The sequence below is a fragment of the Octopus sinensis genome, linkage group LG12 (genome assembly GCF_006345805.1).
Source record: "Octopus sinensis linkage group LG12, ASM634580v1, whole genome shotgun sequence".
In the NCBI taxonomy this organism is placed as follows: domain Eukaryota; kingdom Metazoa; phylum Mollusca; class Cephalopoda; order Octopoda; family Octopodidae; genus Octopus; species Octopus sinensis.
Window position 1 is genome coordinate 72,587,274 of NC_043008.1, and position 72,089 is coordinate 72,659,362.

The 72,089-nt window shown below is 35.7% G+C and overlaps 1 long non-coding RNA gene across 1 annotated transcript; it reads right to left on the reverse strand.

The window, feature by feature from the left end:
* Nucleotides 1-27,031: 27,031 nt before the first annotated feature.
* Nucleotides 27,032-53,124, reverse strand: LOC118765667. Its single transcript, XR_005001535.1, has 3 exons — nucleotides 53,052-53,124; nucleotides 44,372-44,518; nucleotides 27,032-27,121 (listed from the first exon to the last, which is right to left on the reverse strand). It is a non-coding gene; the product is annotated as an uncharacterized LOC118765667 (long non-coding RNA).
* Nucleotides 53,125-72,089: the final 18,965 nt, after the last annotated feature.

Below are 72,089 nucleotides of genomic sequence, written 5' to 3' on the forward strand. Positions count from 1 at the left end.
TACTCCCTACATCCATACTCATTAATCATGCTTCCTTTGCAATATTCTGCCAGTTATATTATGAAGTTCAAACCTCATAATTATTCCCTGGCACTTGCCAGCATCTATATATATCTCTCCCTTTACTCAACCATCTCTTGTGAGTATGCCCAGCACTTTGCCGCCATCTCTATCCTGCAGTCTCTCACTCTCTTTCTCCTACTCCTGCACTTCCTTGAGTTTGGGTAACCATGTATTTCCTTTGTGGCAGCACACCTGTTTCTATCTTCATTCCTGATCTCTCTTTCTCTCTCCCCAGCTAGGTAACCTTGTATCTCTTCTACTACCAAAACACTTGTTCCTGTTTGTGTCTCTCTGTCTCACTGTAACCTTTCATCACTGATACAAGATCACCTCTTCCAATACCCCCTCTCCTCTCAAGAGAGATTTGTTTTTTTGTCTTGCAAGTACTTGGCAACCCTGTCATTGCAGGTGCCACTTAAAAGCACCCAGTCTAAACTGTAAAGTGGTTGGCTTTTGGAAGGGCATCCAGCTGTAAAAATCTTGCCAAAACTGACCTCACCTGTGCTTGTGCACCATAAAAAGCACTAAGTCCACTCTGCTGAATGGTTGGTGTTAAGAAGAGCATCCAGCCGTAAAAATCCGGCCAAAAGAGTTACAGAAGTATAGTGCAGGCTTCTACCTGGCCAGATCTTGTCAAACCATCCCACCCATGCCAGCTTGGAAGGTCAACATTAAATGATGATGATGATAATGATGACGATGATGATGATTGTATATTTTCTGTTACAAATTTTGGTAAACATTTCCATAAGAATATGTTTTCCTATTTTGGTAAATAGGTCCTACAGTTCAATGACATCAGTCATAGCTGAGCTCAGTGTGTTTTTATACAAATTGTCTACTAGAAAAATTTCTCTTCCTGGTCATTTACTACACCAAGGGTCTTCCAATATCTGAATGTGAACAAATAGATCAAAATCAAATTCGATAACTGGCATCCATGCTTGTGGAGCACTAAGAGCATCATCCGAGCGTGATCATTGCAAGAGTGACAAACTGGCTTCCATGCTGGTGACACGTGAAAAGCACCATTTGAGTGTGAGTGTTACCTGTGTCACCTTACTGGTAATTGTGCCGGTGGCACATGAAAAAACATTTGAGCGAGGTCGTTGCCAGTGCTGCTGGACTGGCACCTGTGCAGGTGGCATGTAAAAAGTACCATTTGAGTGTGGCTGTTGCCAGTACTGCCTGACTGGCCCTCATGCTGGTGGCACATAAAAGCACTCACTGCACTCTCGGAGTGGTTGGTGTTAGGAAGGGCATTCAGTTGTAGAAACTCTGCCAGATCAGATTGGAGCCTGGTGCAGCCATCTGGTTCGCCAGGTCTCAGTCAAATTGTCCAACCCATGCTAGCATGGAAAGTGGACGTTAAACAATGATGATGATATGAGTATAGCTTTGTTTCCATCATCACTGCTTAGTGAGCCATTATTGATTAATTCTAGCTTGACAAAGCTCTGCACATGCCAGCAAATTTATTTGATGTTTACATATATGGATAGTAGTTCTTAGTGGTCTATGAATGACAGATTCAGTGTCTATAGCTGATGAAGCATAACAACATAAAAGCATTTGTTCTACAGTCCAATGACATCATTTATAACATAGCTTGGTGAGTTTTCATAATGTCTATTTGAGTTTCTTTTTCCAAATAGTTAGTATAGCAAAGGACTTTCAATACGTGAGTTTACATGAACTTGTAAAAGGTAAATGGACTCAGCTTTATAGCAAAACAAACATGAACACTAGGTGAACAAATGTCTTGAGATCGCACATCAAAAACCATAATTAGAAATGGAGAAAAAAAGAAAGAGCAAGTAGAGATAGATACAGGTAATGCAGGGAAATGTTGATTAAGCAATTAAGAGATTTGTTACAAATTATTTTTTTAACACCAAGTGCTTCTCAGTAATACAGACTTTAGTTTTCTGTTGGGTTTCACACATTTTGTGTTAAATTCTCCATCCTTTCATTCTATCTGGGTATGTAACAACATTAGTGTAGACAAGTGGTGTGTATAAAACTGGGATGAAAATCTGGGGTGAAAATATAAAACTGGAATGTATAAATCTGGGGTGAAAAACTGCTAGGTATAGGCAGTAGATGGTATAACAGCAATTGAGGCTTGTGTTGTTATAATTCCATTAAAATATCTTATATGATTTTTGTTTCAATTAATAATAAAGAATTTAGTAAAATTACTTTACTATTAAGCTGGCATTTGCAACAGAAATTAACATGAAATTTGATGAAAAGTTTTTAATTCAAACCATCATGGAAAACTTTTAAATTCTAACCACCCTGGAAGCAGTCTAATGACTAAATCAAGTAAAATTTAAAAAGGTATGTCTGTGTTACTCTGCCAAATTTAATACTTATTTCTTCACATAGTTTTGAAATAATCCTACATTATCTTTAAGCCTTGAGATTTCAACGAGGTGATTGTATACTTTTAAAATGACAATGTAAGGTAGGTGTTACCGGCCAAATCTTGACAGTTTACACATAAAACGGGTAGAATATTTCAGACAGGTATAGTCGGTTTACATGCTAAAAGGTTGAACTGTCTGGTTTTCGGGCTTTGGTTTGGGAGTTTGAGGATTTTGGGAAGTGTGGAACCACTTTACAGCCACTACTGTACTCAGGTCTAATCTGACCTGGATTGGTGTCACCTTTGAGGGATCTAGCTATGGGTTAATTAGCATATTAGGGCTCACCTACCGAAGCAGGTGAAGAGTAGACTCTGTGGAAGGAACCTTCATGGCTCAACGAAAGGAAATGCAGCAATGCTTTGTGGAGAGTAGGAAGCAAGATGAGGAAAGTAAAACATCTTGGTCATCTGCTGCATCCATCTCTGTCCTTATTCACCTTGACCTGGCCTTGCTATTGGGTTGAAGATCATCACAGATGCTAGAGTGAGGTTGACAATGCAGAACTCTTCTTCATTTTAAACAAAGCTACAGCACAAATCATCAGTCATCGTTAATGATGAGTAAACGATCCTCATCACTCTGACAGATGAACATGATGCACACACACACACACACACACACACACACACACACACACACACACAAACACACATACATAAGGGTGTGCAGTCAGAAAAACAAATTTGTGTGTGTCTATTTGTCTGTCTCTATAGATATGAGTTTGCATAGCAATCACTTACAAAGGTTGCATAGCAATCACTTACATTCGAGTTCTATCCAACTGCGTGACATGTTAGGCAACAGTCTTTTCTGCTATACCTTCAGGCTCACCAATACTTCATGAAACTTTTGGAAGTGTGTGTGTGTGTGTGTGTGTGTGTATGTGTTTATGAATGTCAGTTTCACATGCTATCATACATAACATCATCTGAGCCAAAAACAAAAACAAAAACAAAACAATGACATTGTTTACATTTTCCTGTAAGCAAATGCCCTGTTGTTCAGCAAACATGTGAGGACAATTTAAATGAAAAATACAATGCTGGATGAACACCGCAGTTTTGACAGGTAGAACGTCTGGCTAGAGAACATCTATGGAAAAACAGACATAAATGTGATGATGATTATGGTAAATATATATATATATATATATAATATAAAGTACTCACATATTTCTTATACATGTAACAGGTGTTTCTATTTCTTAATGCTTTAGTTTTCAGTTTGTTACATCTTATGCATCAATACTCCAGATAAGAGTTTATATATATTTTACATGCTTATAACATCTGTACATTTTACTAAGAAGTCTTTTATGGAAAGATATACATTACTCATTTTGATCATATTCTGACATCACCAGTACCAATACTCACTGTTGTGTTTTCAATTTAAGTAATTTTCCGAGAATTCTGACAATCAGAGTTTACAGCTCTTATTGTTAGAATTCTTTCATAAACAACATATTCAAACATGTTGTTGTTACGTTTGTGGTATTTTTGTTTATCCCTCTGTTTTTTGTAAAGTATGAACTGAAGATAACTCTATTATACTCTCTGACTCTCTCCCTCTTTGTCTCTCTCTCTCTGTCTTTCTCTCTTTCTCTCTCTTCTCTGATGACAATGATACCTAGATATATATTGCCAAATCTCATGGCTATGTTTGCTGTTAGAAACTTGTAATTACCCAACAAGTTGAGAACCTAAATAGGTTTTTTGTGTTCATCTGTCAAATTGATATGTGTAACTGATGTTCTTGATGCTCTTGATGTCATAGTATTATTTAGGTTTCAGGTTGTTTATATATGGGATGAAGTATGTGTATATATGTGTGTATATACATAAATGTATATGTATATATATGTATGTATGTAATGTATGTATACACACACACAATATATATATATATTTATATATATATATATATATATATATGTTATAAAGCAATAGAATGATAGAGAGATAGAGAGATAAAGAGGAACAAATTCTCTCTGAGCTCTGAAGGTGAGGGTTCCTTATACACATGGTCGTATTTACACCAGTGATCTGCCCACCATCACCACCGCCAGCTTTCCAGTCCAGTACATAATTAGTAGCTAATGTAATTTTCTCAATATCAATAGACGTAGATATTTTCCAATCTTACATTTGGAAATAAATCCAAATTTCATAGAAAGCCAACATTGAGTGATTGAATTAGTTTATAGAATGAGAACTGTGATTAAAGATATTTCTACATTCAACTTTTGCACTGCCAATCAACATTTTCAATGCACCCTGCTGCCATCCTCCCCACCCACTTCTCTGGCATTTTCTAACTTTTGAAAGAATTTCATAGCATTTTTCCCGTGATTTTATTTTTTATATTTTTATAACTGCTTACAAACAAAATACATTGTATCTGCGTGTGTGTATGTATGTTTGTATGCTTGTATCTATGTATATATATGTGTATGGCTATAGGTGTGTATATCGATATACATGACTGACTTATCAACACATTGTATGTGTGTGTGTGTGTGTGTGTGTGTGTGCTTATATATAGCTGTATGTATGTGGTAATGTATGTGAATTACAAACAGATTCTGTTTTTGTTTAGTGTTAGCCTGTTGATGTTCCTTTTGTGAATATAGAGGATGTGTGTGTATATTAATATGTGAATGTTTACATTTTATGTTTATATTTTATATGACCTTGCCTTGTGTCTTTATGAGTGTATGTGTGTGTATTTTGTAGCCATGTTTGTGTACATATTTGCTGTAAATATTTGTGCTTTCTCTTACATTATATGTGTAGTATACATGTTTAGATGCACACTATAAAATATACACTAATAAAATTACGCATAAATATTGAGATGTAAACCATATTGCCGATGAGTAGATTTGTTGATAAGACACTTCAGTGGTGACATTAGAAGCAACGTCAATGAAACACTCTTGTATATATCATACTCTCTACACAGGAACTAAGTCATTATATATATATATATATTTATATCACACACACACATATAACAAAGCCATAACAAATACTATATTCCACTGTTTCTGAGTCTCTCTTAGCATTCATCCTGTTATCACTCACAAATTTGTCAGCCATCCTTTGTCATCCTCACATTTATCATTCATACTTCTAGCATTCATGCCACTACAGCTCATCTCTTGTTCTTCCTATCCTTACTCTACTTTGCAGCTGATGTAATTAAAGATAGCAGTAGATCACTTTGTCACATCTTGCATTGCTTCCAGTGCAACTTCAAATGCTACTTGTCCTATCTGATCCTTTCTTCAACACTCTGCCTCTCCCACTCTTAGCTCTCTCACCATCTTGGGGTTTGTACTTAAGGGGCCTCATCAGACCTGTATGTACTCCATACACTACATATATTATCCCACTGACCATTTGATATCAACATCCATCTCTCACTTTTGCCAGTTACCCACCTCTTTGCTATCCATCACTCTGTCACCTTTGTCCTACCTAGTTCTGGTGTTGTAATAAAATGTACCCCTCAATGTAGGGTTGTGAGGACCTTTTATTCTTTTATAAAACATAATAATCTCTATAGTATGGGTGCAATAAAAAATGGACCCAGTACACTCTGTAAAGTGGTTGTTTGTTGGAAGGGCATCCAGTTATACAAACAAAACCCAAAATGGAACTTATGAGCAAGATGTAGTTCTTTCACCTATCTAGGAGAGCAGAAAGGGTCTGTCCATATCCAACCTGTGCCACCATAGAAATTAAACTTATAATGATGATGACAATGATGATGACGAGAATGGTGTGTGTGTGTGAGAGAAACCTTACTAATACTGGTGCTATGATAAAATGCATCCAGAACATCCTGGATTTGGTTGATTAATGAGTGGAGATGACAAAGGTTTCAGAGAACTTCATTGTTGCTGAGAAAATGACAGCATCAAATGTTGGTTCCACAATAAAATACACCAACTACACTGTGTAGAATAGTTGATGATAGAAAGGGTATCCAGCCGTAGGAAACAAACCAGAAAGAAAATGTGAGTGCAGAACATGATCTGTTGATACATCCATGATGGCAGTAACACATAAGAAGAATAACTCATTTTGCATGAACCCATCAAACCTATGCTACCATAGAAAATACACATCAAATAATGATGATGGGTATTGCTCTTTCTGTTACTTGTTACACTCATTCGACTGCGGCCATGATGGGATACCACCCTGAAGAATTTTTTGTAGAATGAATCAACTCTAGTACTTATTTCCCTTTTCTTAAGCATGGTACTTATTCTATGAGGCTTGTTTACCAAACCACTGGGTTACAAAGACGCAAACTCACCAACATTGGTTACAAAGTGGTAGTGGAGGACAAACACACACACACACATGCACGCACACACACACACACACAAAACAATGGGCTTCTTCCTGTTTCCATCTACTAAATCCACTCATAAGGCATTGGTAGAAGACACTTGCCCAAGGTGCCATGCAGTCAGACTGAACTCAGAACCATTTGGTTAAAAAGCAAGCTTCCTACTACACAGCTACGCCTACTTGAGTATTACTACTTGCAATATAGGTATGATCAGACATATTCCCCTTACATATCAAAGGTTGGCACATTCTGCTCACTTTTTCATTACAACTTCATTGTTGCCTGAAAAGAATTTGTAATTTTATTAATATATGTTGTGTGCTTTTGGTGTTATGAGTAATTATGGTGTACCCTGCAGAATGGATATATATATATATATATATATATATATATATATCTTATTACCACGTGGTATGCATGCATGCGTGTGTATGTATACTTGTGTGTATGCATGCATAAATATGTGTACATACGTATGTATACACACATACTTTTATAGATGTGAGATTTACTTACGCACATGCATACATGTTAGGAATATGTCTCAACACACTCGTGAATCATGAGGATACACCATTTTTAAATAAAAAATGCATTCTATGCAAATTGATAAAGCCTAAATAGAAAGTTATATTAGGCAGGCACACACACACACACACACACACACGTATCCCTTCGAATATTTACATACATATATTTAAATATTTATAAATGCATACAGTACACATATATAAGTATAACTACACTCAGATATATATTTACATACATTTAAATACATGCACATACATGCATCTATGTACATGTGTGTGTATGTATATATATATATTTATTTGTATGTATATATATATGTATGTATGTAGGTATATATATATGTGTGTTATATATACATATTAATACACACATGCATACTTAGAGATACACATAGAATGTTCACACAATGCTATCCACATCAAAATGTACACAATACACATCATTTGTATAAAATATTGATTTTTCTCTCTATTCCATCTCAATTCCTTTGGTCTGATTCCCCTTTCTTTCTCTTGTATAAAGTAGACCAAGAGATTCGTAGGTAAGGAATACGCACCAATCTTTCTACACACACACACACACACACACACACATGCATATGTGTTATTCAAATTTTTTCTTCATTATCCTTTCTTGTTAGTTTTTTTTTGTCTTTTAATCTTATTCTGTTTCTTTATTTGATGTCATTGCTTGAATGAAGACACAAATAATAAACCATGTTTGGGAGTTGTGGAAGTAAAAAAGAAATAATAATAAGAATAATGATGATGATGATGATGATAGTAATAATAATAATAAAATATATATAAAAGAAATAAATATCAAACTTCTTTTTCTTATTAACAATACGGTTTTTTTTTTTTCTCTTAATCTTCAGCTAAAACAATGTGCATTAGAATTTACTTTCTTGGTAGAGAAATAGTGTGTTTCATTTGAAAATGTTGTTTCTAAATAGAATGGCAAAAGCAGAAGATAAAGATCTAAATATTTGCATAACACCTTTTCATATAGATGAGTCCGACATTTGAATACGTTGGAAATAAAATACATCGAAGTCCAAACCAGTCTCTCTATCACCATTCCATTTGTCTTTTGTTTTGTTTATTAATTTTTTTATTTCCTTTATCATTTCAAGAAATCAACTGACTGTTGATAAATCACACAGTTTTCAAAATTAAGAATCTTGTTTTTTGTTTTTGTGATTTTTTGTGCTTTTCATTTTTATTTGTAATAAATTTGTCGGCCTTTTCAAGAACTTTATTTATGAGATGGTTGGTTATCCTGAACTGACAGCAGAGATGATGGAAGAAGTTAAATGGTAGAAGACTACCGAGTGAGAGGGTGATGGTTCATACAGTTGTCATCAAAAGTTCTAGGTGTGGCTGTGAAGTAAGAAGCTTGTTTTCCCACCACATGGTTCCAGGTTCAGTCTCACTGTGTGACACCTTGGGCAAATGTCTTCTACAATAGCCTCAGGCCAATTAAAGCCTTGTGAGTGGATTTGGTACATGGACACTGAAAGAAGCACATAGTCTATATATACATATATATATATATATAAATATATATATATATATATATATATACACACAAGTCACAACAAGGACCTCAGGCAAATAATGCTTTCCTTAAGATGTGCGCTGTGCCCAATAAGGCTGCTTTTTGCAAGACATCAATCTTGCAAGGGATTTCCAGTTGCCTTAAGATGTCTTGAAATGTCAATGGTATCACCAATAGTATCACTTTTACATTAACCTCTCGCACTCCATACAGTCTTGCCATTTCCACTTTCAGTTCAGAGTACTTGGTGATTTTTCTCAACCTCTTTACCCGCAACATTCATGTCATTTGGTATGGCTATATCAATGATCTGACAGTATTTGTCTCTATTCTTCAATATGACAATATCTGGCCAACATTTTTCGATTACACGAGCCATCTGAAGATCATAGTCCCAGAGTATCATTACTTTTCCGTCCTCCTGCATAATTTTACTTAGTACATGCTCATACCAGTTCTCTGTTACTTCATATTTGTATTTATTATTATTATTATTATTATTATTATTATTATTATTATTATTATTATTATTATTATTATTATTATTATTATTATTATTATTATTATTATTATTATTATTACTATTATTATTATTATTATTATTGAAGGCGGTGAGCTGGCAGAATCGTTAACTTGCTGGATGAAATGCTTAGTGGTATTTCACGTGTCGGTATTTCACCTGTGGGTAGTAAAGAAATAGGTATTTCACCTGTCGCTACATTCTGAGTCCAAATTCTGTTGAGGTTGACTTTGCCTTTCATCCCTTCAGGGTTGATAAATTAAGTACCAGTTGAGTACTGGGGTCGATATAATCAATTTAATCTCTCCCACCAAATTTCAGGCCTTGTGCTTCTAGTAGAAAGGATTGTTGTTGTTATTATTATGATTATTTATTGTAGTGAACTGGCAGAACTGCTTGTATGTTGGAAAAAATGCTCAGCAGTATTTCTTCCTTTCTGTTTCTTTACATTTTGTGTTTGAATTCCCCCAACGTTGACTTTGCCTTTCATCCATTTGGGATTGATAAAATATGTACCGATTGATCAATGGAATTGATGCAATCGAATTTCTTCTTGCCTCAAAACTGTTAGCCCTGTGTCAAAATGAGAAGAAATTCTTATTACCTTAACTTCTTCGCTTGTTTACTGCATTTTTATGTGAGAGTGAAGAGAAGGTATCTGTGAAACTTGAATGGAATTAAATATCACAAGGTATTTATTCGATGCACCAATTCATTAGAAATTTCTCATCAACATATATAGATTTTGACAATAGTATATCATTGTCTTTATCATTTTATGCTTGTCTTCAAGCTGTCATGGGTTGAGCAGGTTGTCACAACCTAAGTCTATTCTTATTTTCAGTTACTGTATTCGGGGACTGATTGGTGGCTCTAGAATGCTCATTTCCTGTTTGCTCATTTTGCCTTTGGCTTGGTTTCTGTGGTTGGATACACTTACTAACATCTATTATTTTGCTGTGTTGGAATTGGTTGACATTAGGAAGAGCATCCAGCCATAGAAACCATGCCAAGACAGACAATTGGTGCTAATTATGGTAGAACATAATTAGCCAAGATGTTGTGCTGCAGGATCAAAGCTGAAACAATGTTATTTCAGAGCCATATTTTAAACCACACTACCATACACTCATTATTTAATCACTAGATATATATAGTTCTATAATGGCGTATATTTCCATTCCCATGGTGTACTTACAAGATTCCATACTTCTCTAAAATGAAGTCTTTGAACTTTTATGCAATATATTTATATTTTACATGGACAAATACATTTTCTGCTGGAGATGATATATGGTTTAGGGGCCACATATACATACTAATGCTATATCGATGTAATGATATCTTTAACCTGAATCAAATATTTTGGTTTCATGTTACAGGGCAAATGGACAAATATTTCAAAACTTTGCCTTCATAGAAGTTGACAGAATAAGGTTATATAATAGTAAACAGCAGGTAATTTATATTATGCAAGTTAATGCATTTGTTTATGGCATTCTTAGTAGTCTACTAGATTTTTCTCTATTCTGTACATTCTAGTAGCCTTTTGCTGGATCAACATATTTAGTTTGGATGCTTTAACAGTAATGAAGCTAGAAAAAAAAAAAAAAGAGAATGATTAAAATATGCAGATTACAAATCATTTTGCAATGTTTTATTCAGTCTGATTATATTGCAGTCAGGTGTTAAGCCATTCAGTAGGATATTGTCCATATTGTGAAGTTTAGTTGATTGATTAGCAGTATAACTGGCAATAATGGCGATTGGCAGATCCTAGTACTTCATTAAACATGAAATTCCGTTGATAATTCAATTAATATCACTTGGCAATTAAAAGGTTAATGAGAACAGTACATTTCACTGATAAATGGCAAAGAAGTTTCTTTACTGCATCAAAAACAGTTTTTTAATATAAGTGAGAAGAGTGGTATGTTAATGATCCATTGAATAGTTTTAGATTAACTGTTGGAAAAAGATGGGGGTTAATGTTCTATATCCTAGGAAGCAAGGACTAGGTGAGGTTGAGTAGGGGTGTATATAATGTGGGTAATGACAGAAAGAGAGTGAAGCAAGTCAGGAGTGTGACTCTGTTGTCAGTATGAAATTTTTCACTGAATATTAACCAATCTCTGGAGATTTTGTTTAGTTTTTCTTCCTTACTGGTGTTGGAAATTCCTGAATGCCCTAATGTTGTTGGAGTTTTTTTTTAACTGATAAGAATATATTCCAAATGTTGAGAATTGCTGTATGTCTAGCTTGTGTTAATGAGACATGAATGAATATATATTGTATCAGATCTTACTATATGTAGGCTCTCACAACTGTGTAAACCCTTTTCTCATACTCTATTTGTTTGCCTGTTACTTGCTATTGTTCTAACAGCATCAGCTCCTCATTAGACAAACTTAGCAACTCAACCACATTGTCATCCTTTGTGTCTTCAATCCTCATGTCATTTCCCAGTGTTACAATATCTTGCTGAGCTCGATGTAAACTTATTTAAGGTAGAAAAGCTGCAAAGTCAGAGATACAGTTTGGCCAAATGCTTTACCATTCATGATTGCAGGTTTCACATGATTTTATGACTCATCTTAGTTATCCTCATTATTCATACTGCTGAATTTTCCCAGAAGCCTCTAACTGTAGTTTTTTTATATCTCACTTGTTTTTATGAGTAATTTAAAACTTCTTGATATTAGCTATTATACCTTGATTCTTTGGTTGGAGCAATGAAATTGTTGTTTTGGAAATATATTCCACCCTCATTATTTGAAAGATTTTTCAAGTTCACTGGGAACTTTGGAGCTTAGTCCAAAAGAAGTGATGATTTGTTGGAAATGTCATGACTATCTCAATACATTTCAAATGTAAAGCAATAAAATTTGTAAACAAGGCTTAGAAAGGCTCATTGTCTTCTAAGCCTTCTTATTTGAGTATCAAATCACAGGTTGTTTAAATTTTAAAAAACCTTGAAAGCTCTTGAATTTTCATAGTGATACACATGTAGGGACTTTAATTTCATATCACCTGCAGCATTTACTCCCATATTAAGTGCTAGATAAAGTTTACAAACTCTTATACTCAGTGCTGATTTTTTCCTCACTGCAATTGCAGTAGTCATATGCTTCACAAAAAGCCCAAACTATCAATTTTCTGCAGTTGTTCTCCTTCAACAATAATTCCCTTTAACTCCTCAACGTTACAGCAGCTCTTGTTTTATAACTAGTAGCTATTCCACTTATTTTAATGTAGCATTAATACAATTTAAGGTTTCTCTTAAATCTTTCAAAGCAGTCTTTAATACGAATACCAATTCTCATATTAACTTCTAGCTTTCAATGAATCCATTATTCATTGTCTGCAGCCATTTCTTTACGTAAAGAGCAAATAGTAAATTTGTGGATGCTTGCAAAAGCTTTGTCATGATGGAATTAATTAGAGGAGAGTTACTTTTCAAAATCACTTACCTTGGTGAAGGTCTTTCTATGTTTGACTTTACATGAACATGTTAAATATAAATGTACACAGCTTTTATTTTAATCAAGCTGCTTAGTGTCCTTCTTATTAATTCTTGCTTGACAAAGCTTTGTACATGCCAGCAAATTACAATTTGTTGTTTACATATAAGAATTGCAGCTCTTAACAGGCTACGAATGAAAGATTCATTATCTGTCACAGGTAAAGTGTATCAATGTAGAAACGAGTCCAACTGTAGTTGAATGATGTCCTTCATAACCAAGCTTGGTGCCTTTTCATGCACATCATTTATTAGGAGGATTTCTCCATCAAGACTTCTCCCTGCAGCAAAGATCTTTCCATGTTTAAGTGCACAGAAACTTATTAAATATAAATGTACAGAGCTATATTTTAGCCAATGCTGTTTAATTAATGTGTCTATAATTAATTAGTTAATTAATTAATAAGGTAGTGCTACTCCATGGTTGAGTGTTTTGCCGTTGGAAGAATATTCCAGTTGTAAAAACATTTGTATTTCTTTCAACAAACTCAGCCATAGAAATATGATAGGATCATAAAACAATACAACTAAAATGAAGCATACTTTACCCAAGTATTTTTATTACCAAATCTATGGAAGAACATAATTCCTGCTAATACCATTATTTATTATTGCTGATGATTATCTAATATTCTAATGATGTGTGTGTGCATGTGTTTGTGAGTGTGTGTGTAGATTTGGTGATGCAAACAAGAAAACAGAACTCAAACATGCATATATATATATATATACACTCATGTTTTATTATTAATATTTGGCAGAAGTTAGAGAGTGGCTCAAAGGCCAACTATTTGATGTGTTAGGACTTAATCATGAGTGCCAAGGCACGAAACTCTTGGCTCTAGAACGACCCTATAATGTCTGCTGGTTATTAATAAAAAGATTAAAAAGCACCCAGTACACCCTATTAAATACTAGGCATTAGGAAACATAGGGCCTTGTAGCCTCTCTGTTCTTGTCAAACTGGCCAAACTATGCCAGCATGGACAAAAGGGCACTGAATGATGAGGATGATGATATATATATATATATATATATATACATATATCTTAGGTTGGAAAAAATTTTAATATATATTATCAAGATGATACTTTTCTTTATTATTGATTACATAATCCCATTTATTTGGCAAATTGCTGATGCTTTGGACATAAAATTCTTCAACTTTTCTTTCATGACTGTCGTAAGGACAGCATATATCCGATCTCTCTCATATATCTTTTCTCTTCTCAAAGAAAATACTTCTCTAGTGTTTGCTATTTTTACCCTTGTTCTGGTCTTATGACCCTCCATGTTTATTTTTGTTTGGCTTCCTTGTTTGTCTCCACTGTCCTGTTTTTGTTCCCAAATTTGACTGTCCATAAGTACTAATTTTTTATTTTGGCATGTATGGAAGCAACTGTCTTTAAAGACTCATTTTTTCATTCAGTGCTCGATAGATAACCGAAAACTTACGAAGGGTCCTTCTTTATGCTACTTGTTGTTTGTGTATTGAACTCATTTGCTTTTGTATTTCATGTTGTTTACTGTTTGGCGATGTCCTGTATACACATGCATGTGTGTATATATATATATATATATATAATATATATACACACACACATCATCGTCATCTTTTAACGTCAGCTTTCCATGCTGGCATGGGCTGGATGGTTTGACTGGGGTCTGGGAAACCAGGAGGCTGCACCAGGCTCCAATCTGATCTGGCAGTGTTTCTACAGGTGGATGCCCTTCTTAACACCAACCACTCCAAGAGTGTAGTGGGTGCTCTTTACATGCCACTGGCAGAAGAGACAGAGGAGCTGGCATTGACCACGATCAGATGGTGCTTTTTATATGCTACAAGCACTGGGGTCACAACTACACTTGATTTGTTTTTGATATTGATGTTGATGTACTTGACTCAATAGGTCTCTTCAAGAATGGCATGTTGCCCTATAATCCAAGGTACTTTTGAGTGGGCTTGTTATGTGCCACTGACGTAGGTTACAGATGTGAGCTCACTTTATTTGCCAGGTTTTCTCAGTCACGGCATACCTCCAGAGGTCTCAGTCTTTTGTCATTGCCTCTGTGAGGCCCAACATTCAAAGGTCATGCTTCACCACCTTATCCCATGTCTTCCCAGGTTTGTCTCTACCTCGGATTCCTTCAAACAGCTCTCCTCGTCCATCCACAGTATATGACAATAACAATGCAAACATCTCTCTTGCATGCCACACACACACATATATATATATATATATATATATATATCATCATCATCATCATCGTCGTTTAACGTCCGTTCTCCATGCTAGCATGGGTTGGACGGTTCGACCGGGGTTCTGGGAAGCCAGAAGGCTGCACCAGGCTCCAGTCTAATTTGGCAATGTTTCTACAGCTGGATACCCTTCCTAACGCCAACCACTCCGTGAGTGTAGTGGGTGCTTTTTACGTGCCACCTGCACAGGTGCCAGGCGGGGCTGGCAACGGCCACGGTCAGATTGGTGTATTTTATGTGCCACCGGCACGGAAGCCAGTCGAGGCGGTGCTGGCATCGACCACGAGTCGGATAGTGCTTTTTACGTACCACCAGACCAGGGATCCTGGCTGGTTCAATTCGATTTCGATTTCGCTTGCCCCAACATGTCTTCACAAGCAAAGGGGGTTGGCAAGGGTGCCTGTCGTACGGTCGCATTGGAGTATTTTACGTGCCACGGCCACGAGTCGGATAGTGCTTTTTACGTACCACCAGACCAGGGATCCTGGCTGGTTCAATTCGATTTCGATTTCGCTTGCCCCAACATGTCTTCACAAGCAAAGGGGGTTGGCATGGGTGCCTGTCGTACGGTCGCATTGGAGTATTTTACGTGCCACGGCCCCGAGTCGGATAGTGCTTTTTACGTACCACCAGGCCAGGGATCCTGGCTGGTTCAATTCGGTTTCGATTTCGATTTCGCTTGCCCCAACATGTCTTCGCAAGCATGGGGGGTTGGGATGGGTGTCTGTCGTCGGATGAGGTTCTATATCGACTTCGCTTGCCTCAACCGGTCTTTGTGTCCAAGGGAGGAAAGGCATTCATAAGTGGGCTGGGCTCACTTGTCCTGCCTGGTCTTCTCACGTACAGAATATTTCCAAAGGTCTCGGTCTCTGGTCATTTCCTCAGTGAGGCCTAAAGTTCGAAGGTCGTGCTTCACCACCTCGTCCCAGGTTTTCCTGGGTCTACCTCTTCCACGGGTTCCCTCAACTGCTAGGGATTGGCACTTTCTCACACACCTATCTTCATCCATTCTCGCCACATGACCATACCAGCGCAATCGTCTCTCTTGCACACCACAACTGATGCTTCTTAGGTACAACATTTCTCTCAAGGTGCTAACGCTCTGTCGAGTATGTACACTGACATAACGGAAGCTATCAACTACTTCTAGTTTTTCCCCCTGGAAAGTGACGGAAGTTGTTTTCTGCAGATTTTCGGAGGTTAATGCTCCCGAGCATCTGCCACATACAAAAAACTATCTTCCCAGTTAGCCTACCTTTGACATTGCTGCACCTCTTATGTGTCATAGCTTACACTGGGTACATCTTATAGAGTTTCTACCTACACCTTTTCTACAGATCGAGCAGGGCCATCTTCCTGAAGATATTTGTGGATTGTCTACCTTTCTACTTATTAGTACTTTGGTTTTAGCTAGGTTGACTCTAAGGCCCCTTGATTCTAAACCCTCCTTCCACACCTGGAACTTCTCCTCCAGTTCTGATAGTGACTCAGCAATAAGAGCAAGGTCGTCAGCGTAGAGGAGCTCCCAGGGACAGCCTGTCTTGAATTCCTCCGTAATTGCCTGGAGTACTATGATAAATAGGAGGGGGCTGAGTACTGAACCCTGGTGGACCCCAACCTCTACTTTGAATTCTTCTGTGTACATGTTGCCAACCCTAACCTTACTTGCGGCATCTCTGTACATGGCTTGCACAGTCCTCACCAGCCATTCATCTATCCCTAGTTTCCTCATTGACCACCAGATAAGGGATCGGGGGACCCTATCAAAAGCTTTCTCCATGTCAACGAAAGCCAGGTACAGGGACTTATCTTTGGCTAGGTATTTCTCCTGCAGCTGCCTTACCAGGAATATAGCATCAGTGGTACTTTTTCCTGGCACGAACCCAAACTGTATCTCATCTAAACTAACTCTCTCTCTAATTAGTTGGGCTATGACCCTCTCCGTAACCTTCATTACTTGATCCAACAGCTTGATACCTCTGTAATTATTTGTATCTAGGGCATCACCTTTACCTTTGTAGCAGTTGACTAGTATGCTGCTGCACCAGTCATTGGTATGACTCCTTCGTGTATCACCTGGTTGACTATACGGGTGACTAGGTTATAGCCGACACTGCCAGATATTTTGAGCATCTCTGCAGTAATTCCTGATGGGCCTGGGGCTTTCCCTGTCTTCATGCTTCTAATTGCCTTAGCTACCACGGAACTATCAACTCGGATTGCTGGTCCCTCTGTAGGGTCAACATTCGGCAGACTCTCTTTATCCCATTCATTTTCCTCATTCAGTAACCTTTCATAGTGGCGTCTCCAAGCTTCTCTCTTTGCATCCTCATTTAGCGCAAGTGAACCATCCTCCATGCGAACACATTTCTCTCCTACCACATCACGATTCTCTCTCACACACTGTCTTGCAACACGAAATACCTCAGTCTTTCATCCTCACGGCGCAGGACATTGGCAAATTTTCTCTTATCTGCTTCCCCTCTGGCTAGATAGACCTGTCTCCTAGCTTCCCTTCTGGCAGTCTGATACCCTTCCCTGCTACCACCGTTCTTCCAGGCCTTCCAAGCCTGTTTCTTTTGTCTAATAGCCCTGTCAACAATATTGTTCCACCACCACGTTTTTTTTGGGTCTTAAGGGGACTTTGCACCAGCCACAGATCTGGTCAGCGGCTTTCAGCAGGTTGTCCCTCAGAAACGTCCAGTTGTCTTCTACCCCATGTGTAGCTATACCCCCTTCCACTTCGTCAAAGGCTTCAAGTAACATATCTCTAAATCTCTGTCCATTCGCAGGGGCTTTAAGCTTCCAGACCCTTCTTCTCCATGTTGGTCGTCTCCTAGTCGCCCTCTTAGTCCTGATCCTAAAGTCACTAACTACCAGTCTATGTTGTGGGGTGCATTCTTCGCCTGGGAAGGTTTTGGCATTTTTAAGCAGCCATCTTTCCCTTTTTCTGGCAAGGATGTAGTCGATTTGGCTAGTATGCCGGCCCGATCGGTAGGTGACCAGGTGGCTTGTTGGTTTCCTGAAGTTAGTGTTGCAGACCATAAGACTATTCGCATCGCAGAACTCCAGCAGCCTGGTTCCCTCCTCGTTGCGGGAACCATAACCGTAGCCTCCATGTACGCCATGGAAGCCCCCAGCATGTCGTCCAACATGCCCATTGAAATCACCAGCCACAAAGAGAAGGTCCTGTCGTTCGTCGATGAGGTGGTCTGCAGTAGGGTGTCATAGAAACTGTCTTTCTGTCCATCGGGTAGCCCTGGCTGAGGGGCATAGGCCGATATAATGGTTGCTAATCTATTATGAAGCACTATTCTAATCTTAAGTATTCTGTCACTTACTCTGATTACCTCAATTACTCTATCTATCCATTTCTCAGCGAATATATATATATAATATATATATATATATATATACAGGTAATATATATATACAGGTATATGTATATATATATATATATATATATATTATATATATATATATATATATATATATATATATAATATGTGTGTATATTATAGATATACATATATATATATGTATATATAGATATACATATATATATATATGTATATATATAGATATACATATATATATATGTGTATATATATATATACATATATATACATATATATGTATATATATACATATATACATATATATACATACATATATATACATGCATATATACATACATATATATACATATATGATATAAATAATATATATACATATATATATGTGTATATGTATATGCATGTATATATATGTATATATATATATAATATATATATATAGTTGGAATTTACAAAAAGCAAAACAAAACAAAAGACGAAGACAGGTGTGTAAACAACAAACAGATGTATTAGTTTATTAGTTTAACACTTGGGAAGTGAGAAAGTCTTTTACAGTTTGAGTCTATGCTCTTCAACAGAAAGGAACACAGAAATAAGCAGAGAGAGAAAATAAAAAACGGTTTAGTGGCTAAAGATAAATCATGGTGAATGCCAGACAGAGGTGATCAGATAGGTAGGGTAGGAAGAAGGGGAAATGAAAAAAGTAGTGCTGATCCCAAAACGAAGGTGTGTGTATGTGAGATCATGTATGGGCGTGTGGGTAGGGGCTGGTGACCTTGATGTCTGCATGTATGTATATGTAGGTGTGAGGATGATGATGTGTGTGCTGGGAAGTGGTCAGTACTAGTGTGTGCAGGGTGGTGTGATCTATTGTGGTGCGGTATGGTGGTGTATGGTGTGGCTGTGTGTGGTGTGGTACGGTGGTGTGTGGTGTGGTGGCGGTGGTGGGGGAACAATGGTGAGGTGGGGTTTGGGTGGGGGTTTGTGGGAGTAGGGTGTAAGGGTATGTAAAGGTATGTAGGAGTGGAATGTGTGGGATGAGATGTATAGGGATGATGGGTTGGGAATGTGTAGGTGTGGCGCAATGATGGAGGGGTGATGATGAACAGAGAGGGTGCAAGGGAGAAGGTAAGTAGGAATGAACAGGGGAAGTAAGTATCAGAGCAAGAGAGGAGAGGTGGGTGGGAGTGAAGGGAGGAAATAGGTGTGAGAGGAAGAGAAGAGAGAGGAGCGGGTTAGATGAAGAGGGGAGGAGAGTTGAGCCCATGTGGCACAAAGGAGCAAAGAGAGAAGATTAATTCCTGTTCACTGCGAAGACAGGAGTCCATATGGCCCCTGTGCAAAGACAATCCAAACACAGACAGGTGTTGTAAAGAATGACTGGTAGAGCAGAAATGGCATGACTCTAAGGTGGCGTTGCCAAGTCTGATGTTTCAGATGTGTTCCGCAAACTAGTCAGTCAAGTGGTGCCCCATTTAACTGATGTACAGAGGAGGACAGAGAGAGCAGGAGTTGCAGTAGGTGACATTGCTAGAAGTGCAGGTGAAGGAGTCAGTGATATAATAGTGTCGATGATGGGTGCCAGTGTTAGAAAGGTAAGGGCAAGTGCAGCACTGTGGGTGGGAGCAGGGGAATGAGGTGCATTGGGAAGGTGGGTTAGGGAAGAAACTGTAGACCAGAAGGTCACATAGGTTGTGGGCTCGTTTGAAGGAGGGTAGGGGCCGGTTTGGGAAGATGTGTGAAGTGGATGGGTTAGACTGGAGTCGCAAGAAGGCTTGGAGAATGGTGCATTGGAGAGGTAGGAGGGAGGGGTGGTAGGTGAGGGGAAACGGGAGACAGGTGACAGTGGGGTGGGTATGGGAGAGAGAGCAGATGCACGGTCCATGGAACATACTCAGGCAAGGGCGGTGTGGATAGTGGTGAGGGGATATCCACGTAGGATGAAGTGGCAAGCCATGAGTCTCAAAGTCTTGGTTGTTACTGCAGAGACAGACGAATTGGGAATAGGGGATGGAGAGCTTGGTGTATATAGAGTGGGAAGAGGAGAAGTTGAGGTATTAGTGTGAATGTGTGTTTGTAGTGGAGGGAGGTGTTGAGAGTGGAGTGATGAATGCTGACTGAAATGTTGATAAAGGTGACGGAAGTATCGAGGGCAGGATGGAAAAATTGGACAAAAGAGAGGAAGGAGTCTAGTTGTTCATGGAAGAAAGACGTCACACCAATACAGTCATCAATATAATGACCTTATGCTTCAGGAGTGGGACCAGTGAAACTTGAGAATATTTGGGTCTCAACGTAGCCAATGAACAGGTTCACATAGTTGGAGCCCATTCTTGTTCCCATGGCCACTCCCAAGACCTGCTGGCAAAAATCACCAGTGAACGAGAAGCAGTTAAGGGAGAGAACAAGTTTGCCAGATGAAGAAGTGTGGATGTGTCATGTTGGGGTTTGGGTCAGAGGTCAAGGTTGTGTTGGAGTGCACGAAGCCCCTTATGGGATCACTGTGTATAGGCTCTTGATATCAACAGTAAAGAGAAGTTTAGAGGGGCAGGAAGAAGGAGAAAGATTTGAACAGATGAAGAGCATGATTGGTGTCATGGATGTAAGAGGAGAGGGAAGCCACTAGGGGGCGGGTACACAGTCAGAATATCTGGAGATGAGTTCGGTGGGGCAGTTGTAGGTGGAGACAATGGGGCGGCCAGGGTTGTTAGGTTTGTGGATTTTGGGGAGGAAGTAAATTGTGGGGGTGCGAGGGGTGCAGACAATGAGGCTGGAGGCAGGGGGAAAAGGGAGGAGGAGACGAGGTCATGGATAGTGGAGGACACTGTCTGTTTGTAGCCGGGCGTGGGGTTGGATGCAGAGGGCAGTAGAATGAGGTGTCTTTGAAGTTGGCGGAGAGCTTCGGCCTTGTAGAGGTCTGCACACCACACCACCATGGCTCCACTCTTGTCAGCTGGTTTTAAAATGATGCCTTTACGGCTTATATATATATATATATATAATATATATATATATATATATATAATATATATACATATGTGGATACATATGTATATGTATGTATATATTATATCTTTGTATAGAAATATGTATATGTTGATACGTATATATGCATATATATTTATGCAACATCATCATCATCACCATCATCATTTAATGTCCATTGTCAATGCTGGCATGGGTTGGATGGTTTGACTAGGGCTGGCAATCTGGATGGCTGCACCAGACTCCCGTCTGATATGGCATGGTTTCTACAGCTGGATGCCCTTCCTAATGCCAATAGCTCCAAGAGTGTAGTCAATGCTTTTGTGTGTCACCGGCATGGGTACCATTTGTGTGACACTGATATCTACAATGATTATGATTTCACGTGGCTTGATGAGTCTTCTTCTCAAGCACAACAAAATGCCAAAGGTCTTGGTCATTGCCTCCTTGAGGCCCAACAACTGAAAGGAGCTCAGCCACTTTGCCTCTGTGAGGCTCAACGCTAGAAAGGTGCTTTTCATGTACAACTGGCATGTGTGCCAGTTATATGACACCACCATTGTCCATGGCAATGATTTCACTTGGCTTCACAGGACTTCTCAAGCACAGCACATCACCAGTTCAAAGATCATGCTTCACCACCTTGTCCCATGTCTTTCTACCACAGGTTCACTTCACATTTAGAGAGCAGCACTTCTTCATATATATGTATGTATATATGTATGTGTGTGTATATATATATATATATATATATATATATATATATATATATAATATATATATATATATAGATGAGAAAGTTGGTTTGTGAAAGCACATGGTTGAATATATAGAAAATAGTAAAAAGTGAAAAAACTACAGAAGGCTTGTTTTAAAAGGTTGAAAAATATATATTTGAGTCAATATGTCTGAAGAATGTTATAAATTTTTTTCTTACAATGACATAGTTTAGAAGAAATGACGGGTTTCGCGTTCAGCTTTTCAAATTTCTTACATCGTTATGTTTATGTTGAGAAGAGTTCTAGATAAGGGGAGGTAATAAGTGATTTCTTCCGGTGTAAGGGAGATAATCGCTTAAAATTTTTTGCCTTTCCTTTGGAGTGAATTTCTCTGTATAAGTATGTTGGAATGGTTAAGTCTGGGCTTGTACTTTTCAATGAAGAATGTTTCCTTATTTAGTGTAATTTGTGTTGCTGTTCTGATAGCACATTGGTAAAATGGAAAGATTAAAAATTGTGGTAGTAGTTGCTTTGCGCATTTCTCAATGTGCTCACTAAAAGGTATTCTGTATTCTGGGAATGCAATCTGTTGTCAATGCAGTGTGCATCTACGTCTGAGTGATAGTCCCAGAATACAGAATGATATCTTTTAGTGAGCAATTTTACCAATGTGCTATTGGAACAGCAACACAAATTAGACTAAACAAGGAAACATTCTTCATTGAAAAGTACAAGCCCAGACTTAACCATTCCAACATACTTATACAGAGAAATTCACTCCAAAGGAAAGGCAAAAAATTTTAAGTGATTATCTCCCTTACACTGGAAGAAATCACTTATTACCTCCCCTTATCTAGAACTCTTCTCAACATAAACATAACGATAACTCTTCTCAACGTAAACATAATGATGTAAGAAATTTGAAAAACTGAACGCGAAACCGGTCATTTCTTCTAAATTATGTCATTGTAAGAAAAAAATTTATATCATTCTTCAGACATATTGACTCAAATATATATTTTTTAACCTTTTAAAACAAGCCTTCTGTAGTTTTTTCACTTTTTACTATTTTCTATATATATATATATTATATATATATATATATATATATATATATATATATATTACGTTATATAATTAGGGTTCAGTAAAATAATTTACTTTACCACACACCAAACTTTTAGAAATAGCAGCCAAAAAATTTTAGCTATTTCCTCTACTGTAAGAAAAGTCTCCCAGACAATGTATACTCAAAAACAGATCTGAGATAAGCAGTAGATTTTTCTTCCAAATATCTCATTACTAGTGTGGCAAGTGTAGATGCTACCTTGGTACCTATTGCAGTCCCATGTATTTGTAGGTAGTATTGGTTGTTAAAAAAGAGGTAGTTATTTTCTAGTACTAGCTGTAGCCCTTCAACTCTATTGCTTCTCATCTTAAGTTATGGGTGATATTGGTGTAGAGGCTGACTACATCAAAGCTGACTAATATGGTTTCTTTGTTCACTCTTTTGGAATGTGGTTTAGGAAATCTATATCATCTCTAATAAAACTAGGGACCAATTTACGTAAGGATTTTAGAATTGTGTCAACCATTTGCTTAGTCATTGTGTGTTTGATGCTGGTCCTGCTACAATTGGTCTTAATTTAAGATCAGATGGTCTGGGAATCTTTATAAAGAAAGTCTTGATGTCCTTCAAACAGTCCTTAATTTCTTTAGACTTGTGAATTTTCAGAAGACCATAGAAGTTACTGGTTTTTACTTCACACTTAGTAAGGTAATCTAACTCTTTTATTTTTGTAAGTTCATTTTTATATGTGTTTGTAAGTTTACTAATCTTATTTAATGTATACCTATCTAGATTATTTTCTAACTTTTTGTAGAAGTGTTGGTCAATTAGGTGCTCAAGCACCATTTCTCTATAATGGAGTTTGTCCATTATGACAATTGCCCCTCCTTTGGCTGCTTCTTTAATAATTATTGAGTGATCTTTCTGTAAAGATTCATTCCAAAGCTTCTTTGTCTTCATGCCTAATATTTGATTTTGAATGGTCCATTATGATATTGGATTTTGCAGATCTTTTCAGATACATTATATTTTCCTCTAAGTATCTGTTTTTGTTTACAGGAGGTATAATGCTTGTCTGGTTCTTCACAATCGATGGGTCTTCCTTGTGTTTTATTTGAAAGAAATCTTTAAGGTGGAGTTTTCTGGAAAATTCTTTAATAAGACCTATACTGATGTGTTGCGGGGTTGGTGTACATTTGAGTCCATATTTTAGGTTAACTTCGTTTTCCATGAAGTTTCTTTCTGAAATATTTATTACTTTTATATCAGTCTTCTCTTTATTTCTTTCAAAATTCCATCTATTTCCTGTATCCATAGGCTTCTCTTCTGTGTCTGTTTTGAGTTTGTAAATCCTATGAAAAATGGTTTCTTTTTTTTTGTGAGGTAATGTTTTTCAATGTGTGCAAATAACACAGAAGAAATAAATAAATGGTTACCAGTTTAGCAAAAATACACATAAGTGCCAGGATTGTTACAGCCTACTTCTAAAGGTAGAAGCGCCAGGGTTTAGTGAAATGTTGTTATATAACATAGATAAATTAAGAAATGGAGTTAAACACAGGTGTTATTCAAGTCTTTAGACTTCTGACATATGTTTCTAAGAAAACATTGGTATTATTCCTGAGGGAATAAAATTATGGAAAACAATGTAATCATCTCATCAAGGAAAAAACAGCAATACATCAATAAGCCATTTTAACCAAATGTGATTACCGTGTGTATGTTGAAGGGAACACTGGCAAGTTATTTTTTAATATGTCAGAAGTATAAAGATTTGAATATCATCTGCATTTAACTCCATTTCGTAATTTATCTATGTGTATATATATATATATACATATATATATATGTGTGTGTGTGTGTGTATGTATATCTCTCTATATATATACATATATATGTGTGTGTGTATTGCCACATACTCTACCACCTGTTAAGCTATTATAATTCACTACTACCACTACTACTATTACTCTGTACACCACACACACACACACATGCAGACTACCATCTTGCAGGCTTCTTAGGCTATCCATGTTTATTGCTCTATAATACACCACAACAGCCCATTACTTAATGGTTGTTGATATTAAAAACCTAATATTATTGCATCTTCACTAAATAGTCATTGGATTAACTGATGTAGTAAATATTATTGAAATAATAATAATTATTATTATTATTACTGTTTTGCTACATATTAGTCATCAATGTAATTAAACTAGTAATTGCTTAGTGACCACTACAAATATAGTTATAGTGGTGACACTAATTCCTCATCTCCACATTTTGGTCTGGCAAAACAGATAACTTTGGTTGAGCCAGATTATTGTCTGTAGAGTTGTGGTAGCGCACTAAACGTTTTTCCATGATGTACTGCTGTTGCTGTTGTGATGATGATGATGATGATGATGATGGTAATGTTGTACGTGTTGTTGTTGTTGTTGTAATGTCGGCTGTGGCTGTGGTGTGATTCTTTGTTGCTCTATTGCTTGTTCATTTGATCCTATCATACTAAAATTTATTGCTGTTCTCAGAATAGAAACTATTGATCGATATGTTATTAAATTTGTGTAACATATCAAGCTAGGCTGCAAGGAAGATTATAAACACACATACACACACACATACAAATCAAACTTCACATATTCATACACACTTTGTGTATGCATGTGTAATTGTGAGTGTGTTTATATATATATATGTATATATGTATATTTATATATTTATATATATGCATATATATATGTGTGTGTGTGTGTGTGTGTATATATATATATATATATATAAATAAATACATATATATAAATATATATATATATATATATATATATATATATATATATATATATACATACATATATATATATATATATATATATATATATATATATAGAGAGAGAGAGAGAGGAGAGAGAGAGAGAGAGAGAGAAGAGAGAGAGAGAGAGAGAGAGAGAGAGAGAGAAGGCGAGTGAATGAATGAGATATAAATTTATACATATATACATGTCGGTGAGTGTGTAAAATAATTTCATTTGCAGAATGCAATAGAACAAGCTGTGATGCCTTAAAGACTTGTTTTATGTAAGTCAAACAGAGAAAAGATAAGGTTTATGGTTAATTAAAATACTATACCATCACTCAGAATCAATAAAAATATAAGCAACTGAGTTACTGTCTAGAATCTGTTCTTCGGAAAGATTTTTCTCTATGTTGTAAAACCATGCAGTTCTTTCATCCCTTTTTCTTCCTCACTGTCATCATTTGTTTCAGTCCAAGAGAAAAGATGTGCATACATCATATCCAAACTTGGATTTACATACCAAACTAAAAGAGCATGGAACATGAATTAGCATCTGAGAACCATTTAAGCAACATACTGTATATGATACTAAGGTCCTTGGTAAGGTTGTTCAATGTGTATATATTTTCCCTACTGACATCAGACATACAGTTTGGCATGGTGACCTGTTGCTATTCATTTTCGTTCTTCTGTCAGATTTTCTGTAAGCTTTATTTTCCTAAAATTCCTAGTTCCATTAGTCAAAGAATCAAGATGCCTTGATAGATTTGATGGTTGTGGAGGCAGTGGTAGTTTTGGTGTTGGTGATGCTGACGGTGGCATCATCATCATTGTCTGTTGTTGTTGTCGTTGGTGGTGGTGGTGGTGGTGGTGGTGATTGCTTTCATGTAATGTTGCTTTTTAAGCCCATCATCTCTCTAGCTGAATTTTCACAATCTCTGAAACAAAATGCATTTGGGAAAGCTCAGTCAATCGTGAGTGAAATTAGATGGAAAGATGATAAGGCAAAGATGACTTGGAAGTTGCACCAAATAACACCAGTAATAATGTCCATGACGAAGCTCATTAAATTGTAAGTAATCTCACTGAAGATAAGTTAGTGTTACTTAATACTTGATGGAGAAATGTTTCATGTTATTAATGATATTAAGCTTTATAGATGACTTTTATTTTAATAAATTCTGGTATAAATTAGATGGTATATTTGTTGTATGCACAAGTCATGCTTCTGAAGGACTATCAAAGTGAACAGGGATTACCAATCTGTTTGTGTTAAGGCCTGCTTTTGGTTTCTTACAATTTCTCATAACTCACATGTATGTAATATGCTAGATGACAAAATTTTCTCCACATATCTACCTGACACTCAATTCCATGACTGGCAATGTTTGTTTGCTCAAAAACTAAACTATATCACAAAAGACTAGCTGAAACTCATCAACTACACATTGGCCCGAGGATGCATTGCATATGAGTTTCAAAGATGATCTGAGACTCATACAGAACATCTCAGTGGCCCGCCCGCCTGCTGTTGACCACTTGAATAGTGAATAAGGATATTGGAGCCTTGGTTGAAATTTAGGCTCGTAAATTCAGGACCAGCCCAAGTGCATGTACATAAACAAGGCAGGGGAGATGATAACAAGAAATAAGGATTCAATCAATTAAAATCCTAGTGATTTGATCAGTTATAATAGAATTACATACATATATATTCTAAAAATTCGTTTATCAATGATATTCCATATCCATGTGCATGTTTCAGTTTTCATCTATATACATCCATTCATATGGCTTTGGTTGGCCCAAGCCTATGGTAGAAGATACTTGCCTAGTGTGATACAGAGTGGGACTGAAGGCAAAACCATGTAGCTTGAATGTAAGCTTCTTAACTACACAACCATGCTTCCTCCCCCATATATTATCATCATCATATATATACTCTTTTACTCTATTACTTGTTTCAGTTATTTGACTGTGGCCATGCTGCAGCACTGCCTTTTAGTCGAGGAAATCGACGCCAGAACTTATTCTTAGTAAGCCTAGTACTTATTCTATCAGTCTCTTTTGCTGAACCACTAAGTTACGGGTATGTAAGCACACCAGCATCGGTATTCATGCGCTGTTGGGGGGAACAAACACACACAAATTATATGTATATATATTTATACATATATATGACAGGCTTATTTCAGCCCGAAGCTATAGTATAAGACACTTGCCCAAGGTGCCACCCAGTGGGACTGAACCCAGAACCATGTGATTGGTAATCAAGCTACTTACCACACAGCCACTCTTGCACCTATATATATATATATATATATATATATATATATATATATATATATATATTATATATATATATATATATATATATGTATATATTTATGTATATGTATATGTATATATAAATGAAAAAAGAAAACAAAAAAGTAAAAGAGTCAAAAGGAAGAGTAAGTACGGTTAGGCAGCTTTTTAATTGCTACAAATGTTTTGATACATACAGATCCTGATATATACAGGATTTAAAGTTACGTTTAAATTAAATTATTTAACGATTTACCTGTATAAAAAGATCTATCTGTATCTCCTCAGGTGATACGCAGTTGCTGTCTCCATAAGTAACTCTAGATTTCCATGCTACAACATCCATGGCTTCTTCTTTCAGAGACAGCAACTGAGTATCGCCTGAGGAGATACATATAGATCTTCTTATACAGGTAAATCATTACATAATTTAATTTAAACTTTAAATCCTGTATATACGAGGATCTATATGTATCGAAACATGTGTAGTGATTAAAAAGCTGCCTAACCGTACTTACACAGACACACAAACACACACATATACATATTCATATATATATTATATATATATATATATATATATATATATATATATATGTATATATATATATATATATATATATATATATATAACGACTGGATTCTTTCAGTTTCCATCTACTAAATGCACTCAGAAGGCTTTGGTCGGCCTGAGGCTATAGAAGAAGACACTTGCCCAAGGTGCCATGCAGTGGGACCGAACCCAGAACCATGTGGTTGGTAAGCAAGCTACCTACCACAGGGATGCCACATCAAAAGCATCCAACACATACTGTAAAGTGGTTGGCATTATAAAGGGCATATAGCTGTAGAAACTGGCCAAATCAGACTGGAACCTGGTGCACTCTTCCCCTTGTCAGCTCTGGTCAAAAAACAGCCAACCTATGTCGGCATGTAAGATGGACATTAAATGATGATGATGATATATAGTAATTAATATATATCTCCTGCTGAACAGTGGTTTTGTACGTATGATTGCAGTCACATGAAGCCCTCTCCTCAGAAACATCATTTATAATCCTCTCTAAAGGCAGTTAACAGAATTATACTTAATTGTAATTCGTCATAATTCTCTTGATACACTCTGTAGTAGTATATATGTGAACATTTTAAAATTGAAATGGGGCTATTTATTTTCACATTTATCAAAGACACAATGAATTTCAAATTGAGTGATATATATCTTTGTATAATGATACCATTTGTAGGCTATAGATTAGGGATTCATTTGAATGTGTGCCTGCTCTATATAGAAAATGAAATGGTGATAGGAATCAATAATTTGAATTAGGTTTATTGCTGAGCTGGTGATTTCTTCTTTCTCTGAGTTTTTTCTTTTCTTTTATTAATTTTATGTTTTGAAAATATATTTGTTGTTATCTGTTTTTGTTTTGTTTGGTCTTGTTCAGTTTATGTGAAACAGAGTTTGATAAACTGTATAAAAATGTGCAAGATGTAACGGAACTGCATGAAAACTTCATAATTATTTGTTTAAATAACTAGAAATTTCTCTATCAAGGATCAGTAATTAAAAATATCGTTGTCAGCTTCTGTGAAGAATGTTTAGAATATTCGACAACTATAAAAAGTGCTATGTGCATGATTAAAATAAATTTACGTTGCCATTTCCATATTTTGGGAATCCTGCGAGGAAAAGAAATATATAAATATGCATTTTCTGAGATTGCAATGTTAATTCCATACAAACCTCCTTTCATTCTCTCCCCATGCCTCCTTTCTCAAAAATCCCGTACATTTTAAACATATTGCTTTTATATTTATTTACTTTAGATCTTTGTATCATCAATAATCATGGAAGTCTGTGAATCGCTGCTGTGTTTGCAAAATTCAGTGCTTCAGAATAACGGCTGCTCAATGGTTAAAGTTACATACGATCTTAGCATATATGTTTGACCCCCAAACATTACATTCTGTGAATATATCTCTATCAAATTGTAAAATAATTACTAATTGATTAACTCACTATCACCATCTGCTCTATTATAGAGCAATTACTACATCTAATACCACTTTTCTAATCAGCAAGCATCAACCAATTTTATTTAATTAACAAAGACATCTCAAATCTATTTCCTTTTAGATGAGAATATATGAAATATGGCCATGTCTACAGGATATCGTATTAACTAATTGTGGTGATGATATTTTGTATTAACATTGCTATATTGTAACTTTTCCAGCCCACTTGATTCTCAAAGAACAAGTATCATCATTTATCCAGACTATCACATTTCTCACTGAGTTTTTCTCAACTCATTCTCTTTCTCTCTTTTTTTTATCCCCTCCCCAACTAATATACACAGTGCAGTGCTGGAATTTCTCAGTTCTCTCCTCAATACAGTCCATTTCAACCTGGCTTGTTCAGATTCAATGGAATCCTTCTGAATATATAAAATAGTAGCTATAAAGGATGGAGTTTACACCACTGCAATCAGTGGTATCACCCATACCTCCCACCCCCACTATAATCAGTGGCTTAATCCGTACCTTCACTGCAATCAAAGGTATAGTCACCTCCTTACTGAAATCAAAGCTACAGTTGACACCACTAGTTACGTTCAGGACTAGTTTTATATTCCTTTATTTTTATTAGTTTTAATTGTCACACAAATGCCATTCCAATGCAGTACCTTCTAAGGTTAAGTCAATCATATCTACTCCAGTATTTATTATATCAATTGCTATTTGTAGTACCACTAAATTAAAAAGAGTTTTTCTATAGGCATCAGTTTACCTCATTATAGATACAGGGATCTCTGGGAAAGTTACCTGCAATAGACAAGCACCCTCAACTAATTTTGCCTCCAAATCACAAAACTTACCAGAAACCAGAAATAAGCACTAATCCTTTTGTTACTATCATTTTGGAAATGTTTTATCTTTTTTCTTATGTAACACAGAGTTGAAGATATCAGGGTGAAAATAAATCATGGATCCTGCCTGTTGAATGTTTTACAGATGCGCTTTATCTCCCTGCCACCACAGGTATGCAGGAGAAAGGGAGTTTGATTATAGCATGGCAAACAGACAAAATGCTGTTGAGTTGTTCAAAGTTTCTGATATTTGCAGCAATAATCACAACCTACTCGTGGTACTTGTTATAATTATCTGAAGTTAATCAGTGAGAATTACGAGTACTGGGTAGATGTCAAGTAACCATGTTGATGATCTCCTAGTTGATAATTTATATTGGCTATTGTCAATGATAAATAAGGATTGTTTGAATCTTTGATTCAATTCTCACACAACCCTTTAATTTTCAGATTACTCTGTCAAATGTAATGCTTATTTATTCACATTGTCTTGAATTAATCACGCATTATCTTATAGCTTTGAGATTTTGATGATATGATTGTTTATTTTTAGAATGACATTGAAGTGTAAGTGTGAGAGGCTGGATCTGGTCAGTTTGAACTGAAAACAGACTGAATATTCGTGCTGGACATGGCCACTTTAAATGCTGAATGATTAAGCCATATATCACTGTCTCTCATACAAGTAAATATCTTGGGGTATTCAACAGCTTGGCAAGGAACTTGGCATTTGTATCTAACTTGCTCTTGGCACATATCATAAGAACAGAACCATTCCATTTATCTAAGAACTCCTAGAGGATTTTTATTTATTGTATCAGGACAAACATAAACTAAATCAACTTTTTCTGAATAATAGAGTACCAGTTCAGTAGTTATCCAGCTATACCCAGCTTTATCTGTGAATAATATGTGCCAAAGCTTATATAAATGGTAGAATATGATTTGAAGGATATTTATTTGCTATTATTAACAGATCAAATTTTTTGTCGTTTAGTCAGGAGGGAAGTCAAAACCCATGACACCTTGCAAGGTATCCTGACTTTTAGGTGAGAAGGAGGGAGATGTCCTCAAACTGGAGATCTTGCTTGAATGAATGCTTACAGTAGAGTGAATTCTACTACAGATATCCCAAGTGCGAGGTTGTGGTGTTAAACTGGGCTAGCAGATGAAGTCTATCATTTGGGTATGTCATGGTGGGATTCAGAATGCAAAGAGTTGGATCATGTACTGTAAGTTCTCTGTGCTGACATTCTTATATTCTACATTGGTACTGTTTTATTGACCTCAAGCTGATTAGAAGCAAATATAACCTGAGTAGGATTTGAACTCGGAATACAAATACTGCAAGCTACTTTGATTCAGAAACTAACAACTTGGCAAACTTGCCATCAGGTATAATGATGAATAATGGTAACACTTTAGTTGTTTAACACCAGCTCAGCTGTGGTTCAGCAGGCTCCTGGTGTAAAACAATATAGGCATCTCCATCTTGTCTCTTTTGCTGACATCGTCTAGCTAGGACTACATTATCTAATATGTCTTCCATACTTTTTTAAAAAAAGAAGTGTATGACTTTCCATATGTTTATAGCAGTAGTATTATCTGAGGGAGAATTAGTTATTATTTCTTGCAGCTTGTGTGGACCTGTAGAGATAGATGCACTCTTAAGTGTATTGATTTGTGGAGAGTTATAAGTCTTGGTTCATATTGTCCAGTATCCCATCATTAGAGTAAATTCCTTGATTCAGAATATTTAATTAGGAAGGAATTTGTGTGAAATATTACTGCAAACAGAATATTGGTCTGTAAAATAACAAAGAAAAGTAAGAAAATCATTCATAATACTCTCAAACAAAACAAAAATATCAAGAAACAATAAAAATTCGAATTTAAAATATTCTGAGAATAATTTCATCAATATTTTTTTTTAAGGATTATATGATATTTAAAAAAATATTTTGGTTCAAAATAAGCTTGTGTATTAACATGTGCTTTTGTGTGTGTGTGTGTGTGTGTGTGTGGTGTGTGTGTGTGTGTGTGTGTGTGTACACTCACATACATATGGGTGTGTGCATGTTTATATATATATATACACACACGTGTGTGTGTGTGTGTATTTTGTTGTATGGTTAACTTGTATTTTAAAAATCTTACTTAAAAATAAGTGGTTTCAATGTGGCTTGTTTGAGTGTATATTTCAATCTGTCTCTCTGTTTGTTATGTGTGTGTGTGTGTCTGACTGTGTGTACATATGTGTTTATTTCTTTGTGTGTGTGCATATCAATCTCAATATATATATATATTTATGTATGTATATATATATAATTTGTATTTACGTATACATAAATATATATATGTACACACACAGAGTAATGTGTAATTGATTTTGCTATTTTTCTATCATTTTCTCATCGTTTGTTTTTGCCTACAGCCTCAGACAACCTTGTATTCTGGGCAAAAAAAAAACAGAAAAAAAGCATCAATAAATTATATATAGAGATAGATAGAAAAACACAAATGTAGACACACATACACAGATACAGTTACGCATATATTTATATAAATGTTTGTGTGTGTGTGTGTGTGTGTATTATTTTACTTGCTTCAGTGTTTATATTGCGACCATGCTGGAGCACTGTTTGAGCACTCCAGCATGCCAGAGCAGTATAGATGAAGTACAATTGAGACCAGTACATATTTTAAGTTTTGTACTTATTTTATTAGTTACTGTTTGCAAAACTGCTAAGTTAGAGCAACCTAAACAAACCAGCAATGGTTGTCATACAGTTGAGAAAAAACACAATCATACTATCTTTTATTGATTTATCTTTTTTTATTGAATTTATACACAGTTAGGACATAAGATGGTAAATGCAAGAATTTGAAAGGTATCAATTTGTCAAAGTTTAATCAAAAGTCAATATTTGTCAAACAGTAATCAAAAATGAATATAGGCACAAGTATGGCTGTGTGGTAAGGAGCCTGCTTCCCAACCACGTGGTTCCAGGTTCAGTCCTACTACACAACACCTTAGGCAAGTGTCTTCTACTATAGCCTTGGGCTGACCAAAGCCTTGTGAGTGAATTTGGTTGACAGAAACTGAAAGAAGCCTGTAATGTATATGTTTGTGTTTGTCCCCTACCACTGCTTGACAACTGGTGTTGATGTGTTTATATTCCTGTAACTTAGCAGTTTGGCAAAAGAGACTGATAGAATAAGAACAAGGTTTTAAAAATGAAATTACTGGGGTTGATTCATTCAATTAAAGGTGGTATCGCAAATGGCTGATACAAGTAAACAACAAAAGATAAAAGAAAGAGATTGAGTAAGGGATTGTCATTTACGTCTACTCCACAAATGTCTCCCTTTCCAGAACAGCTGACAACAAGCTAATGGATCCCCTTTTTTGAAACGTAATGAAGATGAGTATGTCTCACTAGAAATGGAAGTAATTTTTGTCCAAAGAAAGAAATGAGGAAGCACTTCACATTTATTGTGAATACATTCTGAATTATACTATTGAAATAATTGAAGATAGGAGCAGGCATGACTGTGTGGGAAGAAGTTTGCTTTTCAACTACATGGTTGTGGGTTGAGTCTCACAGTGTCTTTTAAAATAGCTGTGAAGCAAGCAACCCTTGAGAGAGGTTTGGCAGACAGAACCTGAAGAAGCATATCATATGTGTGTGTGTGACTTTGGGTTTGTCTTTGTTCCCACCATCACTTGACAACCTGTGTCCGTTTGTTTATGTCCTCCTAACTTATTGGTTCAGCTAGAGAGACCAATAGAATATGTATCAGGCTTAAAAATAGTAAGTACTTGGGGTTGATTTGTTCAATTAAACCCTTCAAGACAGTGATCCAGCATGGTCACAGGCCATTGAAGGAAACAAGTAAAAGATAAAAGAGAAAAAACTGAATTACTCAAAACAAAGATAGAATTTAAATTATCAACAGAAAGGCATTGAAATTATAATTAAAAGCTTCAATGAAGGTAATTCTGACGATGTGCTTAGAGTTTATTTTAAAGATCTTGTATTTAAAGTGTTAGAAATAAATGCAAAAATATAAACGAAAAACAAACTATTAACCATGAAAACTGATGTGAAATTTACCGATCTATTGTATATTTATAGCATATGCTTGACTAGTAACGAATTTGACTATATGAGTAAGATTAGATGAGATACTAGCAATTTCTATAGCCAACTCAAAATACTCAAACTTAAGCTATAAGTGACCCTTAATTCTAAGGCCATATATGTTGAAGTAACATCTCCAGATTAGTTGAAATTGAGATTGATTATAGATTGTCCTGCATGTGAAGCACACAAGCCAGTTATGTTATGGATATGTTTATAAGCCATTGCTTAAAACATATATTAGATTTTATTTCAGATGATCTAGATATGCTTTATCACTTACCTAAAACGGTGCACCAAAGCACAACTATTCTTACTTTTGATGTAATTTTATACACTAGTACCCAACACAATGGAAAAGAACTTTACAAATCATAAGCTTACATTTGTGTAAAAAAATACTTAATGTGATGAACAAGAATACCTACAAATATCAGGAATAGCAATGAGCACAAAAGTAGCTCCTATTTAGTAATGGTATACAATAAGAAGAAATTTTGTAATGAATCTTTCCAAGTATTTGGAAACACATATTTGTATTAAAGGGCAGCTGGGAAAGATATCAAGATGGCTGTTTCATTCTATGCTAGGATAATTTTAATAAACTTACAGAATTTAACTTATGGAGATTTAAATCTGTTTAACAACATAGATCATATCATTAAATATGTAATGGAATTCAACCAGAAGGAACTGCCATATTTCTAGACATTTTAATTATGAAACAAGAGGGAAGATAAAAATGAATATATATTATAAAACCACAGTTTCAAAGTAATATTTTCTCCACAACTCTAGTCAGCCTAAACATACAAGAATGAACATTCTGTTCAACCTAGCATAAGGAATTTGTGTAATAGTATTGAATCCTACAAAATGTGATCACAGATGAATTGAAAAATATTTATTCAAAGAGCATTTCACTTAAACATAATAACATTGGAATACAGATAGCTAAATCATACTCATACTAAAGATCTAAGGAGAGTAGAAATAAGAGAGGAAAATATTTGCCATAAGCCTCTTCATTTAACCCAAGATATACTAGAATATTTTTGACCATTGGTATAGATGTGGCTGTGTGGTAAATAGCTTGCTTTCCTACTACATTGTTCTGGGGTCAGTCTCACTGCACGGCACCTTGGGCAAGTATCTTTTACTATAGCTTCAGGCCAACCAAAGCCTTGTGCCTGGATTTGGTAGACAGAAACTGAAAGAAGCCTGCTGTATATGTGTGTATGTATGTGAGTGTCTTTGTGTCTGTGTTTGTCCTCCCATCACCACTTGACAACCAGTGGTGGTATCTTTATGTCCCTGTAACTTAGTGGTTCAGTAAAAGAGACCAATAAAATAAGTACTAGGCTTTAAAAATATAAGTCCTATGGTCAATTTGTTCAACTAAAACTCTTCAAGGTGGTGCTCCAGCAAGGCCGCAGTCAGATGAGTAAAACAAGTAAAAGAATAAAAGAATATTTATAAAAACCACTTATAAATTTACCTATGGAAATGAGAAAATGAAAAAAAAATGGTTTGAGAGAATTAACAAGTCATAAAAAATAAAAGACAGCCTAGAACATTGAATAATTTAAACTTACTCAGGCCAACATTCCTTAAATGAATTTTCTATCTCTGTTGCAAATTTTGTGTTTTGCTCGGATTTAACTGATGAATCAGAATTCAAGTTTAAGATGAACAAATCATTAAAGTAACAGGTAATTTTACTCAGACTGTACTTCATATAAGATGGTACGAACGCTTGCAAAACACATCATCATCATCCTTTAACATCTGCTTTCCATGCTGGCATAGGCTGAATTCTTTGACCAGAGCTGGCAAGTGGAGCAGCAGCACCAAGTTCCTGTCTGATTTGGCTTGGTTTCTATGGCTTCATGCTCTTCTTAATGCCAACCATTTTACAGTGTGTGGTGGGTGCTTTTAACATGGCATGGGCATGAGCACTTTTACATAGCACCAGCATGAGTGCTTTTTATGTGGCACTAGCACAAGTCTTTTGCAGTCCAATCTTCTTCACCAGAAGATTTTTATTTTCATGTCTGTTTTTATCTTTCATTCCTACCTTAAGTGACCGTTTCTATCTTCCCTCCTGTTATCATAATTCAAATGTCTAAAATGGTAGTTCCTTCTGGTTGACTTCCATTATGAATTTAATGATATGGTAGATGATAATACAGATTTTAAAACTCCCTAAGTTTATCGTGATTATAAATGTTAAAAAGGCCAACAATCGAGATAGCTCTCCTAAATAGCTTTTAAATATGACTAAAATGTCTTCCAATATTTGTAAAATTTTTATCTCAGATATTGTTCTTATGAAAGCCTTTCAACAGATTGATATAGTGTTGACTATTATAGTATTCCTTGCAGTGAACATTACATATACAAGAGGGTGCTGAAAATTTCCTGGCTTTAAGGGTGTCATGAAAGTACTGTACTGGTTGGAGGCTCAAAGTTCTTAGTTCTTTTACAGGGCTCAGAAGAACGGAAGGACCACTGCAGTAAACGTGTGAATCTGAGAGGGAAATATATCGAATAAAATATATTTATACCTACATGTATATAATGGTATACATGCAACATATCAATTATGAAAATATCAGACAAATTCTGTTAAATACACATGTAGCAATATATGCAGAAATGAATTTAATTATAAAGTATTCTAGATATGATGCATTTGTGAAGGAAAGGAATATTCAAAATTTTATTAATTTGCCACAAAAGCTAGATGTTTTCCTTAGGACTTTAATGTTTTAGCTTTGTATTTTTTGTGAGTTAATGAATTATTTACAAATTTGATTACATATTTAAGTGAACTATTATTGTCTAATAAGTACTGATATGCTAAAACGAAAAAACAATTGGAATATTTTAATTATATCTTTTTAATTTATAACTAGAATATAGATTTGATTGTTTATGCAGGTATTTGTTTCTATAATGCTTGGAATCCTCAGTGCCCATCCCATGCTTGTTTATTACTGATCCTCACCCCAACTTAAATTTCAATTTGAAAGAGTGGGAAATAACTTTTTTTTTATTACGCAAATAAAGACGAACTTTCAAATATACCTTCAAGAGGAGAAAAACAATCTTTGAAATTTTGTTGAATATTCCCTTCCTTCATTGAATGCATCATATATAAATGCTCTGCGTTACAAATCACTAAAGTAAACAATTTATTAAGAATATTGTCGTCGGTGGGAGTGTTTTCTTGTGTGCCTTGACTCCTTCTTCCCCTCTGTCCGTATTTATGCGTCTGATGACTAAAGTGACTGATTTTTGCATGGAAGTATCTATTGCAAAGTATCTATTGGTCATTGCAGCTTCCATTTTCTTTCTTGTTTCTCTTCTTCTTTCCTCTGTCGTTCAGCTTCAAAATTATCTGTCACTGTGGAGATGGAATGATGCCAACCAGACCTGCCCTGAGCTTCAATGTCCCAGGCTTAGGGATCGATTCCAGTCAGTTTTAGGCTTTGCTTCAGCTGGTCCTTGTATCGACGGAGGGAACAACTATGGAGTCTTCTGGCAGAAAGTTCACCATAAAAAATTTGATGAGGCAGCCTGGTCTCTTTCATTGTTGCTACGTGGCCCACCCATCAAAGACGATGTTTCAGGATAGTGGCCTCAATGCTGCTGCTTTTCATTCTCTGCAGGATGGAGACATCGGTCACGTAGTCATTCCATTTGATATTCATAATAGAATGGTGCTTCTGCTGGTTAAACCATTATAGTTTTTTGATGTCACTTTGGTAAAGAATCCAAGTTTCACAACCGTGGTGGAGAGTGATTATATCTGCTTGGAAGACACTCGATTTTGTTTGGCGGTTCAGGTCTTTGTTCTAAAAGACCCTTTTCACAAGTTCGCCAAACGTGGTGTGAGGTGCTCTTAATCAGTTCTCCATGTCCTTTTCCAATGTGCACTTGTTCAAAAACAAACTTCTTCAGTATGAAAAGTGGTTGACTTACTCCAGTGGCATCTCTGAGATGGTAACGTTGAAGTATGGAGTTTCCTGACTTAGAACAGGTTGTGCCAGGAATTTTGTCGTTTTGATGTTGATTTTTAGGTTAAACCAAATGTAAGCATTGGTGAAGTTATTCCCTGATTGTTGAATCTGTTCACTGGAGTGGCAGACTGCTGCATTGTCATCAGCACACTGAAGTACATTGATCTTTTGTTTCCTGGTCAGTCTTCATGACTTCAGCCTGGAAAGATTGATACATCCCCCATCATATCAGTACCTAATGTTGACTCCTGGATTGTCTGAAGGCAGTTCATGAAACATTGCTGCAAAGTACAGAGAGAAGAGTATCAGGGGCAAAACATATCCTTGTTTTAATACTGCAGTGATGGGGAAGTCTTCAAACGGTTGGATTTAATGGAAGATGGTTCCAGTCATAGCATCCTGTAAACCTTGTACTAGGGAAATGAACTGATCAGGGCAGCCAAAGCATTGGAGGATCTTCCACATTGCAGGCCTAGGGACAGTATTAAAGGCTTTTATGTGGTCTTTTTGTATTAAGAGTATAAGACACACTTAAATGTCTGATTTTTAATAACTATAAACAAAAACCCTTGTTTTAAAGAACACAGTTATTAAGCAATGAGGGTTGCAAACTGTAATGTGTTTCTGTTTGCCTTTGATGTTTTTTTATGTTTGCTTAAAAATTGAACTACTTACTATCTATGAATATCTGCAAAAAAATGAAACCAGTTGGAAGACATATTACGTCATGAAATAATAGTTTGATATTTTTTAGAAGTTCTCAATAAGGTATAATGGTTATTTCAGCTGAGTTGTGCATTACATTTACACAATTATTTTCTTATTTATCTGTCTGTATAGCTAGCTAGCTAGCTTTTTATTTATTTGTTTGTCTAGATAGAAAGATAGATAGATAGTTAGATAGATAGATAGATAGACAGATAGATAGATAGATAGATAGATAGATAGATAGATAGATGGATAAATTGTATGTGTAATGTATGTATATAATCATCATCATCACCAGAATTTTATTTCTATGTTCCATACCAGCAAAATTTGGGTGGAAGTCTTCGTCATTTCTCTATCTCCCTCTAGAAGTTACTGCTTCCAGAGTTTAGGTGCTTTTACATGTAATTAGGCTTGGCTTCAACAGATAGATGCCATCCACTTTACAGGATTTACTGGGTGCACCAGCACTAGAGAAGTTGCATAATCCTTGGTGACACAGAACCAGAGGAACCTCACAACCCCAGACAATCACTTCTTATTTTAGCAAACCACTATACAGAGTGAACAGCATACAGTGGTTGTGTGGAGTGACTGTACACAGTGACAGCAACTTTGAAGAGGAAACAATAACAGAAAGGTCAGAAATGAGTTTTGAGGTGTGGGGATTGAGAGTACTCAATAAATAAGGGGATGTACATTTGCATAGGTGACCAAGGAAGGGAACTGAAGAAAAAGCAATAAGAACGACATCAGGATGACAAGGATAGGTAGGAGGATGAAAGGAACAAGAATGTGATGAAAAGAAAGCAAGGATATGCAGAGACGGGGAGAGAGAGTGATTGTCAGGAGCATAAAGTCAGTGGTGGGTGACAATTAAAGGTGGGAATAGATGAGTGGTGACAGTAGAAGTGATTCAGAGGAGAGTGTTTGCTGGCAGCACAATGTGATGCTGTTAGAGTGTATATTGATAGTGTGGGGATGATGATGGCTTAATGCAGCCTCCTGTATATAGGTCTGCTGAAGGGCAAGTGAGAAGTATGATAAGGACGGTGCCAACAACATTTGTCTTGGGGTGATGAGACTGACAGTTATGAATGATTTTGGAGAAGTGACAGGCAGATAGGTGAGGGTAAAGAATGTAAAATGAGGAGCAAGGCCTGGCAAGACATAAATATTGCAGGTACTAAACACTACATTCAAGTAAATGGATCTCCTTCAGCAATTAGTGCAGTTCTTTACTCCATGAGATGCAACATCATCAGATCAACCTTCCCCACTTCATCCCCTGTCTTTCTTAGTTTTCCCCATCTGTGGTTCTACTAACCTGGAAGGCTCAGTACTTCTTTATGCAGCAGTGACCTTCCAGACACTTCATACAATCATAGCATCACAAGCAACTCTCTTGCACACAATACCTGTTTGCTTTTATACCCACTGTTTGTTTCAGCTTATTTGTACTCTGGTATTCATGTACTTTACACATTTATTGGAGATTTCTTTCCCTCCTTCACAACTCTTCTAAATTCAAGACCCACTAACATAGCATAACAACTCTCATATGTGTAGCACAATCTATCTTTCACTTTGAGACCTTTTGTTGTCAGCAGAAATAGTAGCTTCCTGAATTTTCTCCTGTCTGTTCTTACCATAACTACTATATCTTCTAAGAAGCCACACCATTTGCTAATTAGGTTACTTAGGATACAGAATTTATCAACTACTTCTTGTGAGTCAGTCAGTCATTTAAGGGAATTTATTCTACTGTAATTTTAGTGCGCATTGCTCAGCCACATCTACCATATATGAAGATTATGCATGCGTATTTGTGTGTATTTGTTCATAACTTCCTCCTTCATGCTCTGAATGAGTAAGAGAGTTGTTAATTTAAAAAAATATTATTGATTGAGGAGGATTAAGCACAAGAATAGCTATATTTCTTTACTTATTCTTGGATGGTAGGAAATATAATATTGCTCACAAAAACACACACATATGCGTATGTGTGCACACACACACATATAGACGTGTATGTGTGTGTATCTATGTGTGAATATATGCACCTCTAATTATGTTCAATATTGGAAGGTTGTGTTGAATGTAATTAGTAAAAATGTATGTGGCATATATATATATATATATATATATATAATATATATATATATATATATATATAGATGTATATATAATATATTATAAATATATTTTATATATAAATATATAATATATTATAAATATAATTTATATATATATATATATATATATATATATATAAAATATATTTATAATATATCTATAAACTGCAATCTAATCTATTCTACATTAGCTACATCCTGAGCTATCCTCCTTGTCTACAAGTGACTGTCACCATGCATCCAGTTTATATTTGTCACTAATACTTACTTGTAAGAGGGTATGGAATGAGAGAGGTATGTTGTAGTAGATGGAATAATTACAAGAATTATTGAAGTTAATCTATGGAAGTTGTTGAACAAAAGATATTGGCTCTTTCCTGAAATTTGGAATACACTGAGCAAATGGGCTTTGTATCCTGATGCTATTCCAAACACATTTGTTTGGCTTTATAGCTGATTTCATTACAAATCTCATCATTTCGGTTAAGAATACCATTTCTAAAGGATGAATTGCTCGTATATCTTTCTAATACCTCGTAACAGTCTACAATAAATTGGCTCAAGAGGATTGTAGCAACAGACGGTGCCAATATTACAGTATTTCTAACTTAATACATGTCGGCAATGATCACCATTGGACTGCCAGCCAAAAACCCAATTAATAGATAATGTGATTTGGTGGGTGGTTTGGCGTAGGGTTGGGGGGATACAGATAGAAGATGTTTGTCATAATCCATTGAGAAGAAGAAAGGTGAAAGATAGAAAGAGATAGGTATAATTAGAGAAGAATCTAGCTAATAATTAAGTCAGAGAAAACAATAAGCAATTCCTTTGTTACTGTTGAAATGTGTGGAATTATCGTTATTCTTTGACTTGGCAAATTCAGTGTCTTCTCCGTGAAATAGAAAGAGAAAGGAAGAAAGAAGAACAAAGAGAAAAGCATGAAAAGATCAATTAAGAGAAGCTGTTTGAAATGAAATAGATTAAAAGTTATGGATAAGTTTGCTGTAATTCCAGCAAATGTTTTCATATCAGTTGTCAACTAATTAGTCAGAGTGTGTGTAGGTGGAGGGGAGAGGCTGTTCAACTTACAAGATTTATGACACGTGTTGATGTATCACAGACATCTTTATTTTAATGTCTGAACAATTTGATGACTTATGATGTGAGTGTGTGTGTGTGTAAAAATATGCTTGTGTGTGCTGATGTGTGTGTAAATATATATGTGTGTGTACATATTTATATGTTTATAAGTTTGCAAATGTATGTATGCATAGAGATACATTCAAACAATTTTGTATCTACTCTGTTTAAAAGTATTGAGTTCTTTAACTTGGCTTTATGTTTCACTTGTGATAAACAAACTATAACTCAATGTGTGTGTGTGTGTGTGTGAGAGAGAGAGAGAGAGAGAGAGAGAGAGAGAGAGGGTGAGGGGTTGTGATGGTGGTGATGATAATATGTGTGTTTGTTTACATGATTATATACATGTATGTTTATACAGGTGTGTTAATACATGTATTTTGTTTGTGTCTATATCCAAAGTATTAACGGAGATGTATACACACACACACACACACACACACACACACACACACACACACACACCACACACACATACACACACACACACACACACACACACACACACACACACAACACACACACACACACACATGTATGTATATAAGATGGAGTGTAATGTATTTGAGTAATAAACCATTATTAAAATGGTGAGGAGGGGGGGACATATGTCATAAATCCCCCCTCCCCTCTATTTACTTAATAACCCATTTGAACCTACTTAACCGGTGAGGGGGGGAGTGGTGTGGGGTAATGAAGAAAAACCACTTAATAAAGTAGTTAGATCTCCACCACTGACACTATGGTTACCACCACCACCACCATCACCAATTCCATCATCATCATCATCATCATCATCATCATCATCAAGACTACCTCCATAATAGCAATAGGAAGTTAAATCATATCTACCTGTTGATGAAGGAGCCAAGTTCTTCTGGCATGTGTTCACTGTGTTTGTTTAATGACCTCTATGTGAAAGGTTGCAGTTTAGCTTAATGATATGGTTGTCAGATTGTTGGCTCAGTGCTGTGTCAGTGGTAAGTTCAGTCTATCTATCTGTAAATAGGAAACCTAGAAAAGTATATGTAGTTGGAGCAAGCGCAGATTTTGGTTTTTGGTTTTTGACGTGTCACTGAGCGCAATGTATATGTATGCATGTATGTGTGTGGGTGGTATAGAGCATGTTTGCTTAGGCCAGATGGAATTTAAGGTAGATCATTCTAGATCCCCAAATCTCACCTATTTCCAAGTAACATAATAATTCCCTATGGCCAGAGATGTTTTTGTGGATGATTGGAAATGAAAGACACTGCTTGTATAACAGTAGCACTTATTTACAATTATGTAGTGTCAAGACAATGTGACACTAGTACTCTCATATTTATACTTACATGCACACGTTTACTGTGTATTATGTCTTTTAGAATGATTATTCATGTATTGTGGGTGAGAAAAGGCATTTGGCTGTAAAGCTATCTCAAAAAGTCCCATCCAACCCATACCACCATTGCAAAGCAAACATAAAAGCTATGATGGTGGATTTTCTGTTCGTCTTGTGCTACACAAAAGAAAAAGTACTCAATACCCCATGATGTTTTATGACAAGTTAATGTGCAAAATGTGATACACATGCCAGTTCTTCATTGTCATTATGCATCATATGCATGCAGAGCATTGATGACAATGCAATGCAAATCTTCCTGAATAAACATGAGTTCTCCAGCTGCCTTGCCATGCTTATCCAATCAGCTCTTGATATTCTCCATCCATTGCTTTCTTTGCCTGCCTCTTGTTCTACTGCCCTCTACTCCACCTTCCAGGTTAATATTTTCCAAACGTCTGCTTCTTAGAATGTGATCATAATAGAGAGACTTTTGTTTTTTCCCAATGTTCAGCATTGCTGACTTTCACCTACTTTCATTTGTCCATTATCCTTGTAAGAGACTTGTAACATTCTCCAATACAACCACATTTCAAATGCTTTATGTTCTCTTCAAATCTGTTCAGAGTCTATGCTTTGCAAGCATAAATGCCTATTGGCCAAATGAGCACTTGTACTAGCCTTATTTTTAATATGCCAGGTATAGTGCTTTATGGTGTAGGATGTGCTTAGTCAGATAAAGAGAGTTAATTCATGTAAGTGGTATTTTAGTCATCACTATATACATCAATAGAATTATGAGGGTGGGCCGAAAAATTCAAAGGCTGACTATGGAGGAGTGATGCTTGCGTTGTTTCTTTTCAGGTAAACTGACATCTGACTGTCCAAAGAAGACTTCAAATGTAACTCATAGTGACTTCTCATAAAAATTGACAAGTACCTACAGAAAAAGGGGTTAGCCTCCAAGGACATTCATGCTCACACGGTTGCTACATTAGGGAATGATGCTTAGCTTTATCAACAGTGCAAAAGTGGGCAGCTGAATTTAGGAGGGGAAGGGTGAGTGTTGAAGATGACCCAAAATCCTGACATCCTGCAACTGCCACCACCATGAAAAACATTGATCATGTCCACTCCAAGGTAATGGATGACAAGGCGATTCATTATAAATCAAATAGCCAATGGGAGTTGAGAATAATCTGTGCAATGAACTTGGCATGATGAAAGTTTGTACCTGGTGGCTGTCACATCTGACACCTGATCAAAAGTGCACCAGGTTTTTCAGATCATGGAAAAATCTGGCATTGTTTAAGACAGAGCCAGCTGGTTTCTTTGAATGTTTCCTAACCAAGGATGAGTGTTGGATTCATCATTTTGAGCCAGAGACAAAGTGATAATCCATACAGTGGAAACATCCCTCTTCACCTTCTCCAAAAAAGGCCAAGGTCGCTTCATCTGCAGCGATGTAAAAGGCATTGTGCTTGTTGATTATCTTCAATGGAGAGTACTATGCCAACTTGCAAAGGCAATTACAAAAGACTATCAAGACCAGTTGCTCAGGAAACAGAAAAGGGGTTTTGTCTCATCAGAACAATGCTCCAGCACACAAGTTCCCAGTTTTAATGATTGCTGTGCTGCATGACTGTGCCTTTGAACTGGTTGATCACTCTCCCTTTTCTTATGATTTGGCCCCATCTTAATACTATCTGTTATACAATGGAAAAAACTTAACTGGGAACCAGTATGTTCATGTCATATCTGCTGTTGATAATTGTTTTGAACTACAGGATGAAACATTCTTTACCAATCGGATCCAAGCTCTGCAACATGAATGGAAGAAATGTGTGGATTGTAAAAACCGAATTCGGTCACATTCCATGGGGGTATCTTGGTCAATCTATGAACTTTTCAGCCGACCATTGCAGATGAAATATTTTTCTTTTAAAGTGTTATACTGAAATTAACTATATACTATCTCTTTACTAGTTAGTATTTGGTGTACTGGTGTAAACTGCCTCCTTTAGTTGCTCATGTCTGTTGTAAGATGGGGTTAGCCATATCGTTTCAGTAGTTAGTACCAGTGATATATCAAGGTTAGCTACATCTTATTAAGCCATATCTCAATACAGACAGTTGACTGATAACTTAACTAGCCATTCATATCTCTAAATAGATACTAGAACAATATTTAAATGCCTTGAAATGTTCCCTTATTACCAGTTGTCCTTCGGAATGATGGAAATTACCAGATACAATCTATCAGATTAATATTAATATCACAAACATAATCTCAGTTTACCACCAAGAGGATTAATTTAACATCAATTAGCTGCTATTACATCATGACAAATAATTTGACATTAGTGCTGAATATTAATTAGCTAAACATCAAATTGATATTGGTAATAGGGTGGCTTTGCAACAGAAAGTGTAATGCTTAATCTTCAGATAAAACTTAATGGGTTATTCGATAGCATTAAAGAATTTTATTATTTGGTTTTCTGGTGTCAATAAGTACCAGTGTTATGCTGGAGTTGCTTTAATCTGCCACACTAACACTAAAAGTTTGAAGCCATACACCTATACTATTATTATTATTATTATTATTATTATTATTATTATTATTATTAAGGTGGCAAGCTGACAGAATTGTTAGTATGCCAGGCAAAATGTTTAGCAGCATTTTGTCTGTCTTTGTCTTCCGAGTCTAAACACTGTTGAGGTTGAGTTTGCCTTTCATCCCTTTCATGATCAATGAAATAAGTACCAGTTGAAGACTGGGGTCGATGCAATCAGCTTAACCTCTTCACTGAAAGTGCTGGCCTTGTGTCGATATTTGAAATCATTATTATTATTATTGAGTGAAAAAGCAATGCATGCCCTCTAAGTAATGTTGGGGTATAAATGTATGAAGGCCAATATACTCATCATATGAAGTGAATTATTTCAAACCCTAAAGAATTCCTCTCAAAACAGGGCTATGATGCTTACTTACCACTCCTGTTCATGATCAGACATGCATATATCGTCAGGCACTAAGGGACATGCTCAACCAGATGAGATCAAACAACTGACAAGAAAATTTGCACAACTGAGCAGAACATTTGCTGCAGCCTATCTTTTATTCCAAAAAAAAACATGTACATGATAACACTTCCAATCAGTTAAGACCAGAAGCCATGAGAACCACTGCTTTGTATTGCATCAGGGCATAGCTGGCAGATTCATTAGCAAGCCAGGCAAAATTCTCAGTGGCATTTTATCCATCTTTATATTCTGAGTTCAAATTCCACCAAGATCAACTTTTCCTTTCATCCTTTCAGGGATCAATAAAGTAAGTACATTTGAGCACTGGGGTCAATGTAATCAACTCATCCTTCCTCCAAAATTACAGGCCTTCAGCCAAAATGCGAAGCCATCATCATCATCATCATTTTAGTTTGGCTCAGGTTCACTTTATTCCTGATAGGATTTATGTGGGTTGTGGGTTACTATCTATAAACTTTGGATTCCACAAAGTTTTCAGCAGTCTTTCAAGTGCTTAAAACCCTCCTGATAATCCTTGCTCTCTCTAAGAGACAAACTTTCTGTTGGAGCTCTACCAGGCATTCTATTCCAATCTCCTTCAACCATTTGCCTATATCTTTGCTTACTGTTTCCAACCAATTATTATAGTCATGACATGTACTATTCTCAAGCTTCAAATTCTTCCTGTTTCAAATATTAAGAGATTGTATTTTTTTCTTCCTCTTCCCTAACAATCCTAGAATCAAATGGGCATGATAGGTTGAAGACGTCACACAGTATCCAATATTGGGATGTAGATTGAAGATATTCTGTGTACAGGGGATTTGTGCTGTCTTTCAAGTCACAACAAGGACCTAACACACAGTACTTTATGTAGTATATCCAATGTTTGCAACCCACCATGATTGTAGGGTATTCCTCAAGTTTCCAGATGTTTCTTCAGGCTGGATGGTATAGAATCCAATACTTTGATGAACAACAGGAGCAAACTTCATGTTTGGCTTTTACAACAGCCGAAACCTGGCAAATCTCAGTTTTCAGGTCTCCATATCTGTCCACCTTTTCTCTTTCTTTCATGACAATATCTTTATTTTCTGGCACTGCTACATCTATTATTTATTAACCCTTGCTTATCCCTCCTAAAGGCTACTATATCCAGCCTTCAGTGCTCTAATACCTTGTCTGTCTGGATGTCGAAGTTCCAGAGGATCTTTACCTTCCTGTTTTCATATATTACATTTTCCAGTGTGTCTTATCATCAAGCACCCATTATCTCATATCCATACTTCTGACTCAGTAGCTAGTAAAGGGTTTTGGGCTACCTTGTCTGCACTTGTACTCTTTCTGTGCAAGACTTTCACAAGCATTAACAATGTGAGTTACATTTTTGATCCTCTTCCCACACATTCTGTAGAGCTTCATTGCACTTGTGTGGTATCCCTTTTCCCTGAGTTGGTATTCAATGCCTGGTCCTGGACAGCGATGATTAAACTTTCAGTCTTCTTTTTAAGACCACTTTTGCTGGGTCACATCTCTGATACTTCCTAGTTCTTAAGTTGTTCACAGTAGAACTGACTATGCAGATTAGTGTTTATTTTCAATTATTGACTATTCAGGACTGGAATTAATTAACACTCCCAACTCCATTGTTGGTAAATCCTTCTGTATAAGCTGCATACTTTAGTAGGTCTTGCTTGCAGTTTACAAAATACTCTGTCATGTTTCTTCTTTCACTGTCGATGTACTCCTGTACTCTACTCAGGCCTCATTCATCTTTATCATCTTTCATGTACAACCTGTGCACATTCAGCTTAGGAAAGAGGGTACCATGCATTGTCATCGTCTTTCAGGTAGTGAAGTTGAGTTGGTCAATAATCCAATCATGTGCATTTCAGAAAGTACTATAGCAGAGTACAGTAACAGCCCATATGTTGATGGCAGTCACAAGGTTCCCACAAGAGAAGTTTGAGGTGTTTCAAATATCCAGAGGTAACCTTGTCATTATTTTTCTCAGTGCAAGATATTGTCCAGCTTCAGGATCCTAATTTACTTGTACCCACCATTATCAGGGTCTCCTATTCACTCTCTGTTTAGCAGTCCTATGCTCCTACAATCTGCTCTTTTTCCCTCTTTCAAAGAGAGCACCCACACTTTGGGATCCCATATTCCATTCCTATATACTTACTGCACATCTGTACAGTCTCAACAAGTCTCTTCCTTTCAGGCTCTGTTTTTTTTTTTGTGAAGTAAAAGTGGTTGAGAGGAGGTCTTTCTCAGTTTGTTGTGTAAATTGACTTTGTGTAGAATTACAGAAAATGAGATCAAGGCTATAACATATAGCAAAGGTGAACAACAATCTCCCTGAAAGATACCTCTTTTGATTGTTGCCTTGGCTAAGTGCTGGTTATTATAGAAATTATGTTTTCCAGCTAGAAATGCTATTCGTGATTAGTGCATGGACATTCTCAGATGCTCTACACATGTGGACTGTTTCCAGAATCCTCGAATACAACAACATGTCATAGGCCTTTTAAAGTCGATGATGGCCATGCAACAGTTTCTGTTTGGTACTGTTTACAATTCTTGATTATGACCTTGTCTATAACAAGGTGGTCTTTAGTGCCCTTGGATCATTTCCAACATACCTTTTGTTCTACTAGAAGTAGATTGTTTTCCATAAGGAGTATATATATTTTCCTTGCAAGGATGCCTGTTAACACCTGCCATATGAGATTAAAACAAACGATGGGTCAGTAATTGCCAACCTCATTGCCCTTTGACTGATCTTTTTATCAACAATTTTGTCTTCCCCTATACCATACATTCTGGAACTACGCTACTCTATAGGCAATTGTCTAATTGCAAACGAGTTCCTTTTTGTTTTTACCTCAACCACTTGAGCCAAAAGCCTTGGATTCCATCTAGCCCCACTACTCTCCTGTTTAGAAGCTTTGATACCTGTGTAATTACATCTTCCATTGTTATGTATAAATGATCCTGCTTGGAACCCCAAGGTGCCTGAGTTTGAATCTCACAGAATGAATCCACTCAGCACTTTGGTTGTGGGAAACATGTTGCTCCCAAATGTTATTCTATGACTGGCAGGTTTCCACGGCTTCAAGACATATATAGTCTTCCTTGTCTCCACCCAAGCTCTTAAAAATGCCTCTAGTCATTTGTGAATAATCATTGCACCTTCAATGTTTTTGCCCAAATGTATTGTTTTTGCATTTCAATAACAGTTTTCAACACTTTCTTTTCTCTATGGCATTTTTTGCTTCAAGATATATCTTCACACCTTTTGTATGTTTTCAATGCACCTTGGACCATGTTCCAAAAGATTATTATTATTAACATTTCCTCTCATGTTGCTCTTCAATCATGACACTTGACATATGGCACACCATGCACCTGTTCAGGCAATGTTGATTTGATGGAGAGAGTGGGCTAATGTATAGCACATACAGTTGATCACTATAAACAAATCATTTGCGAAGGTTGTTCTGCAAAAAACGCTGAACACTCATATGTCATTTCCAATGGAAGAATCCATCATCATCATCATTATTATTATTAGTATTTCCATTTCACTTCTTAGAGCTCTTGATTTCACTTGCTCCGGTTAATTTTGTAAGAACAAACAACAACCTGTTGTCAAGGGTCTCACAAGGTCTTTGTCCATGACACTTAACAGCCAAGTACCAATCTCAAAATCCTTGCTTGAATGAAACACCCATGTTTCCAGAGGTGAATAATTCAAACCCCAAAGAATTCATCTCAACACATGGCTATGATGCCCACCACTACTTCTGCTCAGAGATGCACATATCGTCAGCAACTAAGGGACATGCTCAAATGGTTTAGGTCAAACAACTGACAAGCAAATCTGTGGTATTGAGCAGAATATTTGCTGTAGCCCATCTTTTATGCCAAGACAAAGCAATGTACATGATAACACTTCTAATCAGTTAAGATGAGAAGCCATGAAAGCCACTACCTGGTACTGCATCAGGGTATTTATTATTATTATTATTATTATTATTATTATTATTATTATTATTATTATTATTATTATTATTATTATTATTCCTTCGTAACACAGTGTAGGTAAAAATGCATCGGAGTCAGTAGTCATCTGACAAGTCACAACAAGAACCTTAAACAGATAATACTTTCCTTAAATGTGTGCTATGCCCAATAAGGCCGCGTTTTGCAATACATCAATCTTGCATGGGATTTCCAGTTGCCTTAAGAAGTCTTAAAGTTTCAATGGGATTGAACCCCACTGGTATTACTTTTGCATTACCCTCTCACATTCCATACAATCTTGTCATTTCCACTTTCAATTCAGAGTACTTGGCGACTTTTTCAACCTCTTTACCCACAACGTTCATGTCATTTGGTATGGCTGCATCAGTATTTGTCTCTCTTATTCAACATGACAATATCTGGCTGACAGTGTTCCATTACACAATCTGTCTGAAAATGAAGATCATGATGATGATCATTATCATCATTATTATTAATCATCAACATCATCATAATTATTTATTATTATTATTATTATTATTATTATTATTATTATTATTATTATTAACTTCTGTAAAAATATATTCAGCCATGGGAAATTATTTAATTGCCTAAAAACAGATGAGGGCTGATGACTAGAAGAGTTTAAGGTCTTAAAATCTTTGACATTACACATTCTGTCTGACTCATACAAGCAGGGAAAAGTAGATGGTAAAATGATGTTTACAATATATATGATTATTTAAACAAACACACACATATATATAATTATGCACACTTATGCATACATCTATAATGACACACACACACATTTAAAATTATAGAAACATGTATAAGTGTACATTCATATATATAATTACATTTGCATACATATATATAAGTGTATACATACATTCATATGTATGGTTTAGATTGAAATGTGAGGTGAGTTTATATAATGATAAGGCAATGAGTAACTAATATACTCAATAAATCAATAAATTTGTTCAATCAATTATTAAGTAGTCTGAGTGAGAGGAATTGGTTTGGTGTATTGATACTCTGAAGTGTGTGAGTGTTGATGGTAGTGTGGATGTTGGTGTTGGCACTATAGTGTAGAGCAATCTTAACAACTCTTATTAATATTATAAGAGTTCATATGATAATATTTACCTATCATCTGTGTTGTTCTATTTCAGGATTGCTTAGTTAGTGGTTTGGGAATTAAACCTCTGACAGATTATATATTGTTTCTGTCTGTCTGTCTCTCTCTTTGTTCACTATATAATTCCATTGATGATGTCATAGACACATTGAACTCTACCCTCCCTCTACACATGATCACACGAATCTAAGCGCATCACACCTTTTATCATTGTTGTCACTCTTCACCTCTCTCCACCATATACCTTAGTTACTAATCTACACCCCTGCCACATACACACACACACACACACACACACATTATTTACACTCAGTTGCTAGTCTGCCCCAACTAACCCTAGTTGCACTACATACCCCACTCTCCCTATGTAGATAGTTCCACTTAATTGCATACCTGAGGATTTGAAATTCTCATGCAATTTATAGAAGTATGTAATTAACTGAATTTACATGTTCTTTCACCTGTTTCAGTCTTTGGACTTTGGCCATGCTGCAACACTACCTTGCAGGGTTAGTCAAAACAAATTGAGTTAGTACAGATTTAAAATTTGGTACTTATTTAGTAAGTCACTTTTGCTGAGCTGCCTAATAATGGGGATATAAACAAACTAATGCCAATTGTCCAACAGCAAGAAGACAAAGACACACACGCACACATACGTATGAATGGATTCTCAAAATTTTCATCAACCAAATTCACTTATAAAGCATTTGATGGTCTAGTGTGATTATAAAGATACTTATATAAGGTGCTATGCAATGGAATTGAACTAAAAACCATGTAGCTGTGAAACAAACCTCTTGACCATGCATCCATGTTAGTGCTTTTAGTAAGCTACAAATCACATTTCTGTATACTGTTCAAAGGTATTGAGATTAATCTACATATGCAAAGGTATAATCCTTACATCATAAAATAATAAAGCATTTCTTTATCATTTATTTATAGTATGTATTGTGTACATATACTTTACTTCTGTTCTACCCAATTCAAGCAACATTTTTATTTGTATATGTTGGTATGACAATTATGTGACATAACCAATGCTTCAGTTTCATTTTATATTCTTCAATTATCAAAGCTTTAACTATAGAACTGTGCTGTGAGCCTTATGAGTGGATTTGGTACATAGAAATTTTTTAAAATAACACAGTAGCCAGTTGTGTGTGTGTGTGTGTGTGTGTGTGTTTGTGTACGGGGTCTATGAAAGCCATTTATTTTGAGAGGTATTTTTATTGTCAATCATCCTGTCAACATATTATCTTCTTGCTTCATATCTTTGAAAACTTGGCGAATAAAGATCCCTTTTTTGAAAAGCAGGATAGCATTAGCAGCAGGTAGGGCAGCTGGGTGTAACAGAATGCCTTAATGCTACCATAGAAAAATAGATGTAAACATGGATACCTATATCTATGTATGTGTATGCATGTAAGCTTTATTTTTCCTTTTCTAATTTACAGTCAATTTGGACCAGCCACCTGCTTATTAATAAGATTGTAAAGGAAAATATTTTGTTTTATTCATCATCCTTTAAATCTCAAGAAATTTTTGCTGATTTTTATTGTCCCACCGATAATTCCATTCACTGCACCAAATGTAAGCTACAGACACATAAGAGGTGCAGTGGAATCATAGGTAGATTAACAGATAAGGTCACCTTTGTGCATGGCAGACGTTCAGGAACAATAAGCAATAAGAACACTTAAGATTTAGATTCTCTCAAATGTCCATGAGTCTCTTTGAGGTAGTAGATAGTTTCTGTTACCTAGGTGACCGAATTAGCAATGGGGGTTGAATGCTCTGAAAATGATGTTTCTAGAATATAAATAGGAAGGAAGAAGTTACATCCTCTGTTGGCAACAAAAGGACTCTCTCTCAGGGTGAAAGGTACACTGTATGATGCTTGTGTATGAACAGCTATACTCCATGATAGTGAGTCGTGGGATCTGAATGCAGAGTAGATGTATAGACTAGAGAGGAATGAAGGCAATATGCTCCACTTGATGTGCAGCATCAGTGTGCATGAATGACAAAGTGCAAATGTTTTGAAAGAAAAGTTAGAGGAATCAAATGCATTGTGCAAGAAAGGAGACTATGTCGGTTTGGACATGTGATGTGTCTGAATAAAGACATCTGCGTAAAGAAGTGCCAGTCACTGAAAGTGGATGATACTTGTGGAAGAGGGAGACCCAGGAAGACATGGGATGAAGTCGTGCTCCTGCTTGGCACAAATCAGAACTGCATCTCATCTACACAAATTCTCTCCCTAATATATATATACATACACAAATGTATATATATTTATACATATATATATACATACACACACATGTATATATATATATAAATATATATATATATATATATATATATATACATATATATCTTACTGTGAATGTTTTTATTAAGCAGTGTCAACTATTACAATTCTGTAAATAATAATAATAACATTTTATAAGCTTAAAGCTTATAGCGATCACTGCACAATGACTAATGAAAATAGTTTAATAATGGGGCATATAAGGAGGTCAAAGATATGAGAGTGTCTAAAGTTGTTAAGAATAAAGAAAAGGAGAGGGAGGAGAAGAGGGAATTCAGATTAGATTGATGCTGACGGAGATAAAGGTCATTGTGAATATTCAGCAGAAGTCATTTTACAATGTCAGCAGTAAATAAATATATTGTTACAAGCATGCATATATATTTATACAGAATTAAAAGAAAAGAAAAGTATTTTTAGATGTGAAATTGTCAGAAATGAGAAGAAAAGGAAGAGAAGAGGTAAAATATTTAGTAAGGAGTTGGAGTAAGGAGGATTTGCTTGGAGAGAAGAAGAGTGGAGGGGGAAGAAAGAGAGGGAGATGGAAGATAAAATTGCAAGTCATTAGGGGAACATGGCAGTCAAAGATAAATTGGTAGCTTACTACTTAACAGTAAAACTATATATTCGCATATCTGTGTGCACATGTGTATGTTCTCTGTGTTCTTATAGTATCCTATAGGTGTGCATATATGCATGCATATTCTCATGTGGAGAGAGAAAGATATTGGGAGATCACAGGGTTAAGAAAATGTAAAGGTAGCTAAAAAAAAGTTGTATGTTATGGGGGTGGAAGTGCAAGAGGATTAGTTAGGGAATAATTGGGGAGGGCACTATTATTTGTACCTTAAAAGTGTGTTACATAACTTGTGTTTATTCTGTTCATTCAGGCAATTGCTGCATGACATAATAGACAAGATTTCTGTGATGCAGCGATTGCATTTGTTGTTATAACCATTATACGGTTTGGCATGGGTAACAATGAACCGTTTTAACTTGTATAGAACTGAATTTTGTTTTAAATTATAAATGAGCCAAGATAGAGATGTGCTGCTGGTTCTTGCTTGAAATTTAAAGCTATATTAGTGGTTACCAGCTGTGACCTTGAAGGTGGTGCTGCATGAGCCAATATATACATACTTGGAATCTTCCATGAATACTGCACATTTATACACCATATTTTTTGTGAGGCATCCTATCATCTTCTATACCTTAGTCCTACTCCTAAATATCTTACTTCTCTTCCTTTGCTTCTCATCCTTGACAATTTCACTTCTAAAAATTCTATTTTCTTTTGATCCTATATAAATATATATACTTATGTACAACAATATATTTATTTACTGTTAACATAGTAAAATGACACACTGACCTTCCCCTACTCCCTCCTCTCCCTTTCTCTATTCTTAAAAACTTTAGACAATCACCCATTCCATATTTTTGATCTCCTCCTTCTTTTCTATTAACAGCCATCTTATTTCTTTATACATATTTTTAAAAAAATTCTTTTAACCTGTTCTCTGGCTTCACTACTCATTTTAAATTAAATCTCCAATGAGTTAACTTTGGATCCCTTGACAACATTGTAACCTTCATTTAATTAAGATATCTTCAACCTAATGAATAGCTAGTGGAGTATTTCTCATTGAGTAATTATTGCTTCCTAGGTTCTACTAGCAAGGAAACATATGTAGCCTGGATTTTACCTGTTCAGTGGTCTACACAGATTTGCAGAAAGTGTATGGAGAGGAGTGTATGAGCCACACATAAGTGTTTGAGTAGTTCAGATATTTCCAAGAGGACCAAAACAATGGTGATAGTGATGAACATTCTGGGAGATCTGCAACCAGCAGAACTGAGGAAAACATTGCAGATGTGCATGCAGGTGTGAGGGGAAATCATTGAATCGCCATCCATGAGTTATCAGAGGATGTGCAGATTAATTACAGTTCAATTCAGTACATTATCACTGAAGATTTGGATATGAGACATGTGTCTGCCAAGTTTGTGCCAAAACTGCTTTCAGCTGACCAAAAAGACACTTGGGTTTCAGTTGCACAAGATCTTCTTAATTGAGTTGAGAACGATGAAAACTTTATGAAAACTTTGCATAGGCCTTGGAGCAGGTATCACCAACCTTTTGATAAAATTTGATGCAGATTCTCTGTTCAATTTTCTCTGTCATGGCCAATGCGACGATCACACGTTATCCACCTTTCTTCCAAGCACTGCTGTAAACAGTGGAAGTGAGATAGAATGTTAACACTTAGTGTCCATGAACAGCAGAGTTCAATGTCAATCTGTGCCAAGTAGCTTTACTGTGTGAGCTTTAGCTTCGTTACTATGGCAAGGGACCGGATATTTATTGATCAGGCCACACACACACACACATATGACAATAATAATAATAATAATAATAATAATAATAATAATAATAATAATAATAATAGGGAATATGATTCCAAACTTACAGGGAAAAATTCAATTTAGTAATAGTAAATCAGATTTCACAATATATAATATATGTATATAAATTAGAGAAAAGCCACCATGTAGCAATTCAACAAAGATATAATTACATCATATCATATAGAAAAAAATTAGATATAAGATAAAACATTTACCTAGAACTAAATAAAGTACAAAATAATAAATACATAGTATATAATTAGTATACTATTTATTTATCATTATTTATTATTTAGCTCACTTCTACTGTTTACAGCAGTGCTTGGAAGGAAGATGTTTAATGTGTGATTGCCACATTGACCATGACAGAGAAAGTTGACCAGAGAATATATTTATTTAGTTCTAGGTAAATGTTTTATCATATATTTAGTTTTTTTCTATATGGTATGATTTAATTATATCATTGTTGCATTGCTACATGGTGGTTCTCTAATTTATATATATATATATATGTATATTATGCACTGTTAAAAAAAAAGTACTCTATATGGTGAGAGATAAATATTATTCATTTAAAGGACACAATGCATGTCTTTAAGTCCTACTAGTTGTTTCATATGTTGAGAAATATCTCAAACATATTCTTGAGGTATGAACCAATTAGCATAACGAACAAAAAAGAAAATGAATAAGAAGAAATGTGAAAAAACTGAGAAGGCAGCATATAGAAAATGCAGAAGGTTAAAAAAATGGAAAATGATAAAAGGGAAAATAAAAAAGTAAAAACTAAAATATAAAAAGTAAAAAAGTGAGAAGAATTATCTGCCTTAGAGTTTAAATTACAAGGCTTGAAAAATATCAGCAAGTTAATCTGGTATAGGAGGGATTTTCCATTTCTTCAAAATATATTTATACATAGGCACAGGAGAGGCTGTGTGGTAAGAAGCTTGTTTCCCAACCACATGGCCCCAAGTTCAGTCCCACTGCATGGCACCTTGGCCAAGTGTCTTCTACTATAGCCTCAAGCTGACCAAAGCCTTATGAGTGAATTTGATAAATGGAAACTGAAAGAAGCCTGTCATGTATATATATGTGTGTGTGTGTGTGTGTGTGTATTTATGTGTCTGTGTTTATCCCCCACCATCACTTGACAACTGACGTTGGTGCATTTATGCTCCCGTAACTTAGTGTTTCAGCTAAAGAGACTGATAAAATAAGTGCTAGGCTTACAAAGAATAAGTCCAGGGGGCGATTTGATCGACTAAAGGCGGTGCTCCAGTATGGCTGCAGTTAAATGACTGAAACAAGTAAAAGAATGTTTGCAACAACTGAAAATCTCAGACTTAGAGTTCAGTAAAGAGTTAGGAATCTTAGATCTGAAAAGGATCTGAGCACTTTCAGCTAAACATAGGCTACATTTATTTGATCTATTAACATATATATGCATGGAAAGCACTTTTGTACCCTCACTCAGTGCTTGCCAAGCATTTTTGATCAAATCTCCTGTGAGTTAACAAGGAATCCCTTGACAACAATATCATCTTAATTTGACTAAATTCTCTTTGGCCTGACAAGTAGCTAGCAGAAGACACCTTGTTTGGATAATTACTACTTCCGAGGTTTTGCAAGCTACGAAACATAGCTTGGATTTTCTCTACTCCATTTCCTAAATTTGGATTTTTATTCACATGCACAGCAACACCAGCTGCTATCCAAGAACTATAAAATAACATTTTTCAGCTTATCGAAATTTAATATACTCCTTTACTTGCTTCAGTCATTTGACTGCAGCCATGCTGGAGCACTGTCTCTTAGTTGAACAAATTGACCCCAGGACTTATTCTTTGGAAGCCTAGTACTTATTTTATTGGTCTCTTTTGCTTAACTACTAAGTTATGGGGATGAAAACACACCACCATCGGTTGTCAAGCGATGTTGGGGGAAAAACAGACACACAAACATATACACACACATACATATATATATATATACATATATACAACTGGCTTCTTTCAGTTTCCGTCTACCAAATCCACTCACAAGGCTTTGGTCAGCCCGAGGCTATTGTAGAAGACTCTTGCCCAAGGTGCCATGAAGTGGGAATGAACTGGGAAAAATTCGCATCGCTAAACCACTAGTGTTCCTGAAAGTTGTTCTTTATATCTTCTATGGACTGTTCAAAGCTTACTAACTTCCTACACCTTGAACCTTACCTATAAACACACACACACACACACACACACACACACACACACACACCTGCAATAGTTTTTCACAGCTGCTAATTTCAAGATTCATATTGCTGCTCTAAAAAATATTTCACTTTTAAGCAACAATATTCTTAAATATTCAATCGATGCAGGGCAAGTATAATTTCTAATATCAAAATTAATAATAACTAATTGCATGTGACAGTTAAATAGTGGACTGAGAGTTTAAAGTGGTGGTAATTGTGAACAGAGTGTGTGTGTGAGGAAAGGTAAGGATGTATAGGGGGTGAGGGGTGTTTAGTAAAAAGACATGGTAAACAAAAAAATGGAAGAAAGAAAAAGAGTGAAAGCGAAAATTAAAAAGAAAAACTATGAAATAGAGCAAGGGATGATAAAGGAAGGAAGCAAAAACGAAAAGAGAGAAGAAATGAGTGAAGAAGTAGGAGGAAGCAGGACTGAAAGCAAGAGGTTGAAGAAGTAGAGCAGAAGGTGATAGAACGGAAAGACGATAGATTTGACTGTGATAGATTTCATTAGGGGGACTGTTGTAAAATCATTTCTTTGACTCGTGTTATTGTACTTAATTCTATGTATTGAGTTCTGTCACATTTTTTTGTATTAACAAAAATATATAGACACAAGCACAACACTCACACACACACGTATACACACACACACAGGTGCATACATAAATTTGTGATAATCTTTGAAAGTATAGCAAGTCAAATATGTGGGAAATAAACAGTTTGAGTCCATTGGTAGTTTTAAATTTCTAAAAAATATAACTGTAAATGTTTGCAAGTATTCAGCTATTCTAAAGGAAGATGGTATATTTCTCTGAGTAGCAAAGATAACACTTTCTGGAACAATTATTGTAGGGGAATATGTGTCAACTTAATAATTTTATTATGTCTTGAATTCTAGACATTAAAATAGTGGGATGTCTTTCTGAATCTCTGAATGTACACACATATGTCAAGAGAATTTATTATAAATGGATTTTCAATAAGACTGATAAAACTTTTTGTTCACTATTTACAAGATAAGTTTTAGTTTGATAGAAAGACAATGCCATTGAGACAGCAGATATTAGAATTATTGTAATTAGATAATGTTGGAGGGTTTTGTCTTCTGTTTATGGTGGATGTGGAAGCACTAAAGGTTTTAATGCAGCTGTAGCTCACTTTAATGCTATTTCTATTAAATATCTTAAAATATCTAAGATTTATGCAGAAATGCTTATTTATTAAATCTATAAATTTTTTACCATGTGAATAGTTGAATATACAAAATATATTCAGCACATGACAATGGGCTAACAAATATGTGTGAGATTTTCTAATGGTTTTTGGGAGCCAATCAAATCTCAATGAATAATCATACATGGCTTCAGTAATTAGTCATCATTTGTAAACACAAACACTCTCCAAGCTCTCCTTCCCCCTCATATATATATGTGTGTGTGTGTGTGTGTGTGGAGGAAAAGAGAGTGAGAAAGAGTGAGAGAGAGGAGATAATGAGATAGATAAATAAATTAGATACACAGAGACATGGTATAAAATAAATATTTTTGTACAGCACAGAGTATGTTTGAAACCTATGATAAACTTATGTAATGAAACTACAGATTTTTTTAAGCCTTCACTGTAGAACCCTAGTAATAAATTTCCATTATTATTCTCTTCACTTAATTAATAAAGGTGTGCTCCCTTTGATGTGGCAAGACACCTGCTTCTGGCCCTCTGTCTCTTTGTCACACTCTAACCTTTCATCTCCTGACACAGGTTCCTCTCTTCAAATGTCCCTGCCCCTCTCCTAATTCCTTGTCTTGGTTACCCTGCCAGTGCTGGTGCCTTGTTAAAAGCATCCAGTCCACACTGTAACATGATTGGCGTTTGGAAGAGCACCCATCTGTAAAAAGTATGCTAAAACTAACCTCGCCTATGCTAGTGCCTTGTAAAAAGCACTGAGTCCACTCTGCAGACACTATGCAGAGTTGTTGGTGTTAGGAAGGGCATCCATCCATAAAATCCCTACCAAAATAGACACAGTAGCCTAGGGTAGTTTTCCTCCCTGGCTGGCTCCTGTCAACCATCCTACCAATGCATGCATAGAAGATGATGATGATGACGATGACCCAGGTATGTTTCACAGTTCTTTGTCCTCTAATTAGTGGTCATGTATTCCTTTATTCTTCATTCTACTGAACATGTAGAAAACTTTGAGAAAATTGCTATTTTAATCAAATTCAAACCAGAATTTAGAGTATTTTGCATACTGTGTGTTTGACATCAGCATCATTAAATAATTGCTGGTTAGAGGTATAAAAGAGAGTATTTGTCTTTTGATGAGCCATCCATACACATGAAACATACCAGGACAATCTCCTTTATTTTTTTTTGTGCATGAAGAGATTATCAGGATCTATCTAGACAGCTTTAAAGTTTCAATGGCAATGAACTATTTACAAGTAGTATAAGTGCTTTAATGTAATCTCCAATGTATGTAAATATACACACCTGTGTGTGTATGTATATGTATATACGTATATATATGAATATGTGTTTTTGTATGTGTATATATTATTATGTGTTTTTTTTATGTATACATATATGTATATATATGATTATATGTTTTTGTATGTATATATATATATATATATATAATTTAAAATTAGCACAAAGCATAAGGATGCATGAAGCATCAACCTGCTTAGAAATAGTAATATTTTATTTCAAATGTAAGCATTCAGATGTTTGCTCATATACATATATATTTATGTGTGTGTGTGTGTGTGTGTGTGTGTGTGTGTGTATGTATGTATATATACATATATATATATGTATATATTTATGTATGCATATATATGTATATTTGTATAGATATACATGCATATATGTGCACATGCAGTAATTAGTACAATATTTATAATGATTTTATAACTTAACCACTCAGCTAAACCACCGGCCCAACTAGATCAAAGGCATACTGATTCTGAAGTGACAAGCTCTAAAGACACCAATGTACAAAAATTGATGGTAGTCTTTTTAATGATTATCTTTCTGTCTGTATGCCTCTCTCTCAATTTTTTCTCTCCTATCATATCATTCTCTTTGGCAATGTCAGCCATTAAGCCCCTTAAACCAGTCGTTAATCTTTTCTTCTATTTCTCTTTATATGTGTGTATAAATATATATGTATTGAGTATATATAGAGTGTATATATGTTTATATATATATGTGTGTGTGTGCGTGTGTGTGCATGTATGTATATGTATGTATGCACATATGCATGTATATGTGTGCGTATATATATATATCCATAATAATATATTGCAGTCTTTACTTGAACTTCTACGCAGTTACTTAGGAAGTCTTGACTAATAAAACCTACCCCCATCATTCAAAGAGTTTTCAAAGATTACTTTACCGAGTTCTTCTAATCAACTTAGAAATATTTTACTTTGAGATGCAAAGTAAAAACATAACTTTGTTTTAAAATTGTTTCCATCATCATCATCATAATAATAATAATAATAATAATAATAATGATGATAATAATAATAATAATAATAATAATAATAATAATAATAATAAAATAATAATAATAATAATAATCAGTAGTAGTATTAGCAGTAAGTAATAGTAGTAGTAGTAGCTGTAATAATAATAATAATAAATGTAGTAATAATGATTGTTGTTGTTGTTGTTTAATATCTTTGTTATATGATTGCTATTGTGTTCTTTAAATTACTTTTTGAATTTCTTCTGAAAGTCTCATTGAAGATTATAAGATTAAAGTATTCGATATTTTCTTTTTACTTTCTCCAAGACTTGTTTACTACATGGATTATTGTGGCACATTAGAATTTAGCTTACTTTCTTCCGATGTCTTGATGGCTAAAATGTTTTGGTTGACAAGAAAATAAATGCTTTTAGCCAAATTTTTTTCCTTTTTATACATTTTGTGCTTATATTTTCTTCTCTTTATTGTATTTTTTCTTTCTTACTGAAGTTATTCAATTAGGGATTTACAAGGAAAATCTACCAGAATTATATTCTAATTCTTGTTTCAAACATCACCTTTTAAATATTAATGCATGTCTACAGAGAAATAAAAGCTTGAGTGGGATGGTATGGAGCTGGTGTGATAAAAACATAAAATTTGAAGAATGTTAGAATTTTTGTGGAATAATTGTATGAAAAGTAATTAAAAATTTTTTACATGATGTCATGAGAGTCATTCAGTCACATTTAGATTTCAATTTCAAACCAGTTTCTAATAATTTCACCAAGTCCTTGGGCAAGTCACGTTACTATGATGCTGCATTTTCACACTGTGATTTAACAGCTGTAGTTCCCACAGAAATTTCCAAGGATATGGGATTTTGAATAAAAAAATTTTTTTTAATTATGAGACTTTATGTGTAAGTGGAATTTTTTGATTGGTTTTTAATCTTATTGGCCTGGGCATAGAGAGATAATTACTGTTTGTATTTGAGCTCCCCACACTGGACATAAATTTCTCAGAGATAACTGAGATCTAATAAACAAAAGCATCTGAAAAGTGTGAAAGTTATCTGGAATTGTTAATCTGTGAATGTTATCCTGTGACCATCAAGTGATTGAAATGCATGCCACTTTGTGATACATATTTGTCACTTTCCACTTGACATATTTCCTCTTCAACTCATTTCAAGTCATCGTCTGGAAATGGTTGATTGTATTCTCATCGATCATCATTAGAATCATTTCAAAACTTGCAGTATCTCATCAATTGTAAGAAAATTCTGTATCCTTTTCTTTTCTCACTGAAAGTGTGTTTGGCGAGCTTCACAGAGAAAGAATTTGAGATAATACCCAAAACTACTACATAAGTAGTGCCCTCACCAGTGCACAGACATCTGTAAATAGACTAATTCTGCTCTAACTACCTATCTTTCTTCTGATTGGCTGATCTATTTTCAGTTTGACAAGATGTTCACAAGGGTCTTGTTAATTCCCAGTGTATCAGATATTCAGGTGAGCATGATGTCTGTAATTCCCAGTAAATTAGAAATATATCCTAGCAAGGTTAAATATATTTTTCTTACCACCACTACCACGTCCATCATCATCATCATCATCATCATCATCGTCATCATCATCAATTAACATACCTGTTACATGCTAGAATAGGTTATATGGTTTAAGAAGATCGAGAGGACCCAAGAATTTTATCATGTTTTGGAATGTTTTTTATAGCTAAATGCCCTTCCTAGCACCAGCCATTTTACAGTGTAAACTGGGTACTTTTTATATGCCACTAGAATTAGTGAGGCCACTATACAGCTTGCAAGACTATGAACTCTGAAGGCAGCTTTATATTCAGTGATGAGAGGTAAAATTATGAGAGAAGAGGTCCGAAGTAAAACTGATTTATTGCTGTGAAGGAGCTACACAACTTCTCACATTTTAGATTAGAAGGTGTGTTTAAGTGGAGCTGGAAAGGGATTAAAATAGAGGTGATGGGGTATGAGGTAGGTAGACGTGATGGAGGAACCAGGAGTGTGAATGGGTGGAGGCTGCAAGAATGTATGGGGGAGAAAAGAGGGAATGAGTGTGGGGAGGTAGGTGACCACTGTAAAGATTGGGTAGATTTAAAGGGTAAGATTTAATGGAGGTAGTTGGGGTCTCAGGAAAAAAATGCATATTTTACTGAAGGAATTGTGTTTGTATTAACAGTTGGATATATTTCCTGTAACAAAGAAGCTGATGAACAGAGGCAGACAGAATCTGTTGCTGAGAGTCTAAGGATAGGGAAGGGTAGTCAGACAACAGTGAACTGATCTATGTAACTTGCCCTTGATTTCAACAGAAATAATAAACTGAAGTTTGAACTAAATATTTTCTGGTTTGCAATGACTGATAGCATTTTTATATTTCTTACAGAATATCTGGTGCCATACACACCCACAGCCATAACTGTACACATCCACACACACACGCATTCTCACACATATACATACACATGTGTATGCATGCAGAGATACACAGTAAAATGTACACTGCTTACTGATTTAAGGGAAACCTTATCCAGTCATTCAGTAACCTGAGTTAATTCAATATATTATAGAACTAAATATTATAAACCCTGGAGAATAAAGAGTAGACATTGGCAAGTTTTAAATAAGTAAACAAAGGCCTTACAATAAGAGGAACATACTTACTAATAGATGAATCTGGTTTACTTCCACAGACTGACATCATTTGAACAAAAAAAAAAGGAAGAAGCAAAAGAAAAACCATCAATTTCTAGCATGCATTGCTGACCATAATCCTTTCTTGTACAATGCAATCCATTCTGTAAATTTCATTGTGCCACATGAAAATTGAATCCCCCAATTCTCATTCTGTTGCATACATCCTCCCCTGCTCCACAGCTCTCCTCCTCTTACATAAAATCTCCCCAGCTCCCAAATCACATTTTGTCACATCATCATTAAAAATATTTAATCTAAACTTTAGGGGTAAAATTAATCAAAAAATGAAATACAGAAAAGGAAAGTAATATTATAATATGGCAATTGATATTTTTCCTGAGTACTATATGGTAGTGATGATACTAAGACTACACTTAGTGTTTATGGTATAGAATGTTGGACTAGGTGAGGAAAAATGATGGTAATATATTTGGTGTAGAAGACCATACATAAATAGTCACAAGACAGCATAGTTTCTATCATTAACCATTCTCTGAAATATATGGAGAATATATGTTTCACTTCCCAGCTTTTAGCTGAAATGATATATAATAGAAATTGTTATTGTTATAGCCTTTGGTCTGCTCTAATCCAAAAGAGTTAGGATCAAATAGCTTCCCCATATTATCAGTCCCTCTATAATGTTTTTTTCAAGAAATAGTATGTCTTGGATTATATTATCTAATCTGTCCTCTACCGTTTATTTGACTCTAAAATGTTGCAACCATTTTACAGAAAATTTGGGGAAATGACATGACATCTCTATAGTTTCATCAATTCAGGAACTGATTGTGATTGAATTCAAATCTACAAAGGCATTGTAACATTACAAGATAAAACACATCGTTTTCACTGTTTGAGTGGAGCTTACTAAACCACTATTAAGCTAAGTGGTCTGAGACAGTAACAGACTTCTGTTTCTCTTTGTTAGTAAACACAAATCAGATCTGGTAACAAAATAAAGACTTCTGGTCTCTGAAGATCAACAACTTCTGGACAATGCTTTCTACCCGCTGAGTTACCTCTTGCTCTTATAGACTTTGTTACGAGGGTCCTGGAGGTGATGATGCTATTAAGGGTCACTGTATTATGTAAACTTCCATGTATAATATTAGCAATTACGTCAAAACAGAGGAGTTAATTTACTCTTACTGGTCTGTCATGTTTGTTTGGATGTCAAAGATTACACACACACATGCTCACACGCACACACACACACACAGACATACATACACACATACATACACACTGATATTCTAAAATTCAATTTTTAGAAATATATTTTCAAAAGATTAATAGGAAAAGAAAGTAAAAAAAAATTGTAAACTTAATCAGTTTAAATAAAATCTGAAAGACTTAAGTCTAACAAAGAAATGTTATTTCAACATGAAAATAAAAGACTATAAAGTAAATGAATTCTTAGTATTACTGCTCAGCAGAAGGGCTAAAGTGGCTCTGTGGTGAACGGGGTACTATATATTGCATTTTCATAAGTTGTTAGTTCAAATCCATCGCAGGCACTTGATTATGTCTTTGGGATAGAGCCCATTATAATGTGGTTAGGCAAAAGCTAAAATAGAAATACATTAGGATAATTATAATAAAGTGCTTCAGTTTACCTAGTTGTCAATAGGTACCACCTACAGGTCATCTGTGAATGTTACAAGTGGTAAAGTAGTTATCCTATCCAGGACCAGATCTATTTTGCATGCACTTCATTCTATGAAATCAGAACTTAGCACTGGTTCTTTAGAAGAACTTTAAGTGGAAGGGATGCAAGGTGGAATTCATGGTTTTACATCTCCACCAAGTCTGGTTTCACCAGATAAAGAAAACATACATAATCACTGATACACATACACATGCACACACACACAACGATATGTACACACACACTCATGGATACACATACACACTGGCAAATACACATCTACAAACATACTTTATAATAGCATTGACTTTTGGCAAAGGAAACAAGATAAAAGTCATTTCTCCTTGATAACATGTAATTATTCAGCAATGGAATCAGTCTCTTCCTTTGTCTGATATTTGTCATCAACTGATTTTTTATTAATTTTGTTACCATCATCATCATCATTACCACCACCACCATCATTGTCATTAACGTCATCATCGTCAACATCATCATCATCATCATCATCGTCTTTATCATCACGTTTTATCTTTTTTTTTCTTGTTCATTTCTTTAATCATTCCTGCTTCATTTCTAATCTTTTTTAGTTCGCAATTATCATCATCATCACCACCATCAGCATCAACATTATCTCACTGTTACCTCATCTTCATCATTATCACCATTTCCACTATCATTATCATCATCTTTTATTACCCATCTTCCATGCTGGCATGGGTCAGGCAGTTTGACAAAATGTAATAAAATCCAACATGTTTGCGAACACCATTGTGCTCCAGTGTTTGCTTTTGGCATAGTTTCTACAGCTGGATCTCCTACCAAATACCAGTCACTTTACAGAACAAACTGGGTACCTTTTCCCCTTGTAAGGTTACCATGCAGTTCACAAGACAAAGATCCTCTTTGTCTTTGGCTTTACTTGAGTTTGGCTTTATTTCCTCATTACATTTATCACTACTTCACCATCATCATTATCATCATCATCACCACCTCCACCTCCACCACCACTCAGCATTATTGCCAACCCACCATTATACGGCCTTCAGCATTACTATCATCACCATCCACCATTACCACTGCCACACCCAACACCACCAGCAATTGTTGCTATTTGCTTCCATGATTAACACTTACTGTTACCACCATCACTGCCATCATCTTCAGCATCATACCACCACCATCACCACCATTAATATCACCAGCATCATCATCACCATCATTTATCAAGACTACCTTCATCATCATCAGCATCATCGTCATCGTTGTCATCATCAACATCATCATCTATATCAACTGCTACAGCCGTTTTACTATTTTATTGTCAATGCTTTTTTTATTCCTATTTTAGTTGTTTTTCCATCTGTTCTTAATTTTATTTTCGTTGTTTTATTTTCTTTCGACTGTTAGTCTAGTTATATTTGATCTTTAATTGATCATCATGATGAAGATGATTACACTATTGTTATTCTAAATGCAAAAGCCTCTCTAAGCTCACACCACCTCCAGTTTATCTTAGATTTTTTTTAGTGTGAAGTGGTTAGCAAATAAATCTCCACTTGGATATGACACCAGTCTATTGTTGGTAACACTCCCTCATGAATCAATACAATTTTAAGTAATTTCAGTAGGTTTCATATAAAGTGTGAACAGCAAAAGAGGGAGTGAAAGAGAAAAGGAGGAAAGAAAGAAAGGGGGAAGAGAGATAGGGAAGGAGAGAGAGAAGAAGGAAGAGAGAGTACTCACTAGAGTATGGACAGTTATGGACAGTTTTATCAGAGGATCTGGTGGTACTTCTTGATATCTAGAAGCCTTGTGGTAATGTGGAATACAGTGTAATGCTTAAATAACCAACAACAAAATATTTACAATGGATTTGAACCAAAGATTTATGAGATTGTAGTACAATATGTTTTCAGCTATGTTAGGATATTTGTCAATGGTTGATCACCCTCATTGACCTTTGCTTCTAAAAAGACCCCAACTTTTGTCAACTGCATCAATGCCATCTACTTCTCCAGAGAACTACTTGCTCATTTTATCTCTTTCATCAACAGTTTCCACCTTTCATTAGAATTTCACTATCTCGGAGTCTTATGTCAGCTTCCTTGACATATATCTTAATATTGACTACACCCACGCACAGCCTCAAACTCATACATTCTATCTTAACTGTTCTTCTTCACATCTGACATCTATCAAATCTGCCATTGTTCTCACTGTATTATTAACTCTGCCATAACAAAGACTTAGACTTCTACGATAAATCAGAGCATTGGCTCTACTTCTTTACATAGGATTACAAAAGTAAGAAATACAAATTTATTTATTCTACATACTCCAGTGACTCAAATGTGGATTCACATATTGATGTTTTGCTATTGTCAACAACTGTCTATCACCATTTGTTCTGATATCAACAGATAGATGTACACCATCAATGTCCAAAGCAGTCAATTAGTGAATTAACCCATGTATTCACCCAGGCACACACTGGATGTGCATACATCATCACCTTCTAAATCAGTCGACTAGTATGCCAAATTCATCATCCCAAACCAATCAGAAACTCATTCCAGTGCTATATTAATCTTTCAACTTATAAACCGACCATATCTGGCCAAAATATTCCACCTGTTTTATGTTGAAACCAGCGAAATACAGCCTATCACACCTACCTTTCAATGTCATTATGAAAATATACAATTGCATTATCAAAATTTCAAAGCTACAAGATAAAGCATGATCAATTCAAAACAATGTGAATAAATAAGTATTACTTTTGACAGAGTAATCTGAAAGTTAAAGGGTTGAATAAGCATTGCTGATATGAAATGCATTTGTGGAAAAGGTTACCAGCTGATATTTTGGTAGTAGTTGTTGGGTATTTAGTAAAGAGATTTAGTACCAGATTGCAGTGAATCTGAATGTGGCTGATGCCAGCACCGCCTTGACTGGTGTCCGTGCCAGTGGTACGTAAAAGCACCAACCAATCGTGGCCATTGCTAGCCTCCTCTGGCCCCTGTGCCGGTGGCACGTAAAAAGCACCCACTACACTCATGGAGTGGTTGGCATTAGGAAGGGCATCCAGCTGTAGAAACACTGCCAGATCAGCCTGGATCCTGGTGCAGCCACCTGGCTTCCCAGACCCTGGTCAAACCGTCCAACCCATGCTAGCATTGAAAACGGACGTTAAACGATGATGATGATGATGTACCAGTTGTCACAGTGTTTCTGGTAGTTGTAGAGGTGGTAGTAATGGCAAACCTAGGAGTGAGAGACAGGAGACAAGTTAAGAAGGATGAAGGCATAAGTGATGGAAAACAAACCCATCATACAAGGACAGCATGTCAACACCAAAATCATCAATTTATATACACTTTTTATCAATCCATATATCACCATACAAAACAGGGACCAGCTCAACAATCATAGCCCAAGCTTGTTGAGCTCTCACTTGAACAACTATGAGCTCACCAGGCAAACCTTTTACCAACAGCTCAGATATACATTTATTTTCAAAAATCATCAGTTTTCCTTGTACAAATCTGTACAACAACCTATTCTCTTCACAAACTGGCCCAGTGCTCATGTTTAATACAACTGCCTGGAACATAAAATTATATATGCATGTTTACTGCTGAGACACAGGTGTCTCTAGAATACAGACCTACTTGTATGAAAGCACACACTTCCTGCTAACACAAGCATCATACAGCAAAGTTTGTAGCAGTTATGGTGGTAGTGGTAGACAGTAAAAATATCTACTATGGATGTAAACAGGCCACTGAAAACAAAAGAACAGCATTGAACCCATCGAATAAGATAAATATTTACCAGGAATCATCATAACACTGAATAATCATAAGTTCAACCATCATAATTCCAACTAGCAGTGATGTGGCCCAGCTCACACAAGATCTACTATGAACTCACATGATGGGTTTTATTTATTACCAACTCAAATTACCTGACCTCTTCATGACCTACAATTTCACCAATAGTATCCAAGCTACTGACCTGTAAGTACACTTTCTTCCCTCAACACACACACACACACACACACACACACACACACACACACACCACATGAACATATGCAACACAACAAAAAGCAGAAAAAAAAGGCATGCACAATCCTGCAGTCATGTTCATCTTGGTAAAGTCCACTCCTTTAAGTTGTAACATTCATTTCTAATGTATTATTTCAATTTA